Below are 60,948 nucleotides of genomic sequence, written 5' to 3' on the forward strand. Positions count from 1 at the left end.
TGCGTCGCCGTCTTTGGCAGGAGACTTTGGCCAGCGATCCCTTTCCACAGTGCATTGTGTTCAGGAAAAGCAGACTGCTATGTCCCGAGCAGTTGCACTGCTGCTGAAATATCCTCTTAGGATCGCTCAAATATCTTGACCTCAAAGGCCATCTGTTGCAATGCCCCACGGGTGGTTACCCCTTGGATTTCCCTTTCCCCTTGAGTTCACCAAAAGGAAATCTGCCCAGTCTCTTCGACTTTCCTGGCCTAACTTATCCTCAGGGCTGGACTGTGCAGGACTGGAGAACTAACGGCTCTTAGCTAATGGCCCCTCACAGGAACTATGGAAAAAGAAATGCCTTGCTACCTTCTCTGCAGATGGGGCCATTTCCAAGGCCATCACTAGCAATGTTTAGCAGGATCCTGGTGGAGCGGCTGACGAGGAGGAGGAGATCAGAGCACTGTGGCGAGCCCCTGGCCCCTGAGGAGTGGGGACGTGAACCCAACCAGTGCTCTGTGGCCAGGCCACCTCCAGATCGTGCTGACATTAATCAGCAGAGATTGAGAAATACCATTTCTTTGACAAACCTCAGAGGAAACAGTCTGGCAAAGGAATCTGCTAAGTAATCCAAATGACTTCATTTAGAGTCTTCTCCCTCCCTGCACCTAACTTGACCAGACTGTCAGGATTTATGCGCTTTCAGCCAAGGATTTCATCTTCTTAAATGGTCAAACCACATACATTGTGGATGTGCTACAAGTCCTATGGCTAATGACTGATGCCTTTTAGGGGCAAGAAGGTTGTTCATTAGCATCCAAGTGCATTAGGAGGAGGAAGCAGCAGTCCTGGCGATTAATGCCAGTGATTCTATGACAGCAAAATTTTGTTTTACCTGGTTTCTAGTTTCAGAGAGACTACCTTCCCCAAATATACAAGACCTCCAGTTGAAGTGATGGGACACAGCACCTCCGGCACTCAGATTAAAGTGCTTCAATGCTTCTTTAGAAGCAAAACAAGGAAATTAGCTGATTTTCCAGCTGCATTCTTCTTCAGGGCTTGCGTGCAACACTGGAGCCCTCAGGCCCCTGCCTGCAGAAGAACACAGTCAGCTGCAGCGCTGGTGAGCACAGAGCAGCTCAGCCCCACAGCCACAAAAAGCAGCGCAGTCTTTAATGATGGCAATAAACTGTGAACAGGTATTAATTACCATGTTCAAGAAGTTTAACACTTTGAAGCAGCTTTCTGTGGCATTTGGTGGAGGTGATGAAACCCAATGAGGAAGCAATTCTCCCTGGGTCTATCATTTAGTAATGATGGGGCTCTTCTAGAACAAACAGAAGTTTCTAAACAGGGACCAGCAACCCCTCTAATAAGTGGTTTCAGGGTGATGGAGCGGTTATGACAGCGTGTTTTAAAAGATTTACTAGTTAGTTTTTAAAAGCAGGTGGCTCTTTAAACTACATGGACTGCTCACTTTTACATGACCAGGGCACCTCATGGTTGTGGCTTCTCCCCTTGCTTGAAGCTGAGACATTTCTATCAGCCATAATCCCACAGTTCAATCGCAAGTGATTGGAGTCGATACAGCCATTGCTTAGGGAAGTTTGATGGGCTACATGGGGTGCAATGAAGAGAAGGCCTCCCTCTGGCTGTTATTTCTTTCACCTGTGACATTTCAGTTAACTCTTCTCCCAACCACTCCCTTCCTCCAGTTCCTCTGGACCCAGAAGATAGCAATGCCAAGAAGACAGAAATGACAGTATCACCCTATCACACGCCGACAGGGGAGCCGCTTGATTAACATACTCTTGGTTTTGGAAGTGGCATACCAGAGCTCAGACACGTGTCACCCCGAGATGATTAGCTGGTCTGTCTCAAGGGACAGCTGATCTGCTGCTGTGCAGCCTCGAGGAGGAGCGTCTAGACCTCATGTCAAACTCTGACACATTTTGACTGCACTTATTCGACGTGTTTATCTGGGCCAGCAGCTCCCAGGCAGGAAGAGAGAAAAAACACGTCTGAGATCCCAAATGCCTTGAGGAAGGGGCTTGTGAACAGCAAGCCCTGTATCAAGTGCTGCTTTCACTCTTAGTCCTCCTTTTTTTTGTATGTAGCCATCTTCTTGCACCCAGCACCCCACTTCCAGAGGTTCCCATCCCTGGGGGTGGGATATGACCACACACGCTGCTAATTCGGCACCTAATGCAGCAGAAGTGGGGCTGGGGGTGTGGAAGAGGGAGCTAATCTCTTCCCGCAGGCTAGCACCCAGACAGGCAGGCAAGTGTGCTGGTGGCAGGCTCTGCGTGCAGGTCGCTCTCCTGTCTTTTGTTTCCTATGGGGACAGACAAGCCCATTTTTCTAAAAAAAAACATGTCCACATTCCCTCCATCTGCACTGCATGCCCCTAAACTCCATTTCTTCTTCCTAACTTGATGATTACTCATCCCTAATGGCAAGACTAATCTCCATCATCAGGAAGCGGTTGCCTTCAGCTGATCTGTCAGCTCTTTCCTTCCCATCCTAGGCCAACAGAATGCTGAATGCTCATCTTGTGTTAAACCTTATGGCACCTGAGATGACCTGCTGGGAGGTGAAAGGGAAAAGCCAGGATGCTGGGGACTGCTGGGACAGGAGGGCTCTCCATGCAGGAAACGCTGATGACTTCGCTGTTCTCCCTGCCAAGGGGAGCCCGAAACCTTCTTTAGCCAACAGAGGGAAGCAGACTACCACCAATGTGAAGGGAAGCAGTAGCCTTCAGGAGGCTGCTGACACCAGGAGCAGGCCTCCAAGGTTTGCCTCCTGGACCCCAGCGATTGCTTGCTGTAGTGCAAGGCCAAACCATTTGGTCAGCAAGATTGAATCGTGCATCAGCGTGGGCACAATGGAGAGCAGAGCCTGGCCTGGCTCAGCTCCCCACAGTGAGGCCAGGAGCTGAGCTCAGCTTGTTGCCTCTTGCACCATTCGCTGTATTGCCCAACTGCCTTTTGAGAATGATGAAAGCCTTTGACCCAGCTTTGCTGGAATTTGTGACCTAGAGTGGCTTCTCTTACCTAAGCAAAGCAGTCAGCAAGGCAGGAGCCCTTTCTGACCAAATCCACTTGGATGCACACACACGTACATGCAAAAGGTGGCTCACACGCATGCAACAGCCCTGGCCAGCAGCTGTGCAGCCTAGCAGCCATGCAGCCTACCTGCAGAGGAGTGATGCTGTATTTGCCTCGCGCCATCCCCCTCTTCTTTATTCCCAGCAAGTTATCACCTAGTTATATCACACGGTTATACCATGACTAGGTTATCATGCACTCAGACAACCCATCTCTTAGCAGTTGACAGTGTCTTTAAGCCCCACTCCTGTTCTTACAGTGAAATCTCCTCACCCCCGTTTATCACAGTGCTTTAGCGTCCCAGCTGACACATCCATCATCTTGTAGGCCCACACTCATTTCAAGAGCCCTCCTTGATCCCTTTGCCTTCCCCTCTTCAAACGGCACCTCCAGCCCACTGCACAAGCCAGCAGTGTTTCCAGTTTGGCTCTTTCATAATTGCAAGAAGCCTCACTGCAGAGCGGAAATTTATGTTTACAGTGCAGCTCGGCCAGCTGAGCGAGGAACAGTTACCAGTAGGTTCTGCATCCTCCCATACCAGATCGACCAAGCAGACTCCCCCCACCCCAAGATCAATACATGTTCACCCAGAAACAGGAGAGGGGAAAGTGTTTCAGATTCCACCTTATCTTCCCCCTTCCCTGAGACCTTCTAACCTGCCTCCTCATATGTGCTCTTTATTCTTCCAGTAACTTGCAATAGGATTTCTATCACCCACCAAAGAGACATCAAATAAGACATGGCAGCATTTGATTCAGCAGCACAGCTCAGGCTCACCTCTTCCTCTGTGAGGCTGAGGATTTGCATAGGACTTTTGGACAGCTGACATAAAACAGATTATTTCCCCCAAAAGCCAAAGGCAGGAGGAGCAGACAGGTGGACAGCTAAACTGCATCACTTCTCTCCGTCTCCTGTGGTTGTCTGTGGGTGATTACTGCTCTCCCTCCACAAGGCCAGAGTTAAAGGAAGGGATTCGGCAGTCAGCATTCCTCTGCAGATTTGCAGCACAGGAGAAACCCTTAGCAAACAGAACCGCCTGCCCACACAAGCCACGCAGAAGCTATCACGCTGGGGCCTGAGATGCACAGCTCAGCACTATGAACTGGAAAGAGGCAAACTCTGCATTTAACAACAGTAGCTGCAAAGCTGGCTCAGAGCATGCCTGCCCCAAACTGATGCAGAAACCTGGCACTAAAGACTGGAGGAAAAGTTGCCCCCACCAAACAGGGTTAGGAACCCCTGGCAGGCCTTCCACACACTGAATGCGTTTTCCTCAGTGAAATGGGAAGATTTTATTAAGTTAAAAGTTGAACTGCACAGCAGAGCAGCAGCTGCCACCTTCAAGAGCTGGCTCCAGTAGGGGCAGTAGCAGCCTCACAGCTCCTCTTTCCTGGAGAGGACAGGATCTCCCCTGTCCTGAGGTGGGGGCAGCTGGAGGATAGCCCTCACAGCTCCAGGCTCCTACCAATTCAGTTCTTGAAGGAGCCAAAGGACAGTCACTGAGAGTGCTTCATCATGCAGCCTTTTGCCAAGGTCTCCCCTTTTGAAGCACATCCATGGCAGACTGCCCATTAGTTCCCTCCTATGGCTTTTATCTGTCTTTGTCTGCAGGTCCCTAGGGATGGCGTGGGGGGAGCACTGTCCTCGCAGTATGTCCCAGCGGGGCCTCAGAGACATTTGGGAGGAAGGAAATAGGACCTGCTGAAGGTGGCTGTGTGGCCAAGAAGAATGCAGCTGGGGAGGAGGGAAAACAGATTCTCTTTTTCAGGTTAGAAGATGCTGGTGATGTAAAAAGTTTTCCCCCTCCCATGCCCCCTCTTCCCAGGAAAAAGAAATCCTCTATAAAATATAATTTTTCACATATAAAATCCTGAAGAAGGTGCATGTAAGGAGCCAGTCCAAACAATGTGCTCAGATACGCAGGCGAAAGGGGTTTGGAAGGGCTTCATTGAAAGCTTTGCGAGGGGAGTGAGGAGGCTGCACGGGGAGGGGAGATTTCTTGCCAAGGCGATAACGGATGGGATTCAACCTCTCCCTCCCTGTAAGTGAGGAATGGAGCAAATAAAAAACAAGAACAGATAAACAAATGAAGAGCAGACCTACGGAGGAAACAGAGAAACAAACAAAAAAAAAGTTTAGAAGGATTCCACTGAGTGCAGAAACACTGCCCCTTCTGCTACCCCCAAGCATGGCCCTTCAGCAGCCTGCTACAGACTCACTCATCTTAGCCTTGCCCAACCCCAACCCTGACAGCTGCAGCATCCAGGCAAGACACAGAATTGCTCTGGACTACAGGGCACCCTTGCTCACTTCATAGCACCCTGTCACTCCACTTCCTTCTCCACACACAGTCACCCATGTCAGGGAAATCCCAAAAGCGAGTGCGAGAGGAGGACTGGGTCTAGTCGGGACTGCTTTGGTGCAGACCCAAAATTTCTGTGCTGTGGTATGTAAACCACTTCAAAGGTGAACGCAGCAGGAACATTACCTATGCAGGGAGCTGATTACCAGGTGACTGTCCCCACACAGGCTGTCACCCAAACTGCAAAGTAAAGGCTAGCATGTGGCCAACTCCTACCCCCCAGCCCAGTTTAGTGGCATTCAGTGCCGGCCACAGGAATGCAGCCAAGCATTGAAGACAGCATGGGGTAAAAGAAGCCAGGGACATTGGGGGAATGTCAGGGACAAGAGGAGGGCCAGGGCCACGGGTGTGAGACAGGCGGATGCAAGAAGCAGAGAAGGAAGGGTTAAAGCCAGGGGCAAAGCCCCTTTCAGGGCGGTCAGCCCTAAAACACTGAGTGACACAGGGGGAATTGGCCCTGCCTCCATCCCCCCCGACTGCCTCCCACCACAGCAAGGCAGAGGGTCCCAGTTGCCAGCCCCTGGGCAGGATGTCACAGCCCCTCGATGCTCACCGTTACTCGTTGACACTGTTGCACAGCGACTCCTTCTCTTGGAGGGCCGCCATGGCCAGGCGCAGATGCTCCTTCAGCTGTTCAATCTCCCGCTCTGAGCGCACCTTAATGTGATTCAGCTCCACGTAGACGTCCTGGTATTTCCCTGAGGCGAATCTCTTATCCTGCCAGTGGAGGGAGAGGAGTCAGCAATCCTGAAGCTGATATATGCACTGGTATTTGCTGCGGGGGGGGGGGGGGGGGGGGGGGGGGGGGGATGGCAAGGAGAGGCTAATGTGAGAAAGGCCAGTGGGTGAGGGGGGATCCAGCCTGAGATTTGGAGCCTGGCTCAAGCTGCCTCTCCCTCCTTGCAGGCCAGGGGAGGCTGGGAGAAAGGCTCAGCTGGGACTCCCACCACAGGCCAAACTGAGCCATTCAGAAACCATTTGGAAAAAGGGGTCAAGGTACTACTTCCCAAAGCACAGGGTGCTCACACTCTAAACTGGGGAGGAAGACACAGTCACTGGTCCCACAACAATGTGTACCTGAAGGCATCAAACTGAGCAGAAGGCTTGGGCTCTAATACTGCTCACGTGTGTGTGCCAGTCACACAGAAAAAAGAATGATCAGAGATGCAGGCCACTGAAGATTGAAAAGGCTGGAACCAGCCACTTAAATGGTGAAAAGCTTAAGACAGTAAACTATAAACTTTGGAAGTCATCATTGACTTTCATGGCTTCTTTCAGATCCTCTGCTGTGGCAGGGCTCTTTCCACCGAAAACCCTCTGAAGGAGCTGCCACCAGTGTCTGGTCCACTGATCGTGGCCTCAGATTGGCAGCAATTTGCACACCACGGTCTGGGAACAGGCAGCCAGAGTGCAGTGGTGGAAATCACTGTGCTCAGAGGCACTCGTAGCTAGGAAGCCACTGGAGAAGCACAGAGAGCAGCACACCTAACAACTGTGCCCAAGGAAACATGTCAATGCAGTGAGAGGGCAAGCCCTAGGGAAGAAGCTGGATAGGGAACAGAGGAGGTGGCTGGGGAATAAAAGTGCTGAGCAGGCTTCACCAGGGTTTCCCGCCTGGCAAAGAAGGGCTCCTGGCCTGTCCCCTCTTATACCTACATACCATATTCGCTCACACAGCAGCTGCAAAGGTCCCCTCCTGCTTTGAGGTATTTCCCCTCAAAACCTAGGCTGAGGTTGCAGTGCTTTACAATGCAAGTCTACACTGCCCCGTACTGTTTGGAGACCGTGGCTGTTCTGTGCTTGCAGTTGTTTCACGAGCAAGCAGGGACAGGGAGCACAGATTACAAGAGTGTTTGGTCTGAGAGTCCAGTCGATGCCAGGTCAAACCTGCTGCCACACAGTCGCAGTGCTCCCTTCCCTCACCTCGCTCTTCTGCTGCTTTCCCACCTCTTGCGGAGCAAGGTAATCAGCACCCTGCCCTGGGAAGCAGGCTGGAATGGCTTCTGGAAAACATGTACCTTTTGCATCATCTGAAGCTCCTCCCGGAGACACTGAACCTCTTTTTTCAGGTACTGGAGCTCATTCTCTTTCACTCGCAGCAGTACCTGGACCAGAGAGGGGGGAGAGGAACCAGAGATGACTCAAGGCGGGGAAGTAGAGAGCCATTGCCTTGGAAACGGCCATGGGCACCGGGCCTTGGCATGCGCGTGGCCTTGGAATAGGAAGGAAGGGCCAGCAGGGCCAGAGCAGGAAAGCAAGTGATGTGAGGTGCCCCGGGAGAGCCGCGGAGGGGAAGTTTACGTACCTCCTTCCTGCACCAGCCCCGGTGCTTCATTCAGTTCCCTGACCCCGCCCCCAGGACCCCACCGCCCCTCTCCTCCCACCCACTCCCTTGCACGGGATGGCTCCGAGATGAAACCATGGTGAGGACGAGACGCCCCATATCATGGAGAAGCAGCGGGGCAGTCTAGCAGCACCTCCCTACCTCCAGCTCGCAGGAGCTCCGCTCGTTGTTGTGTGAAGACCGGTCCCCCGAGCCCCGTGACGAAATAAAGCTTCGCAACTTCCCAATCTCCTCTGAGAGGCAGGCCTGCAGCTCCTGGGGGCAAGAGCAAAATATGTCAGGGTAGCCACAACATAAGTCTCTCAGCTGCCCTGGCCCCTGCCAGGGGGCCTGGGTCTTCATACCACCCCCTTCCCCAGCTTAGAGACCCTTCTGTAACTGTCTGCCCATAGACATAACAGCTGCATCCTCCCCCAGCAGCAAAGAATACATTTGCCATAGGATAGGCCCATCTACGGCCACCATCCCCCCTTTTTTTTCCCTTTTTGATGATAAAATCTTGGAGAGGAGAAACATGAACAAATAGGGGAATTTTAACAGATAGGGCATGCTATGCAAGAGACAGCCCCCCGTGGGAGGAATGTGCTCTGTGGTCTCTGCTGGCAGGGAAAGTCCCTCTCTCGCCTGGTTCTGCCGGAGGAGTTCCTTCCCTTCTTGCTGACAGCGCTGCAGTGTCTGCTCCCGCTCCTCCGCCTTCTCTGTGAGCTCCCCAATTTCCAGGCACTTCTGGGAGTACTGCTCTGAAAGCACCTGCAGCTCCCGCTTCAGGGAATCCACATCCAACCTGCCAAAGAGGCACCAGGACATCATTGCCCTGTGACCCTCACTGTCCTCCCCTCCCAGTGGTCCCCTGGGCACTGGCATCGCTTCCCCGTGGTGTGAACATGTTCTTCCCAAAGAATCCAACAGTCACTGTTACGAAAAGTTGTTCCTTGTGGATTAGGGCTTCAATCCGTCTCCATCACCACCCCCACAGGAGCACAGTGCTTTTGGGAGCTTCATGGAATGCGGGAGAAATGGAGCAGCTATGCAGAAGGAAAGCAGAGAGAACGAGCTGAGGGAAAACGGTGGGGGAGAATACCACAACCTCAGCTAGTGCTGGAGGGCTGGGTGACTGTTTATTCTTCTGTGGGCATATCCCACTTTACTGGTGCCAAGCAGGGAATGAATCACCCTGTCTTACACTCCAGCAACCCTGGCAATTACTGCTGGGCACCTGCCTAGCCTGGAAAAGGAGCTGGAAAGGCAGCAGCAGCAGGGACAGCTAGAGGCTATGGCCTGGGATAGGGTTTGATGGGACCAGCAAAGGGACTAGCTAGGGCTGCAGGCATTGGGCAAGGCAGAAGGAGGAGAGATTTCTTACTGATGTTGCTTCTGGAGGGCGTCTGAGCCTGCACCGCCCTGCTGAAAGCTGCGTGTCCTGCCGAGCTCCTTATTCATCTCCTCCCGATGGGCTTTCTTCAGTGCTTCGATGGCTGCAGAAGGAGACAACAGGAGATTAGCCAGGGAACTCACTAAGCTCTTGCTGCCATGGACCCAGAGACCTGTCTTTGCAGGTCCCTTCTCTTCCACCTGGGGCATTTCCTGCCTTCTCCACTTCCCAGGATCATTCTGGCACACCAAGGGCTGCCTAGAAGTGGCCACAAAGGGCACTACTGGGAGCTCCCCATCACAGTGTCACAGCACAGCCTTCCCACCTGCGCAGTCCCAGTGCCTTTACCTGGCACAGGCCACGTCTTGTATGAATGAGAAATCCAAGGGCTCAGTTTGTAAAACGCTAGCACGTTATCAGACCATGGAAAGAGGCGCAAGGCCACAGGGAGATGTCTGACCTCTGCCTTATGGGACCAGTGACCTTCAGCCAGCCCTGCCCACCTACAAGATGATACTGGCCCCCTCACACCAATGCACAGAGAGGTAAGGCCCCATTTCCCATGGTGTCTTTACCTCCCCATCCCCCATCCTGACCAGGCCTCTCAACACAGGCCTGAGGAGCGCCAAGCTCCCTCCAAGACTGAGCATCAGCGTCCCACCGGTAAGGTCTGCAGTGGGGCTCCAAGGAGGAACCCCCCGCAATCAACTACACTGCAATGTCTCATGGCCTTCCTGTGGTGTGACTGAAGAGCTGCCATCCTTAATATGTTGACACCTAGGAAGCAGGGTCCTCATCACCCTACAGGACCATACCCAAGGTCCCCAGCATTGAGCTTGTAGGGATCCAGCACTTTGGGAGGAGGAGGGTGGTGGTATAAATGGTTTCTGGCACGAGTGGACGGCATTTGGGAGAGGAGGGAGGGATCCATCTGAGTGGGGGCACATCTTCATTTCCAGTCCTACCTGCTGCTGTCGCCGCAGCCTCCTCTGCGAGGAGCCGCTCCTTCTCCTGCCGCAGCCGCTCCAGCTCCCGCTGATGGTGCCTCTGGAGCTCCTCCATCACTTGCTGGTGGGACGACTCCATCTCGGCCAGGCTGCGTTCACACGCCTCCTGCCATGCCGGGGAAAGGACAGCAGGCAGAGGGGTGAGGGACTTGCAGGGCCCAGACACGCAGGAAGGAGGAAGGGCCTGAGCTAGGGCTGGCACCTGGCCAGCCTGATGTTTGGCTTTGCAAACCTCACTCAGGGCCAGGGCCATTTTGAGAGAAATGAGACCACCTCCCAGGATGTGGTTTTCCTTCTGAAACTGAGGCGCTTCTTTTATTGCTGAACACAAGTGTTCAACAGGGCCATGCATCTCGCAGCTCCAAGTGCTTTGCAGAGGAAGAAACATTCCTCTTGCTCTTCTTAAAACTGAGTCACCAAGACATGAAGGTCTCTCTTTGGCCAAGGGGGGAGCTGGGAATAACACTCCTGGCACCATGGCCAAGGCTGTTCTACCAGGCTGTACTGTCTGACACAAGGAGATTAATGGCTAGAACCACACGTCAGTAAGTATTTGCCTTTTAAATGAAGCAGCATTCCCCAGAATCAATGAAAACTGAGCCTCTTCAGAAAAGTGACACCTTTCATTCCCCTCCAACTTGGTCGGATGTTATTAAAGAGCCCTCCCCAAAACCTAACTGCTAGATATCTTCCTCACAGAACTCATCCCTTTTTGATGGGTCTGAGCTGAAGGAGACCAACGATATCATTCTTTCAATGTCTGAGTGCTGGAGTTAACTGGTATTACAGCAAACTGAGCGCTTCCCATCTCAGAGCTATGTGACCAGGCTTTCTACAGGTGCCCGTAGCGCTGCCACCAGTCCCTTGGGAAGGGGCCAAACTGTTCCAGATCATGACTTTAAAAAGCCAAGACCTCTAAGACCTCAGCAGAGAGCCACTGTGTTCTCTGACAGCCCCTTGCTGTCCCATTCCTTCCTCCAGCACTAAGGCAAATGCTAAGATTAAGGGTACTGCTTATGCTGGGCGATGCTAGAGAGATGTGCTGTGAGAATGTAAGTCCTTGCTGCTCCTCCATACTGAGATGAGGGAAGCTGGCAACTGCTTCACAGCTCAAACAAAGGACAGGAAAAGGTGAGGGATCAGTTCTGTGGTTTATCCATAGACTGGTGGTGAACACTGGCAAATTAAGACAGAAAGAGCCCTTTTGGGAAACTCAGATACTAGACACTGGCCCTTTGAGACAATGTAATTAGGAGGATAAGATGCCCTTTCTCCTCCCTTCTTTTTCTTTTACTTAACCATAAGGAGGCCTTTTAGCTGTTAATAGCAATCAAGATCACAGAGCGACAGCTAACTGGCTGGGCTGGGTGCCACGTGACTTGTGGTTTTCCTTATCTGGGCTAGGTACAGCAAACCCACTGCAACAGGCTGGCTACCAGCCTGAATTTCCTTCCCCTAGAATCTCTTTCAACACATACAACAAGTCTTGAAATCTCATTACCTGGGTCAAACTACAGCCTCCCCCCAGAGAGGGGCACTTTGTTGTCCCCCTCCCCAGCAAGAGTGCTGAACACCCTGCTGGATTTGATCCTGTTTGCTTTTCCTCCCCCACTGGCTGAGTCCAGGGGGAAAAAAATAAGTAAATCAACAGGCTGAAGTGTGACCAAACTCTGATTTGCAGGGTTTTCCACGTGCTGTCCCAGCAAACGAATGGGCTGTGCTGCTGAAGTGACCTTCAGTGCTCTTCAGTGCTCGGTTGGCCCTGGCAGGGAAGGGAGCTCCCCAGGGCCTGACAGACTGCTTTTAATGAGTGATTCCTGTTGTGAAGGGAGCCTGCTCCTCCACCGGGCCCCTATTAGTGACAGCTATGTGCAGCATGCTGCAAATCACTGGTGAACACACAGGGGGCTCAGGAGAAAGCTGCCATTTCTGTTCAAAAACCCATGGACATGGTTATCCATGCAATGGATATGCACCAGTCTGGCAGGACCTCGCTGCAGCACAGTTTACTTTTGGCAGGGCCAAAGAATGGTTTCATCACTCAGAGCCACACAACACAGGATTAAAGCTTCAAGTCTGTAGCTTGCAGCACTTAAACAGATATGTGTCCAGAACTGTGGGGTGTTTAACACATCTGCGGAGGGAACAGGAACCTTGGCACGTGCCACAGTCTCTTGCCTCTTGGCACTGAAATCTATTCAAGAGAGGAGACGGCTCACTCCAGCCAGCACAAGCAGGCACTGCACCGGTCCCAAGCACAAAACAGGACTCAGAGCCTACTCCAGCTCTCCTCCTCTTCCACAGCATTTATAACCTGGTCCCTTTAAAGCCAGGCAACACACACTGGCCTTTATGTAATTAACATTGATTACAACTGGGTCCAGTTAGGGTCACCATAGCAACCCAGTGATTTGCAATACCTGCTTGGCAATGAGAGCAGTTGCGGCTCTGGCATTTCCTGGCTTGATCCTAGGCCCTGGTGCCTGCCCCACTCACCTGCGAGATGTACCCCCGAGGCACGTGGCCATCTCCCTGGGATTTTGCCGCCTCACGATGGCTCTCGTTTCGGGCCCGGCAGGACTCCAGCTGTGCCCGCAGGGACTGGACCTGTGCCAGAGAGGGGCGAGAGCAGCTCAGCCATGGGCATAAAGGTGCCAAGGCCAGACTAACACACTGTGTCTGCCAGCCAGCCAGGCCTCGGGCTTAGGGACAGGGAGGAATATACACAGTCAAAAGAGATGTGTGCTTCCCATGGGAATGGCAGCTTGTAAAGGGACCAAACCAGTGAAGCCAGCCGCAGTACAGTAAGCACCAGCAAGAAAGGGAGGAGACTTCATCTTAAGACACACTCTTGTAGAGGTGGATCCATCCACATGGAAAACATCAGTGCACCCTTAGCTACAATGACAGACAAGCCCACTGCTCCTTTCAGAGATGGGGAGGGGAAGCATTTGTAAGCTTGAGAACAGCCAGAGAAAAGAGGCTGCAAATGTATTCCCAGGAAACAGACTCTGCACAAGTAATGCCACCAACTAATTTATCTGGGCCCAAAATGTGGCCTGGGGAATCTCTCAAGGCATGTGAGAACAAGTCAGGCAGCAAGTGTTACTCAACTGTGTGTGTTCCCATGCACCTAAGAGGTGGCAAATGGAGTCAGAGATGCCCATACAGAACAGGCAGTGGAGCCAGAATGAGTGTCTCCTCTGCAACTCTGCCTTGCTCTCTCACAGGGCTTCCTGCTGCCAGGGAGGCAAGGGCCCCAGAGTAGTACAATAAGGGCCCATCAGAAACTGGGTTTCACAGAGGAGAATGCTCCTACCTCCTTCTTCAGTGCTTCATTGGTGTCTCCGTGGCTCCCCTTGCTCTGGTTCAGCAGTGCTGTCAAGGGCACCCGCCGCGAGTCCTTCAAAGGCAGACGTTCTAGCTCCAGCCACTTAATCTCTATCTCCTCGCTCAGCCGAATCCGCTGGTCCTCTGAAAGTGGGGAAGTGGGGACATCCTGCTCCCCCACCTTGTGGGAGGAGTCCCCCATTGGGCCATCACTGTGTGGGACCCCACCATCAGGGTTCTCAAACCACTTCCGCCTCTCCTCCGAACGGATGGCCTGATCCCGTTCCAGATCCTCATGCTTGGGAGTTCGGTCAGAGACCTTCAAACTCCCTCTTGTCCTCTGTGGGGACCCTTGATTCACAGGGCCCTGCTGCAAGGGGGACAGTTCCACATAGTCAAAAGCATGGTGCTGCCCGTCTGCCTTCCAGTGACTGCCCTTGGAGATCACCTCGGAGCCTGAGCCTGGCCGCTGCTGCTCCTCTGTCCTGAGTGAGCTCTTCTGAGGGATGTAGTTTCGGAATGAATTTTCCTTATTGCAGTTGGAGAGCCTAAAACCGGAGCAGCAACACATGAAACAGAGTGCAGGAAAGGACGCCAGTAGAGGCGGAGTGAATGGCCCATGCACTGCAGGCCTAACCCAAGGCTAAGCCTTTGCTCAATCCAGCCTTACAAAAAAACATGAATTCAGAGCTGGGCCTGTTACATCATGTCACTTGGCAGCTCTGTGTGCATGTGTGGGGAAACATACTTTCCTGAGGGGTGAAGGGGTGGAGAGAATTAGGCCCAAGTTCCAGCTGCACCAGAATCCAGTGGCAAACTCAAGCTAAATCAACGTTGTGAGGCAAAAAGTGGGTTTAAGAGCTTCTGTGGGCAGTGTGATCAGCAGGCTTTCAACCCATGCTGCTGGCTGTGGCTGGAGATCGGTGTCTCTAGGCCATGCTGAGGAAGAGCAGAGGGTGGGAGATCAGCAGGGTGGGCAGGGCTGAAAGATCTTCTGGGCCTACCCATGCCTGATTCCCAAAAGCTCACAGACAGGAGTGCATGGGAGCCTGCCAGGGATTTGTGCCTCTGGAAAGCATCACCTCCAGCTAGAGCTAAGCGTGTGCTTGGGTGCTGACAGTGGGCAAGCTGGACTCAGGAATGGAAATAAACTTCTGCTCAAAGAGTCCAGATGTGGCCACATGCTGAATGCTTCAAGCTTAGGGCCCAGCACCGATCTCTGTGTGCCCTTTGCTCTCCTTGCTCCCCTTTCAGATGTGGGGAGACAGGGAGCTGCTAGCCTTTACAGATCCATGATGAGCCTTCTCAGTCTCTGCCTTTAAGGGGAGAGAGACAGAGGAATGCTGTGGCAGAGAAAAGCATGAAGCTAGGCAGTTCTTACTTGGTGACATCTGGAGCACTGACTGGGCGCACATTCTTCCTCAATGCCTCAATCCAGTTCCGCCGGATGCCCGATGTCATCGCCGACAGAGTGAAGATGGCATCCTTTGTCTGAAAAGGAGGTATGACAGAGGCTCTGACATCATCAGGCAGCTCCTGCTTGCTTTTCAAGACTAGTGGGCATGTGCTTGCACAGGTGGCAGACTGTAAACTCCCCAAGAGCTTTTTATGAAACCCCACAGTCCCTCTTTGTGTTCCCCTGTCATACCAGCTAGAGATACCACTCTCTATCTCAAAGACTTGCTTACACCCATGTTCTTAGTGTTGCGTAGAGGGGTAGGAGCAGAGATGTGCTCTTTGCAGAGAAGCCTGTTACATGTCCCCCATGAGACCATTTCTAAACAAAGACAAAAAAAAAAAACGTTTGTCCAACTGTGCTGGCAACATTAACCAATGTGGTCCAACCTTTTTGATGCTGGGAGCTGACCACCAATGTTGGGATACAGTTGCTTGCCACAGGGACACCAAGACATTAAATGCCCAACTGTGCACATGCACAGAAAGAAATACTGTGTTTTGTGCTGCTTTCATAGCCGCCTCCAGCTGCTACACAAAGTAACAGAAGACAGAATTGTACTGGGGCTGGATCCAGCATACAGGTTGTTACTCAGAGCACGGTGAACTGCACTATGCTGAGATCTGCTCTGCTTACCACTCCCTCCCACTCAGCTCTAGAGAAGCTGCCTCGGCCAGTGGGTCAAGTAAACATTCCTGGTGTTTAACTCCACTCCTGGGATGCCTCCAGCCCTGGTCCAGCCCAGCAAAACCTCCTCCTTCCTTTGCAGGCGCACAATACCTCATGTCTTCGAACACTGTGGACACATGTCACCAACTAGCCTTGCTGGACTGCCATTGTGGCACAAGGTTTGCACTGCTTGAGCCTCCGTATAAGAGAGGATCTCCTTCATGGAGAAGGAGAGAGCATGCATTCCCACCCGGCATCCCTCAGCGTGGCCTCTGCTCAGCACCAGACCTGTTTGGTATCAGGCACTCACATGTATCTGGAAGCCATAGTTGCGTTGTACTGCAAATTCAGTCACGTCTGTGCAGGAACGGAGGTCGATTTCGCCATCGAGGTCATCAGCCTGAAAGCAGAGCCACCCTCTAGGACATAAGTACAAAACCCAGCTCTGAAAAAGCCCCTTCTCTGGAAGGTGGAGAATCCCACCACAGCTAGTGTCTTAACAGGCTCACAGCCCTCCTTGACACAGTTCAGGTGGATTTGGTATGTGGGAGGCCAAACATTCTACAGCCCAGTCCATTAGCAGATACCGCAGTCTCAACTCCTCTTGTACATAGCGTGGACTCTTTTAACCCCAGTGGCAACAGCAGCATGGATGGAGAGGACCAGAGCAGCCCAGCCTTGGGGCTCTGGGTGGCTAGGCCTTCTCTTCACCTCCCACCACTAACAGACTCCCTATAGACTTTGCCACCCCTGCTGGTCGGGGCACTTTAGATACCCCATCCTCTTCAGGACCCATGCACTGAAGAGACACTTGCCACATTTGGCTCCTTTGATTGGGACAGAGCATTTCCCCTTCTGGAAGTGAGTTGGTCCACTTCCAGAAGCTAGAAAAATGCCGGTGGTCACTTTTCTCTCCCCTCTCCCCCTCCACACGGCCAGGAAAGAACGCAGGGCTCGAGAAATGCTGCCCATGCTTACCTCCTCAGCATTAGAGTCCCTGTAATACCTCAGGCTTGAGTCAGTCAGCACGAACCAATGTTTCTTCCACTGCAGACAGATCAGTTAGGGAAAGGGAGGGGAAAAAACAGGAGGGAAACAGATAGACAGTTACTGAGGAAAGCATAGGAACAGGGAGGGATATTCTGTTCCTTGACCTTTCAGCCCTTCTGCGTGCAAGGCTTTTTCCCCTTCTTCAGATCCCTTCCAACTCCCCCATCACGTCCCTCAGCTAAGAGAGGGGCAGCAACATGTGCTCGGTGAAATGCTGTGCCTGCACATCAAGTGGGACACCTAACTCAAAGGTTCCCCTCAGCAGAAAGTCAGCTGGGTCTTTCTCAGCAGGAGCAAGCAGAAGAAGGGGGGAAGGAAAACCACTGCTCACATGGGGAACACCAACGACAGATGCTGGGGAAGGAGGCAGCCGTCCATGGTCAGGCTTACCTCTCCTGGCTCATCCAGGATGGACATCCATCCCTTCTTGAAATTGAGGAGATCTGGCTGGAGAGAAAAGGACAAAACAGAGGGTTACTGTGCATTAGGTCTGGAACAACCCACAAAACGTCTTTTCAGGCCAGCAGATGGAAGCTGAGTGTATAATAAGTGAAAACAGCCTAGCATAATTTTTAGGAAACTCATGGGGGCTTAGGACCCAGTGGCAGAGGAGGACTGCATTTAGCTCTCAGCAACAGGCAATCATTCCTGTAAGAGGAAACAGGAGATAAGGAAAGAATAAAAAAAAATTAAAGGAAAATATGCAGCAGGGAGGTTTCCACAAGGTGCCTTGGAGATATTTATTCAGAGATGGGAGGGGGAAGCAGGGGCAAGGAGAATGTGCAGAAGGGAATGCTGTACTGCCACTGAAGAGGTTTGGCTTGGAAAGGAGGCAAAGTTGAAGAGCTAAACACACCTCACTCAAATCGTGGGCATCCGTACCCCAGAGGTATGTCCCTCCAGTAACTTCACCACCAATCACTTGTTAAAGACATGAGCAGCTCTCTATGAAACAGCCCTCACCGCAACTGTACAGGAGGCAATTTAACAGCTGTGAAAAAACACCACATTTAAATGATCTGCCTGAGGCGAGAGATCAAATCAGTCACAACCAGAGCTTAGGAACAAATCCTCTCTGACATATTCAGGGCTTCTCTCTTACTACCTTGCTCCTTCTGTTCTCTCTCGCTGCAGGGCCTGTCCTCTGCCCGGCCTTGGGCCACAAATGCTGAAGAGGAGCATGATCAGATTTTCATCTAGATCACCCCATGCTAGAAAAAGTTTCCCCCTCCCTCCCTTGCTCCACCTAACATCACGCTATGAGTACAGCATCCCAATCAGTTTATCTCCTTCCAAAGGTGGAAAGCTGGAGAGGTGACTCAGGGAACTGCTCTCCCTCACGTTACCCTCAATCCAACACGCTAGAGCTGGTCCTCCTCTCAGCTCTGCTGGCTTCGGAAAAGTTGCACCAGCAAATAACTTAACGCAATGCCTCTTCTTTCAAGGAGGCTAGACTTTGCAAATCTGTCACATTTTCCCTAGCCAAACCAGGTTGGGACAGCAACAGAAAAGGAGACAATGCCAGCCCTGTATCTCCGAGTGATCTGCACCAGATCTGCCTGCCCCGGGGGAGCTGCCAGTCCTCCCCATGTGCCACATCCTCCACCCAAGACCAAACTGGTGAGAAGGGGTGGCTCAGCAAAGCTGATGGCTCTTCTGTGTCCTCCAATAACCCCAGTGAACAGCTGCAGGGGGGCGAGGGGGGCCAGCTGACTGCCTCGCAAGCCCAGCTCTCTCGCTGCCCAGCTGGGCAAAACTTTTCCCTGCTTTCATCTCTCTAAGTTGCAGCTCTTGGGTTATACCCAAGGTTACGGGGAGGCGGGTAAGCACCGGCCCACCCCAACCCTACTAAGCTTATTGGTTAGAGCAGGGAGTGGGGAGGCCTGGAGAAGGGGAGAGCCAGCTGTCACTGCAGCTGCAGGCCTGGCCGCAAGTGTCCGACTGCAGCCCCCAGTGCCCAGGGAAAGGGAGACGGACAGGGAAACTGGAGCGAAACAGCACGGGCTCCCATGCCTCACCTCCCGCAGCGGTAACACACGCTGCCAGGGGCTGAGAAATGAGGAAGATGGGTGCATGCCCTCGGCCTCTTGCCTGCCAGCCCTGCTCTCACAGACCTAGACGTCACGCCAGCCCCGTTGCCGCTCTGAAAAAAACAACTCTGAAAATTAATTCCTTCCCCGTGGCAGCAGCTCCACCCTTTTTGCCGTTATCCCTTCCAATCCAGTGACTTCAGCTCTGGCTCTTAATTGGGAGTGGTGGGGCAGAGCGGGGGAAGGAAAGGAAGAAAAATGTGAAGAATAACCTCCAGTCCTGGGATGCACGTGCATTAGGCAGAAGAGAGACAGGCACATTCGGTTCCCCCAGGGTCATTAGCGCGAGCGCTATGTTTTCTCTTTTCAAGCCCACCCATCATCCCCAGAGGCTGCCCAGCTTTTTCTCCACTCTACCAGATGTCCACACGCTCACTTCCCAGGAACGTTGCGATGAGTAATAGATATCCTCGGGCATTACAGAATAATGCAACCATGAGCAAGGGCAGAGCAGCGGGGGGCCACTATCCCCTCCTTTTTGGGACGCTTCAAAACAAAACCAAAGCCACAACATTAAGCAGGCTAGGAGATAGAGGAAATGTAGCTTCCTAGAGGCATTTGGCTTTTGGGAAAGTGTCTTTACAAAAACTAAACTGCAGGCTCTGGGCTCAGAGTCCTACAGGCAAGAACACAGCTGAGATCACAGAGGCAAAAGAACAATATACCAAGACAGGGAGTGAAAGAATTTCTGGCTAGGGTTATTGCACAAGCCAGCTAGGCCTCATCTTATTGAAGATTTACACTGCCAAACCATTGATTTGTGAAATAACGGACATCAACAGAGTGTACTCCACTGGGAAAAAACTCCAACAAAATCCCAGCATTAGACAAGTCCTGCCAGAACCACTGCCACCACATCCCAGCCCTATTTCTGCCCTTTATGCAGTACCAGGGCCAAAAAAGCACCTCCTGGAGGGCTTTTCCCACGTATGTGAATCGCACAGAGCAGAAATAGTCTCTTTTCCCCTGCAGCCCTTAGATGCGGAGCCACAGCTATGGAAGTGTCTTTGAAAGTATTCTTGTTGTAGCGGTGTTGGTACCACAGCACCAGACAGCAGTAGATGTGTCTAAAGCTCTCTTTCTCCCCCTCTCCACAACCAAATTCAGCTTCACTATCTGTAATAAAGAGGTTGGGATACAGGCAGAGAACAGAGACTGAATCCTGCATCTGAGGAAAAGGCCCAGAGACAGGAGGAGGAAACGATCAGGAAAGCAGCCACCCTGAGAGATCCGGGTATTGGCAAACAACAACTGAGATGCAAGGATGCAACCGGATGCACCCCCAGCAAAACACAAAGCTGCTGTCCTTGAAGTGCTGCTCAAGGCTGCAGATGGAGAGCTTTGGGGTTGAGAGGCAAGAGCAATTTTGCCTGGTTGTGACCCCACCCAGCACAGTGACATTCAGCTCTGCACACTGCATGGCTGGCCAGGTAGAGGCATGGGAGGGAGTCCAGCACAGAGCAGCTGGGAACGTATGTGAGATCTGGAAGGACTGGCTTACAGCCCCAGGTTAAAGAGAACTGGCTGCCTGGTCTGGTTGAAGAGTGGCTACAAGGGACGTGATAACAGTCTGCAAACATTTGAAGAATGTAAACACCAAAGAAGGAAAGGGAATGGGGTGGGGGTGAAAGAATTACTTCTGGGTGGTACAAAGGAGGCAGAGCCCTGAACGATGGAAAACAGGAGAAGACACTGGAACAAGCTGAAAAAGCTCCAAGTCAAAGGAATGGCCACCAAAGGGAAGGGACGGGAGCACCTCGCCTTGGCTTGCTGGAGCCAGACCAGACAGAAAGCCTGGCTGGCGCTGCAGGCTCCAGAGCCAAGGGAAGGAGATGGGATGGTCAGGTGGACTCCTTCCATTTCCAGCCGCTGCCGTCACTGTGTCTCCCCTTCTTCCTGATCCCAGAAGCTACTCAGGACTGCAGGTCTGGGATCACTGCTTTCTCTCACCTCCTCTTCACCACAAAAAGATCGTACAAGGGCCTTTCAGCTTCCCAGAAAGCACATGTTTTCTCTGCTCCAAAAAGGGAACTTGCTCCACAAGGAAAAGGCCCAAGGCCAAAAGACAAAGCAAACTGCTCTGTCTCCGTTTAGTGGAAGCAAAACTGCTCTCAGGCTTGAGAGCACACGCAGCTCCCAAAGCTACACATTCTGCAAAAACAAGTAGGCAATGTGCTCTCCCTTTCCCACCACCTGCCCACCCCCTCCGTGAGAAATGCCTGCGGGCATGGCCTGGTCTGTCATCTCCATTATTCCACTCTGCTCAACAACCTTCCTCTTGCGGCCGGCAGATATCCACACAGAGGAACACTCGCCTTCCTCCCTCCGCAGACAGCACACTCGCTGCTACTAAACGAGATCCCTTTCCCGCACAGAGCAATAGCTTCTCACCTCCCGGGTGATGTGGATTTCAAATCTGTCTAAAATCATTAGTGCGGCGAGTTCAGCAGGTCTCATCTAAATCCCTGTCTACACAAAGCGCGGATTTACCACTGCTGGCCAACCGAGGAGGGGGATATCTGTGCATGTGGGGTGGTGCCCACTGTTAAAGACTCAACTCCGTTAAGTATCCACGAAGAGCCTCGGACAGGAGCCCAGCGGTGCCACAGACGAGGAATGCAGCAGCTCAGCACACCAGTAGATGGTGGCAAGAAGGGACCTAGTGCCAGCTGCAGCATTTGGCACATCGGAGGGCAAGAGTCTGGGCCACCGCAGGCCTCCCGCCATCCCTGCGCTCGGGGCAGCCACGCTGTCCCCAGCGGGGTGGGCACGGTGGGGTGCGCCCCACGCTGTGCCTCCCACACGATGCCGTGCTGCTCCCCCCGTGTCCACACGCTGGTGGCTGAGGAGAGAGGAAGAGGAGCAGGGAGGGGAGGAAAGGCAGCAGGATGCTGTGGGACAGGGGAGGAAGCGGTGGCTGACAGCTCCCGGCGGGGCGCAGGACCTGGCCCGGTGCCCCCCCGCCACGGCCAGCCGCGGCCCCCAGCCCGCCCCGTGCCCCACGGCGCCGCCGGGGAGAGGGGCCCGGCCGCCTCCTCGGGGCCGGGTAACAGGGGCCGCCCGGCGGCGGCGCCACCTCCGCGCCCACCTCCCACCGCCGGCCCGGCGGCCTCGGGCCCCACCGGGGCACAGGAACAGCGCCCCGGGGGGGAGCCGGCCCCTGCGGCGGATCCAGGCTCCGACGGGGGCGACCCGCTCTCCGAGCGGGGGGTTGGCCGCCGGGGGCGACCCGGAGCGGGGGCAGGGGAAGCAGCGCAGGGCGCGGGCGATCCCGCACCGCCGTCAGGAAGGAGGGAGAAGGGAAGAAGGGATCGGGACGGGGAAGGAGAGAAGCGGCCAGGTAGGGAACACAGCTTTTTTTTTGTTTGTTTGTTTTTTTAAGAGTGCGGTCGGCGCTCCGCTTCCCAGCCCGAGGGAGCACCCCTGGGACCCCCCCCCCCGCCCCCTCGGTCGGGGTCGATCCGCACCACTCACCGTCATGGCGGGGGCGCAGCGCGCGGCGGCGGCGCCGGGAGCGGGGCGGCGGGGCTGGGCGCTCGCAGCCAGGGCGGCTTCAGCGGCCGGGCGGCTGCTGCCGCACCATGCCCGACCCGCGCTCTGCCGCCCGCCTCAAACTTTCCCCCCCCCCCCTCTTTTTTTTTAAAAAAACTTTTCTTTCCTTTCCTTCCCTTCCCTCCACCCCCCCAAACTTCCTGGGAGGGCCCGGCGAGGCCAATGGGAGCGTGTCACCGCGGGCCAAACCGCCCCGCCGCCGCCCGCTGGCAGCCAATGGAGCGGCCGGGGAGGGCGGGAGAGCAGCCAATGCGGGGGGGAAAGGGGGAGATTTGGGCCCCGGGGGGGCCCGGGCGGTGCGACCCCCCCCCCCCGGTGCCGGAGAGGGGAAGCGATGCTTCGGCCCTGCAGCCCCCGTCCCTTCCCTCTGCGCTGGGCCAGGTCTGGGGCAAGGAATAATTAAACCCCGGGGAGGAAAGGGCTCTGCTTCCCGAGGAAGAAGCAGCCGGGCATCCCACCCCCGGGCTGTATAAGCATTTTGGCAGCCCCAGTGGCCGAGGGGACCCTGCGTGCATGTGTGCGCAGTAGGGCCCTCACCTTTGCTCCCCTACAATTGAGGCCCTTTGGTTTTCTTTCCCCTGCCCAAAGAAGTAGGCCCCTAAAGCAGCAGTTTGTGATCTGTTACCTTCACCGAGGCAGCAGCGGGTGCAGAGGGGACCACTAGTTATTTCTAGAGGCCTGCAAAAGGTGCCTACAGAAAGGCAGCTGGTGTCAGGAATGGGAATTGCTAGGCAGGGTCTGACCCCATGATGGAAAACGGGGCTCAGAAAGGCTGAGATACGCTGACCATTTATACTGGGGCAATGCCTCTTTCCACATGACAAATTGAATGTAGCATTGCTAATGCACCTGACCCAGAGCTCAGCAGTGTGCAGACGTGGGATAGGTTGGTGGAAAGGGCAGGCAGGACTTGAACTAGCAGCTCTGCAAGCTTGGGGCTCCGCACTGACCTGGGGAAGGGAGGAGAGGGAGGGGGGAGACACTAGTTTCAAGTTTCAGAGGCTTTTGCCAGGCCTTCCTGCCTGGCTGCAGTTTGTCCCTGTACAAAATGAATAAGCCAGGCTCTAGCAAATGTAAGCTCCTTTCATAGAGTTCCCTCCTTCTTCCTGGGGGACAACCTGGCCAAGAAGACTGATGCACATGGACAGGGAAGCAGACAGGGAACTGGGCGTGGCTGCCAACTATACAGGCTCCCAGGGCACTTTCTGCAGCCCTCCAAAGCCACTTCCCTGCTATTTTTGGTCTCCCAGGAATGCCAACACAACTGATCATGTTTTCTGTCATGCCACTAATGCCAGTTTCATCCCCTTCTTCATCCCGTAAAGCAGTTGGTTCTATCTTACTGCCAGATAATAATAAAAGGAAGAAATAGTCCCGAATCTGCCACTCACCCCTCCCTGACCTTGTAAAAGGCTGGAAATTCTCAGCTTTCCAATCTGAGAAACAGGGGGCGAAGACGTATTTCCCTGTGACACAGGGGTGTGTTAGTGAGCGCGGTACCCAGTAAGCCATCGGGGAAGGAGGCATGCAGGCACCTGCAGCAAAGGTACACCTAGCTGAGCCTGCTCAGTCTCAGCATCAAGGACCCAAGCGCAGCCTGCAGCTATGTGCTGACCTGGAGGCAGGGCTGATTACCTTTTATCACAGAGAAAGGCCCTGCCAGCTTGCTTTGAACCAGATGCCCCCCAATCCCATTCTCAGGGACTGTCTCCTACCTTGTTGTGTTTCTCGCTGGCATTCAGGTATGGGTGTTGGCTTCCCGAGGAGCTGGCACTGCTTTGTGGTGGGAGGGTGCCTCCACCCAGCTGGGACTGCAGGGAGAGAAAGCAAGAGCTAAACCCCAGGGGTTTAGTCCTTTCCTCAGTTTCCCAGAACAGAGTATCTGCCTCCGGGTGCAGCTCATAAGGGAAAAACCTCCTCCCAGTTCTGGGAAGGCAGAGTTGCTCCTTCAAGCTCAGGAGAAGAGGGAATGCCAGGGGAACAGGAAGGCTGTATGTGTATGTGCACAAGTGCGTGCATACAATCTGCTTCTGCCCTGGCCAGCAAGGAGATTTGCAAATCATGGGACCCTCCTGCTCTGTGCAGGTGGGGAAGCCGTTTTACACCCCGTGGAAGGGCAGGTGTGGTCCCCATCAAGTCTAGCTTCTGCCCACATTTTCACGTCTCTGCTGTACTCACATGATAAATGAAATTCTTCTTGCTCCCCCAGTCACTTTCCAATGGCTTTTCTGGGTTGTTTGAGTCTCGGGCTGGCTCTGGACTCTTCCGGTCATCTTCCAACCGCTGCGCTGGACTCCCAGGCCTTTTCCAGTTGTTGTCCGGCTGTGATCCTGCATCTAGACACCTAGCGGGGCTCCTCCAGTCCCTTTCCAGGTGGTGCATCAAGTCAGCATGGCACATGGGCTTCTCTTGGCGCTTCCAGTCCTTTTCCATCTTCTGAGCTTGGTGGACATCTCCCTGACTCTTCCAGTCCTTCTCTAGCGGTTGTGCTGGACTCACAGGGCGCAGGGGCTTGCCTCGGCCTTTCCGGTCACTGTCTGTGCCCTTCCCTGGGCTGGAAGGCTGCAGTTTTTCCCTGAGGCTCTGCCAGCCACACTCTGGGCGCTCCCTAGGGCCCCCAATGTGCAGCAGCTCTCCTGAGTTCATCCATTTCCCTTCTGCGCTCCGCACCAGGCTGGCAGGGGCGATCTCCTTTTGGCTTTTCCACGTGCTCTCTGCCTGTCTCCCAGGACTCACCAATCGCAGAGGCCCTGTTCGGCTGAGCCCGCTGTTATCTGAACTCCTCCCGAGGCTCACGGAGTGCAAGGAATTCCCTCGGCTCTTCCTGTCCAGGTGCTTCCCTGTACTCCCAGTCTGCCAGGCAGCTCGGTCTCTCTCTGTGTGCTCCAAATTTGTGGGGCGAAAGGACTCCGCTCGGCTCCTCCAGTCTTTCTCCGAGCGCTGGGGAGGGCTTGCACCCTCCCCTGTTCTCCTCTCCGATCTGCGAGCCGGGCTCATGGAGTGCAGGCTTTTGCTGTCTCTCTCCAGCTGCCGAACGGGGCTCACAGACTCTCTTCGTTTCCGCCAATCCCTCTCTGCCCGTGGAGCTGGGCTCACCGTGCGCAGGGGATCCCTGTGGCTCTTGCTGTTCCTCTCCAGCTGCTGAGCCGGGCTCAGGGAGCGCAGAGATCCCTTGAGGTCTCTGCTGTGCTGCTCAAGGTGCCAGGATAGCCGCTGGCCCTAGGGACACAGGGGAGAGAGAGCAGAGCCCCCTGAAAAAACAATGCTGACATCTCTTAGGTGAGAGGGAGCAAGGGAGGAAAAAAGGTGGAATTAGGACTGGGAGACGGTTTAGTTAAATAGCTCTGCAGACAAAAAGCATCACAGCAATTCAACGCATGTGTGCAGAGCCAACATGCACTTAAGAGAAGCCTCTTATACCTGAACAGTGAAGGGGCAGCTGCTATGCAAGAGCAGAGAGTCCTCGCCTGTGACAGGGGGAGTGGGCTGCAAGGAAGGGGTTGGGAATAGAGGGAAGGAGGGGGGAAATGGAACAGAAGCATGAGGCAAAAATAGAGGAAAACATGGCAGGAAAAAGCAACCCAGTTTGGAGAGCTGGGGCTATGCTCTGTGAGCTTTGGTGAGGGTTGGGGTCCCACCATGTGGCCAACTCACCTCTCTGGCCAGAGTAGGGTTGGACTGCCTCCGAGCTAGTCGACCTTTGCTGGGTGGCACGGGGGTCTTCCCATCAAGCCGGTCCACACGGCCCTCCTCCAGGGCCTGGAAAGCCTCCAGGGTCTCTGATTTCCTGCTGGCACACACAGTCCATCCCAGGTGCTGCTCCAACCTGGCTTCCAGGGCTCTGGCCAGAGGCCACCAGCCCTGAGGCTTGGAGGCTACAGCTGGCAGAGACCTTGTGAACACTCAGTGACCATGGTCCCTGCTCCATCTGAGCCTGACCCCACAGATCTCTGCTTGTCCCAACACAAGTAGCCCTGTAGCCTCTCCCTTGCCCCATCTCCATCACTTTAACCACCCTTGCTTATGTGTCCCACTTTCTCTCCCATGTCTTCTTTCCACTATTGCTTGGGAGAAAACCCAGCTTCCCTCCATCCTGTCCTTCAATCCCACATCCCATCCACTCTCCCCAGGATACCTTCCACTGCCTTGTTCCCATTTACTACTTCTTCTGCCCTCCTCCCCTGTGCCATCAGCTGGTGGTCAGTGGGGGAGCCACTTGTGGCTCTCAAGCCAAAGCCATGCTGTGCACCTGCAAGCAAGAACCAACTGGCACTGGGGACTGCTAGGCAACCCCAGTCCCTGGCTGAGTGGCAAGCAAAGCTGCAGTTGAGCCTGAAATCACAGGCTCATCCCACAACCCAGCAGTTTTCCCAAACCTGTAGTGGAACTTCGATCCCTGGGGAGCCACTGACACTGTGGGAAGGGGAACCACCTCTGGCATTCCTCCTTTGCATGGCTATCCCAACCCCACAGCACATCTTGCAGCTTCTAGGACATGGCTGGGAGAATGAGGAAGGTGGGCTGCTCCCTCTGTTTCTGCCAGCTCAGCTTGGCTGCACCTTTCCAAAGCCCTCACCTGCCTGCACGCCACAGATAAGGCCATCTGGCCGGGGAGCTCCTCAGAGGGCGCTCATGGAGACAGGGAGGTGCTGGACGTGGACCCAACCTAGCTTTAAAGAAAATGTAAGCATAGCCTAAGTATGAATGTGGGCTGGGCTTTCACATCTAGCCCTGCTCTCCCCTGTGGCATGGAGGCTTGGAGGTCTTGGCAGGATCTGAGGACAATTCTGTGCATCCAACCAACCAGATCAGCATGGAGACCCATCCCACTTCTCACCTGCGCTCGCAGCCAAATATTCGCTCCACCTCCACCCGGCCGGGGCTGAGTGTGCGGGAGCTGCTGCGATCGAAAGCCTCCCTGTGGCTGAGGCGTTTGGGCTTGGGCAGGTCAGCCAGCGCCGTGTACTCTTGCCTCTCCAGCCCGTGCCGCCCCTCTGTGCCCCCACTGCTGGGGCACCTGCTGGGCTCCCGAGTTGGGGAGCCAGCGAAGGAAGTGCGGTGCCCACTGGTGTGTGGCGGGTCGCTGCGGGCAGGCGAGGTGCTGCGCCTAGCACGTGGAGGGGAGGAAGCCCAGGGAGGGTCAGATTTCCGGTGCTCCAGGGAGAAATAGCTGTTCTCCGTGCGATGCTTTGCCCAGCTCTCCTCAGGCTTCTGGCTCGGGGGACCACACTCTGGGATGGGGAGAAAGCTGTTACTGTGGGAGGCATGAGCGATGGAGGAGAAAGCCATTGCATCCACTGCAATGCACATCTTCAGGGGAGAGCTAGAAACCCAGACTCTCTCCAGGTGGGGTGGGAGCACTGAGACATGGCACTGTGAGCCAAGGGCACACGAAGCCATGCAGACAGAGAACACTCGGGAGACCCACATTTTGAGGTCGACACAAAAGAGATGCAGTCTCAAGGACTCTGGACCTTATCCTTTTGCATGGTTCCCATAGTGGTGTCTAAGACCTCTGGGACCAGAACTAGGCACTGGATAAAGAGATGCTGAGAGCGCCCAAGCCCCTTCAATTTAAAGAGAGTTCTGTGAAATTCAGAGACTCCCATAAAGGTTCCCATGTGAAAAGCAAGCCAGAACTAGGATCTAGCATGGGAGAAAACCAAATGTACCTGCTTTCAGAGGGCAGATTTCTTTCCTAAAGCTCTGGGACTCTGTTCTTGCCCGGGGTGCAGAGGGAACGGGCTGACCCCACCTGGCTCTGTCTGCCTGCAGGGCTCGCATCCGCACCTCTTCCTTGTGGCCCGTGTAGTTCATCATGTCTCGCTTGCCTGATCCCAAAACGCTGTCCCACAGCCTGGTCATTTCCCTGTCCTGAGAGACAAGACAGGGCGGATCTCTGCAATGGGAGCAGAAAGCTGCCACTGGAAACCTTTGTGGGCTAGATTGAGGCAGAAGCACAGGTGAGGAGTTACAGCCTGTTCAGTCCAAAGTTGCTGGTGAAAAGGGACCAGAAGAGGAGCAGGGGGAGCATAAGGTGATCCCAGACGGACATCAGCTGGCATGCCAAGGATTAACATAGGAAAGCGTGCATGGGGGAATCCATGAATAAATCTGTTCATGTGCTAAGGGGAGAACCCGCTTTGTGGGGACTAAAGGCCTCCAGCGATCCCCCCTTGCATCTCAGGAGTTTCTGAAAGCACCCAGCAGAAGTGGTACTGAAGGGTTGGGGCAAGAGGGTAGGGGAGAATGACATAGCCCATCTTACCCTGGTGAGTGTGGAATTGGTTTCAGCACAGGTCCTGAGGTCGGTGCTGGGCTCGGCGCTGTTTTCTCTCTGCTCGCCCTCTGCTCTGGAGCTGAGCAGGGGATATGCCCAACTCTCGTCCCAGCTGTGGAGCAGGGAAACAGGAGAGCCGGTGGTCAGCACAGGCCCAGGGGGCTCAGGGATGGGCGGCAGCACCACACCGCCAGCTCGAGACACAAGATCCCTCACTCTGCAGAAGGGGCACTGTGTTGCAGAGCCTGTTTTTGGCCCTCTCATCAACGCCGCCAGCCTCTAGAGGCAATGAGGAAAAACAAAACTCTCTGTGGCCCCGTGAGCCCTCCTGGGATGGCCAAGAGGAATCCAGTTAAAGGGCACAGTGCCGGTGGCTTGCTCAGCCCTTGATTGCAGGTTGTAGCATGCAGAGCATCAGTAGTAATACATCCCCCCCACCCCCCCGCAGCCATGGCCTGGCTTCCCTTGCCCCCTGCTCCGATATTCACACCAAGGGGGTTCATTCAGGTGCCGCTGCTCCGAGCTGTACTCACCGCTCGGTCCCGTCTGCGGGGCCCACGCTCACGTACACCTCGCACTGAGGTGCTACAATGCAGAGGGTGTCCCAGGGCCCGCCTGGGTCTGCAGCACTGCCAGCCTGGTGTCCCCGGGCCTCCACGGCATGCTCCTGCGGGGAAGAGGGGGGATGCAGTGATGCCGCCGCTGCGTCAAGGATAAGGAGGAAGGCTGCCTTTCGGAAACTCCCTCTACCTCCTCTGAGAGCACCCTCGGCACTGGGGCTCTCACTGCCTCTCCCAGGCCATTTCTCCTCACTGCCGAGGTTTTTCTCCTACTTTGGGAGGCCAGAGGGGCCTGGTGAGGTCCTGTTTGATGATGAACATCTCCCCTGCTGCAGCCACTACGGAGAAAGAGCACGTGGAAAAGGGCTCGGGGGAGGCCTCCCATGTGCCTCCCCGCTCCAGCGTTGGCGCTGCTCGCAGCTGCTCTCCTGTGCTGCCCGGGCAGCCCGCGGAGAGGGTGACAGAGCAGGCCAAGAGGAGGGGAGGGCGATTTTCGCAGGGAAGGCTGCGGCCCCAGCCCTCTCCTCCAGGCCTTGCGGGCGTGCTGGCATTTCCCCGGGGCTTGGCCGCTCCTCCCCAGCCCCGTTACCTTCACGGCTTACAAGCAAGGAGGGGATGGCTCCCGGGAGCCGGCTGTCCACACCGCTTTCCCTCCAGCGTCTCGCCCTTGCCGGGATTCGCTCAGAGGAGACGGCTCTGAGCAGATCACAGGCAAAGGGCTGAGGTAACTCTAGAGGGCCCGGGGCCAGGGGAAGAGAGGGAGAGGGCGAGAAAGAGAGAGGGAAGCTCATTACTATTTCATAATCCCAGGTCAGTAGCTCCTGGAGGACAGCGAACAACACGAAACCCTCCGTGAACATGAAACCGGCTGACGCCAGGCCGCGTGCAGCCCGCCCCAGCCCCCACCCCTGCGCCTGGCCCCGTACTGAAGGATGGTATTGGGGTGAGGTATCTGGAGCCCAAATTCCCACGTGATTTCTCCCCCTCCTGCCTGCCTTCCCCTGCGGGGACACCTCACTGCAGCTACAAGGGACAGGTCCCAGCCCCAGACCTGAGCTGTCCGCTGGGGGGCCTGGGGAGGAGGGCTGCGAATGCCAGCAGGTGGATTCAGCAAGGATTAAATCCAGACCGGGGTCAGTGCCTGCTCTGCTGATCCCCCCTTCCCTCCCTCTCACTATTTATCCACACGGATTGGCATCTGGAACAACTCTACTTTCTCTTTCAGGAGGTATCAAGCTCATGCCCCATGTCCAGCCCTTCCTTGCTAAAGCAGCTCTGGCTCTGTCTGGGCTCTGGGCTCTGGTCTGGGCTTGACACCAGCCAGTGGGCACAGTTAAATGGTGGATGCTCCCTGGCTGGGAAGGCTCTCTCTCTCCACTCAGCCTTCCCCCAAAGACATCTAGAAAGCCTGGCTGAGCCTTTGTGTTGGAGATTTCCACATCTACAGAGGCGTATGGAGTCCCAACCCCAAACAAAGGGGCCCTTAATGAAGTATTCATAGCCTCCAGGTGGGACGGTGGAGCTCACCTGGCTAGCGTGCTGGTGAGCCCCGGCCACTCGGAAGCAGTGCTGGCACAGGCTCTTTGCAAAGGTGTTGGCTTCAAAGCTCTCACAGGGCACATCGTCTAACAAACCCGACATAGTCCATAGCAGGGACAAAGATGCTTTGGCTGATGTGCTACAGGCAGGGAGCAGCCGGAAGGAAAAGTAGTAAGGAACAGAAGCAGAAAACCAGAGCTTTCAATCCCCTGACCTCAAGCTCCTTCAGAAGCAGAAATTTTATTCCCAGACTGAAGTTTGCTGCTGTTAGCTGGCAACACTGGAATCAAAGGGTATCAAGATTCAAGGTCATCAGTGTGACCCATATATGTTTTAGAAGGGGACACTGCACTCCATACTCAAATATCTGCTGGCACATCCCAATTTGTGAGTTCCTGAGAACTGAGAGAAGATGTTCACATCCTGATATTCTGCTTGAAAGAAATTTCCTTACCTCAAGCTCTGTTAGAAGGCACAAAAAGGAAACCTTTCTTCATGACTATGTTACTTGTAAAGGGGTATCTATAGGCAACTCAGGAAATTTAGAAACCCACTGAGACTTCTAAACTTGTTGATCGCACTAAAATGTCTGAGACATGTGGGATAGTCACTTGCAACAGTGCAAAGTACAAGTGTTGCTAGCACAAGAGATGGGCTCTGCACTTATGTCTTGACTTTCCCTAGAGCATCCTGTCCGTCATCATCTCCCCTGCCCTGCTGTGCCAAAGCTGTGCTCCAAAGGCAGCCAGTCCATCGCTGACGTGAATATGCCACCACTCCTCTAAACGTGGACACTTGAGTCAGAGCAGCTGACTGAGATTATGGCTGCTCTCCGAAACACCCATTGATAACTGTCAACACCAAAACCAAGCTATAAATTTTGCTTGTTAGTGCACTCGTTTTGCAATATTGCAACTTGCACCAATGCCAACCTCACAGCCTCCCTCCTTGCACTGGGCCATATATTCTCAGCTCAGTTGCCATGCCAAACCCTGGACATGAGCATGGCATTCACCTGCTAGAGGACATGGAAAGAAAAACCCCAACATCACTTCCCACTGACTGTCACCCATGTCCAGGGCCCATGGCACCCATAATCTGATGGGCAAAGCACTGCTCCCCACTTCCCACAGGATGCTTGGGACCCTCTGCCGGGAAGGCTCTCCCCTGGGCCTCCGGCAGGCAGGCAGGCAGGCAGGCGGCCGTGCCTACTGCCACCCAGTGCCTCCCAGTGTCCCCAGTACCTGCACCTGCCAGCAGCTCCTAGCACCTCGCCGCCCGCCGAGCTCCCCGGTGAATCAAGCTGGCCGTGGGAAACGCGGGGCGCGAAGCCACGCCTCCGAATCTCTCATTGGCTGCCGCCAAGCAGCGATTTGAATATCACCCTCTGAGTGGCTGGCGGCGGCGCCCATGTGTGCCAGCACCCACGTGTCGGTGGCAGCGGGAGGGCGATCGATCGGGAGCGGCCCCGGCCCGGCCCGGCTCGGCCCGAGGCGGGCGGCCGGTCCTGGGGAGGGGGGCACCGGGCTGCAGCTCGTCCACCCCCCCCCCCCCGCCACGCCCCGGCCCTTCGGCTGGACCCCCTCCAAGCGGTGACAGCCCCCAGGCAGCTCCTGCGGCCACCGTGCCCACACCTCGGCTCCATCGTAGTAAGGTCATGGCTACCCAAAACACCCCTCTGGAGGTGTGTGTCTAAGCTGGGCTTCACCCTGCTGAGCAGAAGCCACGGCTAAACCTCAGCAGTGCTAGTGAAAGTTTCTTAATAGCGATCCTCAATTACCCCAGCTACAATTCAATTTACTACTCTTCCCGATTCTGGTGTGGGTTAAAAAAGGCTTTTTGTGTTATACCCAGTGAGGGCAGCTCACAATCCACTCTTCAGCCCTGTCTCTCCCAAGCCACCCCGGTTATTCTATTAGTCTCCAACAGCTCTTGTAACTCTCCCATTAACTTCTTCCCCCAGGTCCTTCCTGAAACGCAAAGCTGGAAACAGTAGCAGGACTGTACTGGGTGCAGCCTTGAGCCAGACATGCAATTGCAGGGCTGTTAACAGCAACAAACAGTGCAATGATTACTGCATAGCTCATACATTTGCTGCTACTATATCTAGTTTGCACTGTGCTCCTATTTTTCCACAACTGTCTGACCCTCTTGGTTCCCAGTCAGGTTCTGATCTTCTGTAATCCCAATTATATTTTTGTGTGTGCACGTGAGCAGAACTGCAGTCTAGCCAGCAAAATCTATCAAGCATAGAAACCTGAACGTAGCAGCCCATCTCAAAGCTTCCCCACTATGTGTCTCTCTGTGCAAGCCGTCGGGCACAAGCACAGATAAAACGCAGGTGCCTGTGGTGGCCTATCTGCAGAGCCAAGCGTGAAGCTAAGTGTGTGCACAAGCTGAGGAAGGGGGAGCTCACGGGCACATATGGAGCAACTGGTCACTGCTTTTCCTTTTCAGAGGAGAGGCCGCACTAGCATGCTGATTTTTGCAGGTATGTTATATTTGGAAGCAGCTTCTTCCTGAGCAGCTGGAACTTGTTTGTGAACAGCTGGGAGAAAACCATCAACAAAGCTCAAATCCATCTTGAGAACAAGGTGGGGGGCGGGGGGCAACAAATCACAGAATGATTTGCAAGATGTGCAAGACACAGCCTGGTATGAACTGTGATGCATCTGGCAAATACTTAATACACTAACTTGCACATGGAAACTTATATCCTTGATCCAGTATATTCTGGGGTAGCCCAATTCCAAACCCTGTGCATAACAATGCTCGCCTGATGTCTTTGAGTCAGTAATTTATGTTACAAAATAAAGCTTTAATCAATCAAATGGAGAAATCAATGACAGGGTGAGCAATACTGATTGTTAACTGCATATAGGATTTAACAGTTCTGATTTCAGTTTTTCCATATGCCTTTTTTTATTTATTTATTTTTTTTAATCTCTCCTCTCTTCTTAAATGTGAAAACACAGCTTCCAGCAGGGACTGGGAGTTTTCAGAGCATGGAAGAGAGGCCATTGGAGATTTTAAGTGACACTTGAGGAAAGACTCAGAAGTTATTAGGGCCAGGGAAAAAGACGACTAGAAGAATGATTCTTCTAGATCAGTTGTCAACAAAATAACAAAAATCAACACTGAAGTGCTGTTGAGGTCAGTCTTAACATCCCTTTAGGATTATAATGAGGTAATTCAGTGCTGTCTCAGCTACCATTTCAGGCCTTGTACAGGCTCAGGAAGGCAACCCAACTCCAAGTTCACACTCCACCTTTCAGCAGATTTTACAGTTGTGAAAAATACATGAACTGTGAACTTCCTTGAAAATGGCCATTCCAGTTCTACAGCAAACTCCTGGGTCAGGAGTAAATGTAAGTCTCAGTCTGCCTACTGTCACTCTGTAAGGCACAATGTCTGGGGGAGAAGCTGCTGTACAGCATAGACCTGCTGCTGTCCTAGTGGTGAACTGACCCAACCAAATTGTCTTATCTTCATTACTACTCATTCCTCCAGACCTGCCTCTGCAGTTTCTTTATATTGTCCACTAAAACTAACAACACAGCCTTCCCCAACTGAGTGTGTCACACACTGTCCTCCAGCTTTGAGCCACAGTCCCCTTTGCATGGTGCATCACTCCAAACAGAACTTCCTTCTCCTTCTCTCCCTATACACCTCTAAAACCCAGCAGCCTGAGAACAGCCCTATAGCATATAATTTCCAAATCAGAATAAGAAATGCTTTGTACTCTGCATATGGCATGTCCTAGACACACACCTAGGATGAGATTCAATTCTGATACAAGACACTTTCAGCCTTGCCCCCGAGTTGTATTACTGCAGCTTTCAAGGGCCCTAAGAGAAGCCAGGAAAACTGGTAAGGTAGCACATTAAACCCCGTGAGCTTTCTGGAGCTGGCACTCTCACAGACAGCACAGGAAAAGCCATTGCACCTATTTTGGAGATAAGGAAACCACACATGCTGAACACCCATGATGTGACCAAGACTATTCTGGATTAGTGACCGAGTGTGCCAAGTCTCAGCCCAGGCTGAGATGTGCAGAGTTCCAGTACTCAGGGCACCACATGGGGTAACAGAATCTCCCTCCTTGCTGTCTACTTTTTTCTGAGGAGGAAGTAAGGCCAGAAAGTACCCCAGTGCCTCATTCCTTACTGCAATTATCTGTGCATCACACAGCTCCCTCCAGAGGAAGATGCTCTACTATAAGTTGTGTAGCTGCTGAAAAAGGATTGAGATCATACAGGCTATAAACTAAGTAAGATTCTCTGCCTCCAACACACAGAGAGGAAAACACCACTTGCTTTAGAGGCTGCTGGCCATCATGATTGCTCCCAAGTTCCTTCATGAAGCCTCAGGCACTGGTTACTCTCCCTCACAGGTTCAGGCATGGGGAAACCTATTCACTCAGTGCCAGGTTTCCAACTTTCTGGTGTGGCATTTGGCCACATGGACCATTTTTCCCTTCGTCATTTCTTCCACAGTACACATGTGGCAAGGGAGGAGGCCCTGTCCAGGGAAGATGGCTGGGTAAAGAGCTGACAGAGGCACAATGGACACCATTTCCTACAGATACTCCGGGCAACAGGTCAGCATACTGCCTAGGCTCAGTCTCCTAGCTTCCTTACAGAATTCACTCCCAGTTTTGTCACTGGCATTCCTCAGCTCCAACTGTGCAAGCAGCTCTTTCCTGCTGGAAGCACCCATGCTAAAACACATGTACTGAGGTTCCAAGAAGAAAGGCAACTGCTCATCACTGCAACAGTGCTGAGGTGAAAGGCAGCCTCTGCCATTCCCATCATGGAGAGAGCCACACACATACAGCAAGGGCATTAAGGGATTTCGTACTCCTCTGAGCTATCGGAATTAAGATCAGCTCATTCAGCAGACAAAGAAATGAACCATTCCTGCTCTGGCTAGTTCTGTATACCACAGAAATAGCTCCTGGCTATTCTCTTTCCTGAGCACCAGTGGATTTCAAGATCCTTTAAGCAATAGGAATTATCTCCCCTCTTCCTAGTCAATATTGATACTAGCACTATTGCTGTTCCACTCCAGATAAATCACACATGCCTTTCCCCCTGCCCCCCCCTTAGCAGAAAGACTTTATAAAAATTTACTCAAAGTCACCAAATCTCACCTGAGATAGGTACCCCCCCCCCCAAAAAAAAAAAAAAAAAAAAAAAAAAGCATCCCTTCACTCAGTTGTGGCACTGGAAAAGAAATGAAGACAAGGAGAAACCATGAAACCATGCCTCTATGAAACACCAAGGCACTGTGTACAAGTGGAAGCAGAACTCTTCCTAGTCTCATAACTTTCCCTAGTGATTTGCCTGTTGCATTCAACCCTAGATCCTCTCTTTTAATAAAGCCAAGTATCAGCTCTGGAAAGGAAGGTCCAGGGACAGGAGGATTGTGTGCTAAACAGAGAATCTTACTTAGTTTATAGCTTGAACCCGAGCAGAAGTTTTGAGAGTTTCCACAGCACCCAAGCTCTTAGTTGTAGATCACTGCACAAACAAATGGGAAGAGCGTCCAATGACCCTGGCCAGCGCTCAGATGAGGAGGTGAGAGGACAGCTAAGCGGGACTCATCGCTGGTCAGAAAGTCAAGTAAACAAGGCCCTTGCTCATGACAAATGGGCTATAAGGAGCCACCAGCCAGATGCAGAAGCTGTCCCAACTGCTGGTGCAAGCACTAGTTCTTCCCTTAATCTTGGTCACGTCCTGTTTTGCCAGTCAGTCTCCGGCGCTGAGTCTTAGTGGTTCGCCTTGTGCTGGGCTTCTGGATTTTCTTGCGTGGGCCTTGCCCATGTTGAGGTCGCTTTCCTTTCGTCTTTTTCTGGCTGTGCATGTGCAGTGAGGCAGTGAGTGATGAGATCCTGTGCAGGGCAGAAAGAAAGAAATGCCTGAGGACCAAAATCTGCAGGAGCAAGATGACACCACAATAGCAGGACAGCCCTGCATGGCCTAGCATAAAGGACGCTAGCATCTGCAAACCCCCGGAGAATCCCACCATGTTGGGCATCATCCTGACGAGACAAAAAGCTTTTAAGTCTACATTATGCAGTAATAACCAAAATGCATTCTTTGAGCAATGGGCAGTCCAGACACCATAGAGTTAAAAAATTCTCTGCACCACTGAAGCAGCTGTAAACCCTGGATACTGAAAAATGTGCGGAATGCAAGAGCTTTAAGCTTTAGAGTCTTTTTACCTACATCCCAGAGAAACACTGCACCCTGCAATATCCATCAAGCAGAAGGACTGAGTTCATAGTTCAGGGCAAAGCCCACCCTTGCATTGCAGCAGCATCTTCCTGCTACTGTCACCAGGGTTCAATAAAATAAGAAGCCTGGCAGCTAGCTGGGACTCCAGGCTGTGAATGAAGTGTCCCAGCAAGACTCACGCTCTGCAAGTGCCCTCTGCTGGCTCCTATCCACAGGCAGCCAGGCAGTACAGCATCCTCTCCCCGTCCCCACATGGAACGCAGGTTGGGCAAGATGCTTCCGAACAGCTTGCAAAGCCTAGCAGCAGTGTTGAACAAGTTTGTACATACTTTTCAGACAGGAAGGGATTTCTGGACTTTTTGGGAAGCGTTCTTGTGGGCTTGTTCACAACCTCTTCCCCCTTTACTTCTGATCCGATACTTTTTCCCTTAGAAAGGAGACAAAAAAAAAAAAAGAAAGAAAAAGAAAATCCCCATAGACACGTTAAAACAGGCAGTACCTGGTGAACTGAGGGTTTCTACTGCCTTCCTGGTTTCATCCTGCTTTGTGAAACATCTAGTTATGGACCAAATTCTTTAAATCTTCCACATCCCTTGCTGTACAAGTCTCCATGTTTCTTACCACCACCCTTCAAATAAGGAACAGCCAGCAAGGAATACCTTAATCCACTCTAAGATCCAACTCTTCAGCAGAATCTTAGTGACTATGCAATTCAAGTCTGAACTATGAAGTGAAGATGTTATTTTTGTTTTGTAATTACTACCAAAACCTCTTTAAATAGATTTTTAGATTAGAAGATGCCCTTACAAATTTAAATGTTAACTGCCCAATATGGACATCTCTTCAAAGAGCTGAAATCCAACCGCAACTTGTAAAGACCAAAAGGATTTAAGTCAAGTAGTGCCTGAAAGCCTCTGTGAAACTAATATGAGAGCTCAGTTAAATTCTGTTCTGAAATAGAAGGTACCATAACCAGAACCAAATGGTTTCCTTATTTGTGGTCCAAGCAGAGGAACATAAATAAATTCCTCTTAACCCTAATACCAGTTTTTCCTGGACAGCATACAGGCAAGGGGTCAAGGCCAGTCCACGCAGTGAAGCCTGCATTCTTGCTGCTTGTGTTGTACTTGCTTTGAAAATGGCATGTTTTCCTCATCCAGCCCTGTTGCATCTTCCACTAACATTACATCAAAGGGGAATAGCAAAGGATTCCAGGGAGGTTTGGAATAAGCCCTTCATGCAGAACATTTCCTCCTCTTTAGGAGGCCAATATACATTGGCCAAGAATGCAAAAATTGTGAATTTCCCTTTTCATCTGTGCTCCCAGCCAGCTGCAAATCTATTGATATAATCAAGGAGCATCGGCCCTACCTAGCCATCCACAGGAAGGCTCAAGGCTGATACAACCAGAGAGGCAGTAAGAGGCTGTACCTCAGGGGTGGTCAGTCCCAGCTGGCGTGTGCCCGAGAGATCCAAGTCACTGATGGTGGTCACTGTTACAATGTGGTTTGGGTGGTCGATGTTCACAGACTCCGTCCGCGACGTCACCAGGTGCTCCAGTTCATCAACCTCATCTGGGGAGGCAAAAAAAAAAAAAAAAAAATCCCACGCTACAAAGCACGCAGCTTTTCACAAGCTAGGCTTATGCTCATTCCTACATTGCCATGTCGGGGGAAAAGAGACACAGTCTTTCCATATGGGGTTAAAGGGCAGAGAGGCTGAAACACTGCCACTGCAAGCGTGGAAGGCAAACGCCTTCTCCAACAGAAGAGAATCCCATAACAGTTTGGGGATGTCATCCTATTTTTTCCCTTCTCTATAATATACCTGATCACCCTTCTGACTAGGGACCAGGGGCTGAGAGGTTCACCATTCAGCCCACTACTCTGATTGCTACCATGCTTCTCAGGGAGACATGAAGGATTGAGCCCTGCCGGGCCACACGAGAGCTTCCGCTCTGTCTTCGACCCCCAGCCAGGGTCTCTGTGTGACAGACCGTGAGATTCCCAGCCGGTTCAGCACCTCTCCCGTTTCTCACAAACTTTGGATTCCTCTCGCTGTGATGGGGCAAAGCCTACAAGCAGGCAGCACGTACCGAGCGCCTCTTCTCTCTCACTCAGCATCTTCAGGTACTCCTTGTGCCTCTGAAGGATGGAAAAGGGTCACTGCAGCACCTCTACTGTACCAGCTGCCGATGCATTCCCATTCCTCTGCCCAGGATGACCCTTTCCCCCTACAAGCGAGGCAGGGAGCCCCAATCCCTGACAGGCGGTGGGCACAGGCCTGCCCCACGGCTTCGCCCCTCTCAGCCCTCCCGCAACCCCGCACCACCCGCAGGGCCGCGGCTCCCCGGCCGGGGCGGCGGTTAGGGGGGAGAATACCTCCTCCTTCATCTTCCTCTGCTCCTCCTTCAGCTTGCGCCTGATCTCCTCCAGGGCCACCTTTCGCCGCTCCACCTTCCGCTTGTGGAAGCCGGTCAGGTACTCCCTGCAAACACAGGAGCTTTTTCCCCCACGGAGCTTTCAGCACCCCCCGGGGGGGCCTTTCACCGCCCCACCACGGCCGTGGTGCCCCACCGGTGGAGCCCGGCGGCGGCGCACCCGGGCCGCCGCCCGCTGCCAGGACCCGCTCGGCCTCACCTCCGCCGCTCCTCGTCGAAAGTCACCACCAGCCGCGCCGCCACACCGTTCGCCCCCTTCTGCTTCTTCTTGCGGCCCATGGCTGCCTCACGCCTCGGCCTCGGCCTCGCGCGACCGCCCGCCCCTTCCGCCGCCCGGCCCGGCCCGGCCCAGCCCGGCCCCTGCGGGGCGGTGCCGCGCCGGGAGGGCGGGAGAGCGCGGCGCGGCGCGGCCCCGCCCGCCGTTTTGTGCTGCACCGCACCGGGCCCCGCCGCGGACCTGCGCGGTGCTGCTCCGCGCGGCCATGCGGCTCCGAGCCGGAGTGTGTGGCGGAAGGAGCCGCTGCCTCGCCCCCCGCGCTGCCCCTGAGCGCGCCGGCCGCGGGGAAGGGGCGACACGGGTGATGGGCAGCAGTGAATTTACACAGAGAGGGCGCCGGGCCCCCAGGAGACCCCCGTGAAGGGCCTGGGTGCTGCCTTGGCTTTTGGCCGTTGCATGCAGAGCTGGTTTTGGGGGAAGAGAAGAACAGCCCAGGCTGTTTCCCGTGGCCCCCAAACGTGGGGTGTCGCTGCGGCACTGCTCTGAAGATTGGGACAAAGGCTGGCCGTGACGGCTGCCGCCTGGGCTGAATGCTGGCTCTGGTTGCGGAGGGGCACGACGACTCTGCTGCGACTCGCTGGAGCTGTGGCAGCGTGATGAATCAGGAGCCTCACACAGGCCCTAGCCCGGGCTGGCTCTGGCGAGGGAGCACTTGTGTGCGGGAGATGATGGGCTCCTGCAGCAGGCGGTGGGCCCCTCAGGGCCGCCTTTTTGCCTGCAGTAGTTTGAAGGAGCAGAGCAGGGATCTGGTCCTCTCATTGCCCTGCACACATCGGGGGACCTCTGTGCATCCCTCCTGCATGCCCCTTGCCCGCTTCTGGCATGTTTTCTTCCACCCTGCTGGAGGTGGGAGAGAAGTTGCTGCCACAGACCTGGGTGGTATCTGTGACCTGGCATCTAGCCAGACCACTGGCATCCAGCCTGAGGTGAGCAGGAGGTTTCGGGCCATGGTGCTTCCAGGTCACGCTCCTTTGCGGCTTGCTCCCTGCAGAGGCGTTTAAAAGGTCTTAATGTGCTCTTGCCATTAGGGAACTAGGGGTCATGGCCACGAGACGTGCTCTGCCGCTCTTCCAAATAGTTCATGTCCGTATCTCTCTAATAAAGATCTGAGGCTTTAATTTAAGGTATTGTTTGTCATTCTGTTTGGTGTTTGTGGCATCTTCTCTTAGTCTGGGAGGGCAAGTGTGGGAATGGGCCTCAGCTCTCATGCTGAGCCTCCAGGACGTAGGACCTCTGCAAATAGCCATGGTTTCTGTTGCTGACGGTAGAGAGAGGTACTAGCACAGGTTGGTGGGGGTGGCAGGACTCCCAGATTCACTGTTCACTTGAGTGACTCCAGCTGAACTCCTGAACCTTTCTTGCCCTCCGGTCCTTTTCTTAAAAATGGGTGTCATGCTTACGCTGTAGCCTGCTGACTTTGGTGGAAGCTCCTGAGGCTCTGTGGGCAGTGACAAAGCCAACCCCAGCCCACAGAGCATGACGAGTTCTGACATGGCCCCGTGGCTGCTAGTCCTGGGCTGCCTTAGTGCTTTATCAGCCCACTTGCTGCTTGTACTCTTTTCCTGGCCTGTCCTCTCACCAGCAGAAATGCGGAAAAACCAGTTCTGTGGTTAATTGCTGCACTTCCCTCCACGCCCATGGGGTAGGCCGCTGGCCGTCTCCTCCTCCTCCTCCTCCTTCTCCTCCTCCTCCTCTCTCCAGTCTGAGTGCACTTCGGCCCCCAGCCTCTTTGCCCCTGGCTGTGCTCTGCCAGTCAGGCACTCATCAGGCCTTCGCAGTCCTTTGATTAACCTTACGGCTTCTCCCACCTTCCCCTTTTCCCTCCTTCTGCAAAATCTTCTAGCTGTCTGGTGTCCCTTTCTCCCAGGGCAACCCAGTGGGTTGGACTGGAGGTGCAGAAGACACAGGCAGCTGCCCTCTTGGCCTGGCCTGGCCCTGCCCAGAGGGGTAGCATTTGAACATGATGGCTGGAGGCAAGGAGAAGAGTGTGAAAGCCCTAAAGGAGGTGTGGAGAAGAGCAGAAAACTCTTTGTGCGCAGACTGTGGGAAGCCGGGTGAGTGCCCAAGAGCTTGGAAAATGCTGTTGGAGGAAGAGTCAGAAGCAGAGAGCAGGGGCTGGTTTCTAGTGATGATTTTGGCCCATTTGAGGCCTTGAGGCAACCTATGGAGGAGGACAGTGAACAGGGGCAGGGGCAATGCTGAGGTGTGGTTTTTGGAAAGTGTGTGTAGCCCAGCAGCACGTCATGGTGTGGTTTGGTGCAGGTTGTCCAGACTGCGGAAGACCCAGAGATAGAGGGAGAGGAAAGCCATTGCTCTGTCTGGATATTAGTGTCCTCTGTCTGGGGATGAGTTAGAAAGGTGGGAGGAAGGAGGTGCTGCCACAGTGCTGGAGGGAAGAAGAACAGGGGCGCTGTAGTGCCAGATGTGCAGGGGCTGTGCAGCCGCAGCACTGTGGGCTGTAATCATGTCAAATCTCAAATACAAATCAAGGTCAGGCCCAGTCAGGACCTGACAGGAAAGCTCCCAACGAAATCCTAGGTGCTCCAGAAAGAAGGCATGATTCAAAAGGGCATTGCCTCCTCTGTCTCAGCTCTAAACTGACAACCTGCCACAGGCCCCCCAGAAATTTGTTTTATTAAAGGGCTTGCACTCCTGAAAGGGTATCAATTTGAGGTCCTACAAAAGCTGTAAAAATGCCCATCACACTCCTCCCAACAAGGGCGCACGGACTGTACCACCAAGGCCAAATTAAGATTGGGCTAATTAATAGCATTTTACCTTCTTAAATTCACCCTGGAGAATTTTGGATTCAAGGTTGCTTTCTACTTCCTGAGCTAAATACTGTTGTGGGTTTGCTATGCTGCACTAAACAGCTCCTGGAGTCCCAGAGGTGGCTGCATTTTGAATCTTGGATGATTCTTTACATAAAGGGAGTTTGCAGAGTGCTTTGGAATTTGTCAGGGTTCAAGTCAATAGAGATTTAAGATTAAATAGCTGAAGTGAGGGGAACAAGGCAGTAGTAGCTATTCTTTTTCCAGACTGGCATCTGTACCCTGGGAGGTAAATAATCAGCCTAGATGAAACAGTGATCATCCAGCTCTCTGTTTCTTGGCAGTAGAGGCATATATCCAAGGACACTTTGCCACTGCTATTGATAGCCTTTTTTATACTCTCAGATCCTGACTGGGCCTCCTCTACTTTGGGTGTCTTTATATGCCTCAGCTGTTCAGGAATTCATCGCAACATCCCTAGCATCAGCAAAGTCAAATCCCTGAAGATGGACCACTGGGATGATGCTCAGGTGCAGGTGAGATCTTTATCCTCACTGGTATGTCAGGTGGGTTGGGGCTAAGCCATACACTAATGTGCCCTGGGAAAATCAGGCCTTGGGCCTTGTACAGTTGGAGATTTGATTTGATAAACAGTCCTGGTGCTACTAGTTGTGCTCTGAATACTCATGTGGGGATAATTCTCCATAACTCACTTGGAGAGGGAGGATGCACTTGTCTTATGTGTCTCCCCATGTCCCATTACTTTATGGCTGGGACAGAGATCTTCTTGCAGTGTATCTTGTCAAGGCCCAAAGGTCCTCACTGCTCCATGTTACCCATTTCCTGCTGGCCAGCACCACCCAGTCTCAACATCTCCTCTTAGTTTCAGCAGTGCAAGGGGAAAATCTTGGACAATTCCATGCTCCAAGAAGAGTTTCCAAGTTTAATGTGATCCCTTGAGGATAATGGCATTTATGGGGACTTGAGCTTTCCCTGCTGCATGCCCCTTGCCCCCAGTCCTACTAGGAGACTGTCAAAATCTCCAAAAGGGCCTAACAAAATAATCTGTATCTCACCAGCTTTGGAGAGGAGCTCAGAGCTTTGGCATGTCTTCCCAAATGTCTTCCCAGAAGGCACTGTAGTGCTGTGTTTGAACACAGTCTTTCTGGAGATGTGGGGCATTGCAGGAAATCCACTGAATGTGCATGCACTCAACCCCATGGAAGTAATATTTAAGGCATTCCGTTGGTTTGGGTGCAATCAGTGTAACTTCTGAGGGTAGACAAGACCTTTGAGACCCACATTTCTGTAGCCAAACTTTACTGGGATGTTGCAGTAGAGGGGAAAGAGAGTCTGTTATGGCTCAATGCGCATCTGCCCTCTCATATCTCAGGGAAGAAAAAGGCCCAACATGAGTCGGCATCAAAGGGAAAGCACTAACTCTCTGTCTAACTTTACAGTTCCTGGCCCAGCACGGGAATGCCGTGACTAAAGCCACATACGAAGCTCACATCCCTATTTACTATTACCAGCCAACCTACAATGACTGCCAGTAAGTTGCTGTATATAAAAGAAAAGGGGGAAGGGCAGTTCTGGGTTCCTATGGTTTGTTTCTGAGCTACCTGTCGTGTTTCTCCCTAGAGTGCTGAGAGAGCAGTGGATACGGGCCAAATATGAACGCAAAGAATTCACCGAGCCAGGAAAACAGCTGCCATACTCTGATGGTAAGAGCAAAGCACAGCTTCAAAAGGTCCTGCTTGTTTCCTTCACTGGAATCTTCTGGGCACCAGGAGGAGAAAGCTCATAGTGCCAGTGTCACAAGTCCCACAACCAGTACTCCTGAGAACCTGTTTGGTACTTACAGGGCATTGCTTTGGGGTGCATTAAATTGTGGGCAGTGTAGGTTGGCACTTCCAAGCCTGACATTACCAGCTGGCATTACTCAAAGGCATTCGCTGCTAGTAGAGCCAGACCTCTGCAGAAAGGAAGTTCTGTCCCGTTGCATGCCACCCCCACCAAACCACACTATTTGTCTTTGAAATGCCATTGCCAGCACTGTGACACAAAATGCTGGAGCCCAAGGGCTTGCATAGTCAAATGGGAAGAGTTCTGGTCTCATGCCAGCTGTCTGCGTGGGCCAAGGCTGTCGTGTCTGTGGGGAGAGACAGCTCTTACTGTCAGAGGCAGTAGCAGGAGCCTGCCCAGGAGGTGGGGAGCATCCGTGAATGCCTTTTGGTGACCAGGGCTCTGGGCTGCAAACCCAGGAACACCACCACCCTCTATTGCAAGTTAGAGGTGAGATCTCCGCTTCTCAGGTGTCTGCTATCAGCAATACTTCATAAGCTGCTGCATGCAGCTTTCACATGCCAGTGTGTCTGTGGGAGGATGCTCTTAAAACTGGCCTTTGTCCTCCTAGGGGTGAAGGAAGGCATCCTCTGGAAGCGAGGCCGAGACAACGGGCAGTTCTTACCCCGCAAGTTCCTCTTGTCTGAGAGAGAGGGATCTCTGAAGTATTTCACCAAGCAGGATGTGAGTATGGTGGTCAACTCCACCCTGGGCACTGGAGTTACAGAGACCTTTTTCCTACACTTGTTTCTGAGAATTCCTTGCTCATCCCAGACCAGGGATGATAATGGAGGAATCATGTCACTGAGTAGAGGGGCCTCTTTCCGGGTGACATTTCTCCCATGTCCTCCCTTTGCGCTTCCCTACATGCTTTCCTTTGAACAGTCTCTTTGCTGATAATAGGGGAGCGTTATTGCTCCCTTTAAATTCCCCTCTTCTTGTCTCACCAGTGAATCTCAGAGTACGGGTCTGAGATACAGTTAAGCTCACCGCTGATAAGAGGGCTCCTCTTTCACTCCGTCCCTATCCTGACTGTAATCCTGCCCCTCCCCTGGCACCAGCCTAACAGCTGGCTTGACCCCACTGGAACTAGCTGGCAGAAAATGTTCTTTGGTTGGTTTGTTTTGGGTAGTGCTACTTTTCTGCTAGCTTATCTCCCTGAGCTGAACGGGACAAGTGCTAGTTTACTGTTGCACGGTAGAGAATGGCTTTGGGTAGGGAGGAGCAGGAGTGGGATCTTTCCTTTTGGGGTCAGTTAGCCTTTAGACTGGCTAAGCTGTAACATTATATGCACTCTTAGTGTCTCACTGGCAGTTCCAGAGTAGTTCAGCTTGAATATAATTTGGAAGGGCTGAGCCACTGTTTGGTCATGAGTATACCATACAGTGAAGTGGGTGTGTGCTGCAACAGTTTTTATAAGAAGGGGCAGTTATACCTTTTAAAACACTCTGACCCTACCTTACCCCATCAACTCAGTAGCTTAGATCCCTTTCCCACCGAGATTCCTTGTGTATGACCAATGCTATTTCTGTTCTCAGGCCAAAGAACCCAAAGTTATTATTAAAATAGATGTCATCAATGCTACGTTCCAGCCAGTGAAGATTGGAAACCCCAATGGCCTGCAGATCACCTATCTCAAGGACAACAAGACCCGGAATATATTTGTCTACCATGAAAATGGAAAAGTATATAGTTTTAGCATCAAACACTATGCAAAGCAACTGAGGTGCTTTATATAAATATTTGAGAAGCTAGTGCTATTAAACAGTCTGAGGTGTGGGTAGGATAGGGGGTGAGTGTGTGAGCTGCTGTAGGTAACAGGGTGGGGGTTCTGGATCTGTGTGTCTGTGGAAGAGATTTGCGGCAGGGAGCAGGGCAGGAGCACAGTGTGGGTTTGTGTGGGAGGAGCTGCTGTAGAAGATGGGCAGAGGTGCTGGCTGTGTTTGTGGGGAATGGGGCAGACATGTTGGTTGTGTGTATGAGGAAGATGCTGCAGGGCCTTGGAAGGGAGAGCTGGCTGTGTTTGTAGTTAGTGTAGGAATGGGTGCAGCTCGGTGAATTTGCATTGCTCACTGTTGCTCTCGCTAATCTTTCTGTCCTGTGCTGTTTCTTTCTTAGGAAGTAGTGGACTGGTTCAATGCTATTCGCTCTGTGCAGTTCCATTATTTGAAGGTAGCATTTCCCATAGCCAGCAATAACGAGGTAAGGCAGCAGCAGCTAGCAGTGCTGAGTCTCCTGCTGGTACTCACTTACCATGATACAAGAGCCTGTTAGTTTACTATTAGATCCCCAGGTACAGAAGTGGAAAGTACAGTGCTTAAGTACAGGCAGGAGAAAATGTGCTTACAAGGGCCTGTGATGGCCATAGAACAGCCACACCCTGTTAAAGTGACTCCTGGCTAGGCAGCTCAGGAAACATGAATTTAAAAGGGGGGAATTTTAGAAGGAAGGGTGGGGAAGAGCGGCTGAGCCAAACTGAGAGGAGAAAGTTAATGACAAAGAAACGTGGCTAAGAGAAAACTGCTCTTTCCTTTTTTTGCAGCTTAAAAGCCGGCTGACAAGGAATTTCCTAAAAGAAGGATACATGGAGAAGACTGGTCCCAAGGTAAGCTGTTGTGGGAGGAGAATTCCAACAGGGAGCTGCCAGAGAGACACTGACCTTCCCTATTTCAGTGTTCTGTTGGTGTTTCCACCTTCCTCCACCCCCCACTCCTTAGAGACCCATGGGAACAGTGTGTATGTGCTAAGGGAGGGGGGAACAAAAGGAAGGGGAAGGATGCATGTGAAAGTAGATGAAGCCAGAGTCCCTGCTTTCTCCTGGAACAACAGATCCCTCTGCATGTATCTGTGTGTATGTGACTTTACATGTATTCAGAGTCTGGATTTTTCCTGTCTGAACTCTGGGGTCCTTCACAGAAGTGTAAGAGTTGGGTGCAACACTTGGGACTGAAAAAACAGTTACTTATGCCCATTCCCAGCTCACAAGGGCTGAGGAGAAGGTTGCTTTTAGGCAGGGGCTTAACTGAAGTGGTTGGGATGAATTCGAGGTATCCATTCACCCGGCTTGCAGCAGAGGGCACTGTCCCCTTATATATGTCACCTCTTCCCTTCACAGCAGAAAGAGGCTTTTAAGAAGCGCTGGTTCACGCTGGATCACCGCAGGCTCATGTACTTCAAGGACCCGTTGGTGAGGGGGAGATCTGACCACTGGCCATTGTAGGCAACAGCGTTGTGGGCGGGGTCAAAGTGCAGCCAGAGTCTCTGCTGCTTTGCTCTGAAGCAAGGGAGGCTTGCAGGTTCCCCAGCTGCTCTGAATGGACTCTAGGTCTTCCCCTTTTCCTCCCACTTAGTTCATCTCACACTTTCTGTGTTTGTTTCACTGCCTGCAAACAATGGGAACAGGGAGGGCAGCGGTGTCAAGGTGGTGGTGGGAAGGAGAGTGACATGGAGGGTGACATGCAGAGATAGGAGGAGCAGTTCCTCTCTCAGGCCCCTTGAGATCTGTGCTCTTAATTTTCTTTTCAGTCACTGCCTTTGAGCATAATCTCTCTGCTGTTCTGAATCCTTGGACCATCTTCAACTTTTGCTGCTACATCCCTTGTCCTCACCCACTGCTCTTACTCCTGGCCCTTCTGGGATTCAGTTAGTCCCTCTCTTTCCCTCCTGATGTGCAGGATGCATTTGCTAAGGGTGAAGTGTTTGTGGGCAGCAGAGAGAATGGCTATAACGTCCAGAAGGGATTGCCTTCGGGTACACAGGGCAACTTCTCTTGGCACTATGGCCTCACCATTGTCACCCCCGACCGGGAATACCTCTTCACCTGTGAGACAGAGACTGACCAGCTGGACTGGATCGCAGCCTTCACTAGCATCATCAACCAGCCCATGATACCACAGGAATATGCAAGTAAGTGCCTGGATGCTATTTCCTTCCCCTCCTGCCCCTCAAGTTCAGAGTCATGTCCTAATACACCATCTCCTTTCACTACAGTCGAAGCCTACTTCAAGGTTAAATCCTAGGAAACCATGTGAGAACCCATCTGTGACTCAACTCTGCCTGATGCTGTTGGGCGGGGTGTCAGGAGAGGAGAGGAGATCCACATCAGAGAAACCCAATGCTCTTGCAGCCTGCCCTTTGAAGCACTTTGTTTTCCATAGACAAACCACTTTGGTCTGGGGGCATGATTAAGCTGCTTCCTTTCAAATGCGAGACTGTGAGACTGAACCCTCAGTGCAACCAGTCACTGCTAAATTGCTGTGATCTAACTGCATGCTGGCAGGCACCATGATCGACATGGGACCTAATGTCACATCTGCATGAAACTGCGGAGAGCCACCTATCTTATGCAAGAAAACAGCCACCTGGCTGGAACTAAGGCCCAGATGGTTGCAGTGGCTGGATTAGGAGGGACCGTTCAATTACAAGAAATGGCTTCTCTCCTGGGGACAGAGAAGGGAAACATTCAGATATTTGATCAGTTATAGCTGCAGTTGAGAAGGTCACTTAAAAGATGTAATTTGACAGCTAAGCGTGGAGCATATTTTCTGACACCTATGCATGGGCTTGGGAGCTTTTTCAGATGATGTGTATGTAGAGACCTTCCTCCAATTGCTACTGAGAACATGAAGAGACCAATTCAGAAACAACATGTGTATATACATATGTGTATGTGGATAACTTGTGTGTGTTTGCATGCACATAACAAAAAGTTGTGGGAGGGGAAATACTGGCCTGGGGAAGATACTGTGAGGGATATTCATGTCACTGAAGTTCCGCTGTCAAACGTGAGTCTCTGTAGTCAAACCAATGGAGGGAGGTTGGCTACTGCAGAGAACAGCTTGTGGCAAGTCTGTTAGAGTCTTTTGACTCTCCCTTGACTTTACTGGAGCCTAGGGGTTGATGTATGAAGTTAGTAATACAAGGGTATCTGCTCTAGAGGGAGCAAATGTATGACAGAGGCCAAGCACTTTCATTCTGACCTATGTGTTTTAACACTTTTATGCTGTAGTATAACAGGTAAGTTTGTATATTCATGTCCTTCTAGTAACAGTTGGACCTAGCAACTAAATCAGCCCATGATTCATATTTTAGAGATCTTTAAGTTCTCCTGGGAAAGCTGTGTTTCACCTGCTGGAGGAACCAGTTGAGTTCTGCTGATGACTGCAGTATCTAATGTGTCTGCAGTTTTACACAGGCAGAATGAGAACAGGCATCTAGTGTGTTAAGGGGAGCTAACTGGAGTTAATGGGGCAACTTGTATTTTAATTAGTTCCTAAAGAAATGAATTAAAAATCCTCTTGTAAGTTCTTGCTTCCTGAGTGAGCTGAGCTGCTAAATGCTAAGGCATGAGTTTGTTTCCTGAGGAAAAAAGAAACAGAAAATCAGAGCAAGGAGCCACAACTATTCATGGCACTTCCCAGGGCACTTTGGCTGTGAATCTTCCCATAAGAGCCAAATAAACAAAGGCACGGTCCCCCTCTGCTTCTTTGGGAGTCTCTCTCTGTGCTGGGACCACCCTAACCTGTTGGGAGCATCCACTTTTCACCTGAAGTTCCTGGATGAGAAGCAGCCTTACTGATCCTGCTGCCATGGCACTGTGGAACTTTCTGACCAAAAGTGCATTCTCTGCAGTTTGCTGATCTCTCCCAATTTGGAGCATGAACTATCCCAGAAACTAAAGGCTGCCACAAAGCTAATCACCTTCTGTTCTGAGACATAGTGTGCTTTTGGTTCTGATGACATGGAAATGGGGCAGTTCAATAAGACAAATAAACTCAAGCCCAATTTAAACATCCTGCACATTCAGTACTTCTCTGGGAAGAAGAGGAGAGAGAGTGACCCAGACCAGTCCAGCAGTCTGCTCACCATATCCCAGAGGAGGCCTTTGAAGTCGCCTCCATGTGAAGCCATGTGTCCCATACGCTGCCATTTGTGTAGCATGGTCCTGCTGAAACTGGTGTTGTTGCATATTAGCACATCACTTGGGAAAGTGCTTGGATCCTGCTGCAAAAAGGGCAGTACAGACACTGTTGGTGGGATGTTTACTTCTCTTCACTGCTGAGATACTGCTGCTGGAGGTAAGTGGAGGCATTTGACTCAAACAGAACTAAGCTACTAGACTGAGGATACAAGAGAGTGTATCTGGAGCGGCCTGGTAAACCCCCTGTGGACTAACAGCAGAACATATTTGGTAATGGCACATACGCCTGTGCTCTGCAAACTCTGCTGCATGTCTGCTCCCTGAGATGAAGGAGGCTCAGATCTGGGCAAGGAAATAGCAGGGTAATGTTGAGTGCTAAGCCTTTTGGGGCATGTGTCATACACCCTAGGAGGCAATAGTACCTACATCACACACCTCTGCTTCCTCTTGTGAGGTGAGGAAGCAGGTTATGGTCGAAAAGGGGAGGGGGGGAAGGTTAGAGGAGGAGGATGGTCTTTGAGGAAGGGGAGGAAGAGGTGAGTCTAAAATATCCATTCTTTTGAGTCTCCAGGTTCTAGGATCACAGCTCATAATTGCCTGCTGACTGTGGGATGAGGGGGGGAACAAGGCCAGGTCATAGGCAATTGGAGATGTCCTACCACATGGTGATCTGTGGGGATCTTTGGCTGCAAAACCAGTGGCTAAACTCCATTGTCTACACCTCAAGGGGTTCTGTTGTCCTCAGAGGAGATATGGAGGACAAGTCCACTCATCCTTGCTTGGCTAATAGCGATGGAGAGCTGTGTGGCAGCTCCCTGCCTATTGCACTTTTGATGCTGACCCTTGATTCCCTTCTAAAGCTACAATATAATGACTTTTCCTCCTGCTCCTGCCACATTAGGGAGTCTTATCTTCTAGCTATCTCCTCTCTCAAAGGATGAAAGCTGTGGAGGGAAATGGGAAATAGAAATGGAAGAAAAGAACAAAAAGGAGGAGAGTGGGAGGAAGGCACTGGGGAAGAAAGAGTGCTCTTAAGGTGTGTATGAAAGAAGGAAGAGGGAGCCAGCACGGCTCCTCAGCTAGTGGCTAAAAGCCTGATATAAATTGGGAATGCATTGACACCAGTGTGTGAAGCTGTGAGTCGGACACATTCCTCCGCACAGTGAGAGAGATGACGCTCCAAGGGTTGGTTCAGGGAGGGCAGAGCACACCTCTCCAGCATCTTTTTGAGCTGAGAGGGTACAGAGACTTGGGAGAAGAAGAAATCCACTTACCCACTGAGGAGAAATTTCTGCTGGTTTCTGTGGGCGCAGTGAACACTGGGGAGAGGTGAGAGAAGAGCTGGCGAAGAGCAGAGATGTTTCCTCCTGGCAGGCAGAGGTTGTTTAGCATTGATCAGCTTTGAGAGGAGGAGGGGTCCCTTTCTCAACCCTTTGATGGTGTTTAAGGAAAACTACTGGACAGAGCTTGTGATGGACGAGATCAGCAAAATGGACTGGACTGCTGGAGGTGAGGAATAGATTTTGGTGGAATACCTTGATGTCTGCTGAACTCACACTGTCCTTTCCTTCCCTTGGCTGGTCTTGTGCTAAGACTATACGTTTCTCATACAGCAAGCGGGGGAGACAGAGGGAAGGAACGTGTCTCTGACAGCCTGACTGCTTTTGCTTCCCGTACCCAAAGATGTCTTGTGACCCTTTCCTGCTAAGCGCAAGGCCTGGAGAGGACCCTGAGGGTGGTAACTTCTCAGAGGACAGCAGTGGCAGGGGTGATGGCAACAGTGTCTTGGGAGGTGACAGCACAGTCACGGGGCCCCTGAGTGCAATGCTGCTGGTCATGTGCCTCACTGGGATGGTGGGGAATATCTACACTCTGGTGGTGGCCTCTGGCCGGGTTGCAGGCCGCTCGGCAGGATCCTTAGGGGTCTATGTGATCAACCTTGCACTGGCTGATTTCCTGTACCTCTCCACCATCCCCTTTGTGGTCTGCACCTACTTTGCCCACGACTGGTTCTTTGGGGATGTGGGCTGCAGGCTTTTGCTCAGCCTGGACCTCCTCACCATGCATGCCAGCATCTTCCTACTGACTGCCATGAGCCTGGAGAGATACTGGGCGGTGACCAGGCCGCTGCGGGCCAGGCGGGCTGGAAATGCTTACCGCATGCTGGCCAGTGCCATCCTCTGGCTCCTCTCGCTCCTGCTAACGGCCCCCATGATGGCGATGATCCAGCTGCGGGACCAGGGCGGTCACCACAAGCGGATCTGCTTCCCCACCTGGACGCCAGCTGCCTTCCGGCTTTACCTCACAGTGTTGTTTGCCACCAGCGTTCTGGTGCCTGGTCTGGTGCTGGGTGTCGTCTATACCCGCCTGGCCCGGGCCTACTGGGCCTCCTCCTCGGGCTTGGGGCCACTGGCCACTGGCCGGGCTTCCTCCCAGAAGCTCTTCTCCCGTATCTTCGGCATTATTGCGGCCTACTGGGCCTGCTTCCTGCCCTTCTGGGCCTGGCAGCTGACCAGGCTGTACGGGGACGAGGGCCTGGGCCTAGGTCCCACTGCCCAGGCCTATGTCAACTTTGGGGTCACCTGCCTAGCCTATGGCAACAGCTGCATCAACCCCTTCCTCTACACTCTGCTCACGAAGAGCTACCGCCAGCCCCCTGGACACAGCGGGAGGGGGCCGCTGGGGCCTTGGGCCCCCTCCCGGGGGGTGGCTCAGGGCACAGTGGGAGACAATGGCGCCTCTCTGGTTTTCAAGGAGTTGTCCGGATCAGCAGGAGAAAGCAGGGAGGGCCCAGAGTGGCGATAAATGCCCCAGATGGGAGCTTCTCCTAGCTTTTCACTGGAATTAAGACCTCCAGGAAGGAAAAATAAAGCGAGTTGTCTTCTGCGCCAGTCTGTGATGGCCTCCGTTGTTGCAGCATGGTCGCCTTCACACCTTTTCCTCCACAAGGCCACTGTAACTCCCCTCCTGCTTACCCTTCTAACAGCGCTTGTGTCCCCTCAAGTGAAGTGTCCCTTGGGTGGGTGGAAGAAGCTCTTGAAAAGACTCACCTTGGGGATCTTGATTGCAGTATGTGTGAGGAGTCAGCCAGTTCTTGGCTCCTCCAGTCCTTGCACACCAGCTGCCACCTTTCGCAAAACCAGGGAGTGGGTGGGAGGGAGCACTGAGCCTTGATACACCTCTGTTATGCTGCCAAAGAGTCCTCGCCACCCCTCATCTCCTTGCTAGTAACAGGCTGAGACATAACAAAGTTAGGACAACAGTGAGTCACAGGATTTCATGGGACCAATGAGTCACTTCTAGAACCAGCCACGCTAGCAGAAGGCCCGACGTAAGGTTCATCCCCTGACTTGTGGTAAAACTCAGATTCAGCTTATTTTTTTCAAAAAAGTTTTTGAAGAATCTTTCCAAAAAAAAAGACTCCTAAGTATCACTGAGAGACATTATGAATTGTATGAAACACCCCTGAAATGTAGCTCAGGGAAGTCAGCACATGTCCTGGTCAGCTTTTGAGGTCACCTCAGCAGAGGAAGATGCAAGGAAATAGCTCCACTACCTACCCTTCACCATCGCTGATGAAGGGGCCCCTCACCAACACAGTGTCCCTGCTCCAATTGAGCTTTTTGTCCTACTGAATGCCAGTACATAAACTGGGCTAAGTCCCTCACCTTGAGGCCTGCTGGCCCAGCATGGCTTACTTCCATCCAGCTAAACTCTCTTTTCATCCCCCAAAAGGACAGCCTTGTCCATACCACCCCACAGGAACAGTCCCCAGCCCATGCTGTCCCCCAGCCATGCCTGGGCACTGGGTGGCAGTGCTAGATGTTGTCTCTACTAATATAGACATAGTTCTGACGAGCAGGAAGTGAGCAAGATGACTTGTGAAGGGTTAGTTCAGGGAGGCAGAGCACACAGGGCTGAGAAGGATCCAACTGCAGAGCATGAATTTCTTGTATAGCCCAAATGTTCTTGTCTGCCAATCTCAAGCCCTCACCTCCAGCTTGAGCCCCCCCCATATCCTAGCACCCAAGCCTTGCTCTGTGCAGGTACTTCCGGATGCAGGGCCTGACAGAGCCTTGGGAACTGCAGTGCAAGAACAGGAGGTGCTGCTGCCTGAGGAACAAGCTCCTGCATCCCAGCTGCTCTGCAACAGGCTAATGTGGGGAACTGGCCTGGCTAGGTACCCTTGTAGGCCATCAAGGTGTTTGGGTTTTGTGTTGCTCATGGTTCAGCCTGGAAGCAAGGACTCAAAGATTGGGACCCTCCACTGCAAACCTAGTAGTCAAGTGCTGTGAGCTAGAAAGAGCAGCTCCCACCTTTCCTAGGCCTGCCAAGCATCTCCTCCCCAGCAGCAGCCGCCACTGCTGCCACCAGCACTGCTGAAGTAGCATTAAATGGGGAGAGCCCCAAAGGCAGCTGCTGTCATGCCGTGGGTAACCCCACAGCCCAGTGAGGAATGTACTATAGCATCACAACGTGCCTCATCTTCTGGCTCCTCAGTGGCTGAAGGAAGGGTCTGCCAGCCTCAGATTAGATTGAGAAGTGTTCAGGCTCATTTGAGCTGATGAATGGCTAACAAAATGAAGGGGTAACAAAAGCATAGCGGACACATCCCTGGCATTCCACACCCCGGCCATGCATTGCTACCACTCCCAGCCCATTGGAGCAGGTAGGAAAAGGACAGCATTCTCAGCTCTAGAGGGAGTAGGCCAGGCAAATGGAACAGATTGAAACCAGACTCCTCCAGCTCACTGCCAGACATGCCATATGGGCTATGACCCACTGCATTTGGGCTTATGTCATTACTGAGAGGAAGGAGGTGGATGAGGAGCTCACTGGAGACTCCCCCACACTCAGCAGGACCATTTCCACCACTGCCCCAGCACAGCAGCACTAAGAGATCCCAAAGAGATGCTAGAGGGCTGCAGGCCATGAGTGGGAGGCTACTACAGAGAGCTGCAGGCCAAAGGCAGCACTGCTGATGATTTCCCAGCCCCTCATATGCCTGTCACAGTTTGCCTAGCACAGCCATTCCAGGCTGTCTGAGACCTGCCAGCCAGCCAGAGATGCTCAGTTTAGGGAGGGAGAGATTTCATTAACTCACTTTACTCAGACAGGAAATATGTCAGGCTAAGCCTTAGAAGGGATTGTTTTGCCCAATAAACACTTCTACTCTGTCCTAGTCAGGGACTATTGATGAGGTACTGTCTCTTCCCATGTTTCTACCTTTCCTCTTTCTCTTTGGGGTTAGTTTATTTGCCTTTCAAGGCAGAAGAGGCTCTGCCCTAGCCCTCCTCTGATCCTTCCATGAATTTGAGGGCCAAGACTGGGTTGAACCACCCAATCTCCACCCGTACCAGCCTAGCCCACCCACATACAGTATCCCAGTAAAGTTGGTATTCCCCTGCCCCCAGAGTGGCCAACCAGTGTGGACAAATAGGACAAAATTACATTCCAAGATCAGGTAGGCTAAACATTTATTGATTGCCATCTGTTTTTTTCTTTTAAGAGAGGGTATAGGAAGAAATTACTCCCAGCTAAGGGACTGGAGTGTGAAATCCCCTTGTGCATCAAAGTAGTCAAAGACTTGGAGACCAAGCCGGTTGGGGAATGTGAACTGGTGGCCTGGCAGATGGACTGTCACATCAGCTGGGTTGATGGCAAAAGAGATCTGCAAGACAAGTGGAAGAGTCAGAGAAAGCTTCTCCCCAGACACCCTGCAAGCCTTTCCCCTCATCATTGTTGCTGCACCACCCTCCACTTTGAAGGGTGAACACAATCACAGCTTAACCAGCTCTACAACAGCATCAGTGTTACTCTGGTCTCCCAAGAGATGCCAACTCCCAGCCTCAGTTCAATAGTAACATCTTTGAGATAAATGGAGCTTGCACATGTTCAGTTTCCACCCTCCACTACTGCTCAGAGCCCAGGATGGTGGCATTGGCCAAGCAGAAGTCAACTACATCCCATACAGACAGTCTGGAGCCAGCTCCAGACTTTTGGGTGCCCTGTGCCAAATACCCACCCTTTATCAGGTCATGTACAGAGAACACATCCCAGGCCTCACCTCTATAGGAGCTCCCTTCTGGAAAGGGAAGACCATCTCCCTGTGCTCTGTGCCCCACTCCTCCACGTTCTTTGAGTTGCACACAATTGTGTTCACATCACCATGAGCATCAAAGCGGGGGTTGAAGTGAAGCCCCAGGTGGCTCGAGTCCTTTCCCAGGTTCATCACAAAGCTACAAAGAAAGAAAACATTGACAGCATGGTAACATCTTGCCTATTACCATGAATGCTTCTGGTCTATTCCCTCAGGCCCAACTGTCAGTGTCTGAGGAGAAAACCTATAAGAAAGCTCTGCAGTTTAGCAAAAAGAGGGTGTAAGTCAGTAAGGGGCACTTTACAGCTCTGGAACAGACACTGCTTAGTTTCCACAAAACTTTTAAGAGGAAAAGGTTTGGTGTCTAGCTCTGAACAGGGAGTTATTTGGTACCCAGAACAGCTTTGAGGAGTCAGTCGCTTGCCACCAATTTCTCTTTCAGCCCCAAACAGTTACCTGGTGTTGCACCCTGCTTGACAGCTGCTATCTTCCTCCTCCCTGCAGGCAGCTGAAATAATTACCATCTCATTAGCTATCCCAAAGTATCTGCAACTGTAGTGGGAGGAAAGAGCTTCCCAGTCCAGTGTCCACCTTGCCTCCAGGCCTCTTACCCAGATGAGAAGCAAGGAAGCATATTATTTGGTAAAAGAAAGCCCAGGAGGCTTCACTCTGATGCTATCAAACTTCAAAGGTATTGAGAAGAGCTGGGACATGTCTCCTGGAACACTTCTGGTCCCAGAACATCAGCTATGTGCTCCACCTATCCACCAAGAGGGCCCCACCAGCCACAGACCCATACAAGAGCTCAGGGCTGCTGCAGAGGTCTTCCTGGGGGGCCCAGCCACTGGTCCTTGCAGAGCTAGGAGATCTCTTCCACTTACTAAACCAACCTGTTGGCTCACCACCTTCTTCCCCACCCCTTGCTTCACTACCAGCATCTGAGAGGCACCTCCATGGTGAGAAGGCAGAATTAAGCATCCTGGGACCCCTTTTGCTACTTGCAGCTTTTTCATTTGCACTGTTAGCTGGAACTGTGACTCAGCATCCTTCCACACTGAGCCAGAGCACTCAGGATCTCCCAGCTGCTTGGGCTGTAGTCTCCTCCTGTCCAGTGCAGTCAGGCACTGTAATGGGACCCCTGCTGCAGAGCTATCTCAGAGCAGATGGGAGGATGTGGCTGTGTGGAAAGTCTCAAGCCAAATCTCAGTATGGATGCAGCTTCCATTTCCTTTACCCTATGCTAGAGAGGATGTGGCTGCTGCCAGTGCATATGGCTGGAGCTTCACATCTGCTTTGGCTTAGCCCTTTGGCAGGGGAGTGCATCTGCAATGTGCATCAGGCAATGACTCACTGGAAAGCACTGCTGGTGTTAACCCCTTGCAAAGCTGCACCTCTCCCTCTCTTCCCACCCACAGGAAGGATTCCCTGTCCCTCACCAGCAAAAGCCAACTCAGCATGATGCCTCAGCCATATCCTGGCAGACAGCCTGGCTTACCTTTTGGCACTTGGTGAAATTTTGCCCTTCACAGTGAGACGCTGACCAGGCTTGAGACCCAAGTTGGTGCACACTGGTCCCTGGGGAACAAAGAGGCAGAGATTATCTCAGTATCTTCTGGCTCACTTACTCTGACCTGGCATATTCCTGCTGCCTTGCAGAGAAAGCACATTGCTTTGGACTGCTGGAGAGACAGGGAGGCTCCCTTCCCCTAGGGCAGGGCAAAGGGGGCGCTCCGGAGAAGTTACCTCAATTGCATGGGGCATACGCCTGGTTTCCCAGCCTCCCTCCAGCTGCTCTCAACACCACATCTGTATTTCACTACAGGGAGGTGAGCGCACCCCCAGGTTCCCACCACACCCACCCACCCTTTCCCAGCACTTGCCAACAATACCCACATGCCCTGTGGGTCTCGCATCTTCTGACAAGTCTGGCTGTGCAGGGATAGAGCCTCTATTCCCTTCCCCTTGCTTTTATTTGAGCTCTAAGCCTTGCCCAGCTCCTTAGGACTTGTTTTTTACTAGTCCAGCATGCACAAGGACATTCTCCTGCTGCATGCACACACCCTTCTACACCTCCTTTCTAGGAGGACTAAAATATCCTGGCAAGTCCATAAGTCTGGTCAGCCCTGGCTCCAGGCTCACTTTTCATCATACCAAGGGCTAGGCCACAAGAGTAAGAACTTCTCCCACCTCTCCCTAACCCAGTTCAGTAATTCAGTTTGCACTTGGGACACTCCCTGGTTCCCCCTCACCCATATCTAAGGTGAGATAAGTCAGTAGAACAAGCACAAACACTCTTCTGACACAAATATTTCCCCGGCAATTCCTGGCACACACAGAGTAATACTTCTTAAAAGCATATTTTCTTACGAGAGCAAGCAACACTTCTTAAAAGCATATTTTCTTACGAGAGCAAGCAACACTTCTTAAAAGCATATTTTCTTACAAGGAGAGTGATAAGGACTGGATGACTCAGGAAAACTTCAGCCAGAAAGTGAGAAGTGAGTGGCAAGACTGCCTGTGAGAAGAAATGCTTGGAGAGCATTAAATATTACAGGAGCTGCTTCCCCAGAGCACTGCTGCTGTAAAACACGTTACCCCAACTTGGAAACCAACACAGCAAGGACCCCCCCCCCCCAATCTCCTCAAAGGGATCCTACAGGGGAAAAAAATATACTCCTGCTAGAATGAGAAATAGCATCATCCTCCTATAACAGAGGCAGCAGAGAACCTCGCTCCCCCAACAGCAGGCATCCAGCTCTAGCAGGCCCTCTGACAGAGGCTGATGAGTGGATGGAGAAGGACAGCACAACTACCCTCACACCAAGCCAACACCTTCACCACACTCCTACTCTGTGGAGCCTCACCTCCAGCAAAGCTGCCCTTACAGACCTAGGGAAACAAGCCCCTCTCGCAGCCATGTAGTGCCCTCTCCATCCCTCTCTCTACTCACGCAAGACATGGTGCTGCTCTTCAGGCTAATTCTTCTCTCTACCAAGATGCAAAAGTCCCAGGCAAGCAGCTGAAGAGCCCCACCCTTGCCTTTAAATAGATGGAGAGCTGAGTTGTCACAGCCCTTCTCCACTCCACCTGCCAATCAGACTGAGGAAAGGGTGGGGGCGTGGGAGGGGATAACTTCAGGAGGCGGAAGGCCCTCTTAGGCAGAGCTGTCTCCTCCCCTGCTCTTACCCTCCAGGATGCTAAACCCAGCCTCTCTAAGAAAGCTGCCAGCCACTCCAGGAGGAGATCCAGCTGTGTGTGGCCGTGAAGCCAATGGAAAATAGTTTTACAACGAGTGTTTTACTATCCAAGGCTTTTATCCCACATGGAAAATGGCCAAATTGATTGAGACTTGGCGGGAAGGGTCTGGGAGGAGGGCTGGGCTCTTCGGCTCTGCCTAAACCAGGAGCAGAAGATGTATCACTAAACGCACATGATACCTCATAAAGTACGTGGTCAAGGTGAAATCCCAGGAGCGTAAGACTGATGCTTGATTCTGGGACTTCCAGCCATGCTATTAAGTCTTGCTGTCTCCAGAGGCTGTGCAGCTACTGACCCAGCCCTTACCACCAGCTCCTGTAGATACAGGAGCCAAAGTAGGAAAAATAGCCCCAAACCTGCAGAACGCCTAGATGCCCTCAAAACCATGCAGTATAGCTTGGCCATAAGGCACAGCACACCTGGAGGCAGCTGTCTTGGAGAGATCAGGAAGTATTATCCAGGAAAGCTCAGTACCTGTCTCTTGTATCTGCCCAGCAGGTTTGGAGGGCTGAGGAACATGGGGGGTGGGGGAGGGCAAAACACACTATTACAATAAATTGATAGGGTCTATATATCTGTTCTCTGCCTCCACAGTCCCTCTGTGGAAAGTATGATTCACTCAGGGTGAAAGGATTTCTTTGGAAAAAGTTAGCCAATTACAACATGGCTCAACTGTAATTATGCTGAAGGAGGAGGGAAAAAATTCAGGCAGTGGGCCAAGCCTGTGGTTTAAAGCTTTCCTTGTCTTGCATATTTGTCTCTAAATCATAAGACGCTCTATGATTTCCTGAAGAGGTCCAGAACTGAAATGCTCTGAAACACTTTCTTCTTCCCTTTCTGAGGCCCATCAGTTTCCCATCTGCTGAGGACATGATAGTCCCCATCTCTCTTACCTCCTTCAAGCATGACCCCAGAGACTGTCACTCTTGAGTATTTCTAGCTGGCATTCCCAAGAGACAGCAGAGCTAGGAGGGAGACTCTTTTGTCTGTTGGAGCTGGGGAGGGCAAGGAAAGGCTTCTGCCTTCTGACACATCATTAATCACCCCATGACACAAGGGGACTGGACTAAAGGCCAAAGGGGCCTTCCTGAAAGCCCATGGGCCTTCCCTGCTGTGACATGTCCTCTCCCTCCTTCCTCCACTCTGGAAACCTCAGGGTTCATCCCTTGAACCTGACCCCTTTCTTCTGCAGAAGAGCCAGCTTCCCTCTGCTTGGGGTGTGTGGGTATGTCTCTGTGTGTGTGTATGTGATTAAATAAATTCCTTTCAAATGCAAAATTCTGTGAGACTGGACACATGGAGCCTCTGTGAAGGACCTCAGACATCATCCAAGGAGATATGCTGCTCCTGGAGCCAAGGTCTAGCAGGTTGCAGGGTCTGAACTTGGAGTGACTGTTCCTT

At 52.6% G+C, this 60,948-nt stretch overlaps 6 protein-coding genes and 1 long non-coding RNA gene across 11 annotated transcripts; 2 read left to right on the forward strand and 5 right to left on the reverse strand.

Moving 5' to 3' along the window:
• Positions 1-5,012: 5,012 nt before the first annotated feature.
• On the reverse strand, positions 5,013-22,470 carry TRIOBP (TRIO and F-actin binding protein). 3 transcript variants are annotated; one of them, XM_064512741.1, is made up of 14 exons: positions 22,241-22,470; positions 17,067-17,123; positions 16,605-16,673; positions 15,937-16,026; positions 14,883-14,992; positions 13,491-14,049; positions 12,668-12,778; positions 10,130-10,277; positions 9,156-9,267; positions 8,417-8,576; positions 7,934-8,047; positions 7,467-7,553; positions 6,002-6,165; positions 5,013-5,185 (listed from the first exon to the last, which is right to left on the reverse strand). In XM_064512741.1, exons 1-13 carry the CDS (start codon positions 22,244-22,246, stop codon positions 6,004-6,006), a joined length of 1,785 nt encoding a protein of 594 aa, XP_064368811.1. In that variant the 5' UTR covers positions 22,247-22,470; the 3' UTR covers positions 5,013-5,185; positions 6,002-6,003. The 3 variants fall into 3 exon arrangements, with proteins under 3 accessions (XP_064368811.1, XP_064368819.1, XP_064368825.1); XM_064512749.1 differs by lacking the exon at positions 22,241-22,470 and adding an exon at positions 17,533-17,667; XM_064512755.1 differs by lacking the exon at positions 22,241-22,470 and having other exon boundaries at positions 17,008-17,105.
• A 1,545-nt stretch (positions 22,471-24,015) lies between these two features.
• Positions 24,016-27,628, reverse strand: LOC135327256 (TRIO and F-actin-binding protein-like). Its single transcript, XM_064505595.1, has 4 exons — positions 27,156-27,628; positions 25,973-26,159; positions 24,497-25,537; positions 24,016-24,129 (listed from the first exon to the last, which is right to left on the reverse strand). Exons 1-4 carry the CDS (start codon positions 27,626-27,628, stop codon positions 24,016-24,018), a joined length of 1,815 nt encoding a protein of 604 aa, XP_064361665.1.
• A 401-nt stretch (positions 27,629-28,029) lies between these two features.
• On the reverse strand, positions 28,030-29,340 carry LOC135328496 (uncharacterized). Its single transcript, XR_010389424.1, has 3 exons — positions 29,132-29,340; positions 28,587-28,710; positions 28,030-28,192 (listed from the first exon to the last, which is right to left on the reverse strand). It is a non-coding gene; the product is annotated as an uncharacterized LOC135328496 (long non-coding RNA).
• A 4,154-nt stretch (positions 29,341-33,494) lies between these two features.
• On the reverse strand, positions 33,495-39,731 carry NOL12 (nucleolar protein 12). Its single transcript, XM_026112592.2, has 6 exons — positions 39,576-39,731; positions 39,318-39,423; positions 39,032-39,080; positions 38,368-38,510; positions 37,266-37,363; positions 33,495-36,590 (listed from the first exon to the last, which is right to left on the reverse strand). Exons 1-6 carry the CDS (start codon positions 39,653-39,655, stop codon positions 36,419-36,421), a joined length of 648 nt encoding a protein of 215 aa, XP_025968377.1. The 5' UTR covers positions 39,656-39,731; the 3' UTR covers positions 33,495-36,418.
• A 1,613-nt stretch (positions 39,732-41,344) lies between these two features.
• On the forward strand, positions 41,345-49,572 carry LOC112990704 (arf-GAP with dual PH domain-containing protein 1-like). Of its 2 annotated transcripts, XM_026112603.2 has the most exons (11): positions 41,345-41,707; positions 42,830-42,960; positions 43,885-43,976; positions 44,066-44,148; positions 44,841-44,953; positions 45,808-45,954; positions 46,388-46,471; positions 46,812-46,874; positions 47,385-47,456; positions 47,944-48,175; positions 48,260-49,572. In XM_026112603.2, exons 1-11 carry the CDS (start codon positions 41,614-41,616, stop codon positions 48,286-48,288), a joined length of 1,140 nt encoding a protein of 379 aa, XP_025968388.1. In that variant the 5' UTR covers positions 41,345-41,613; the 3' UTR covers positions 48,289-49,572. The 2 variants fall into 2 exon arrangements, with proteins under 2 accessions (XP_025968388.1, XP_025968389.1); XM_026112604.2 differs by lacking the exon at positions 46,388-46,471 and having other exon boundaries at positions 41,346-41,707.
• A 133-nt stretch (positions 49,573-49,705) lies between these two features.
• On the forward strand, positions 49,706-53,075 carry LOC112990693 (urotensin-2 receptor-like). The gene has a single exon (XM_026112585.2). The coding sequence runs from the start codon at positions 51,873-51,875 to the stop codon at positions 52,992-52,994; it is 1,122 nt and encodes a 373-aa protein (XP_025968370.1). The 5' UTR covers positions 49,706-51,872; the 3' UTR covers positions 52,995-53,075.
• A 2,574-nt stretch (positions 53,076-55,649) lies between these two features.
• Positions 55,650-59,397, reverse strand: LGALS1 (galectin 1). Of its 2 annotated transcripts, XM_064512802.1 has the most exons (5): positions 59,240-59,397; positions 58,733-58,804; positions 57,785-57,864; positions 56,257-56,428; positions 55,650-55,860 (listed from the first exon to the last, which is right to left on the reverse strand). In XM_064512802.1, the coding sequence occupies exons 1-5, from the start codon at positions 59,246-59,248 to the stop codon at positions 55,717-55,719; spliced, it is 477 nt and encodes a 158-aa protein (XP_064368872.1). In that variant the 5' UTR covers positions 59,249-59,397; the 3' UTR covers positions 55,650-55,716. The 2 variants fall into 2 exon arrangements, with proteins under 2 accessions (XP_064368872.1, XP_025968369.1); XM_026112584.2 differs by lacking the exon at positions 58,733-58,804 and having other exon boundaries at positions 59,240-59,396.
• Positions 59,398-60,948: the final 1,551 nt, after the last annotated feature.

The sequence above is a fragment of the Dromaius novaehollandiae genome, chromosome 1, assembly GCF_036370855.1.
Source record: "Dromaius novaehollandiae isolate bDroNov1 chromosome 1, bDroNov1.hap1, whole genome shotgun sequence".
Taxonomy (NCBI): domain Eukaryota; kingdom Metazoa; phylum Chordata; class Aves; order Casuariiformes; family Dromaiidae; genus Dromaius; species Dromaius novaehollandiae.

Bases quoted from the DNA above. Each gene is read 5' to 3' on its own strand.
- TRIOBP (XM_064512741.1), bottom strand. The intron at 16,674-17,066 runs GTAAGCCTGACC...ATCTGTCTGCAG, and splicing joins TCCTGGATGAGCCAGGAGAG to TGGAAGAAACATTGGTTCGT. The intron at 14,050-14,882 runs GTAAGAACTGCC...CTCCGGTTTTAG, and splicing joins AGTGCTCCAGATGTCACCAA to GCTCTCCAACTGCAATAAGG.
- LOC135327256 (XM_064505595.1), bottom strand. From the start codon at position 27,628: ATGTGCATTGCAGTGGATGCAATGGCTTTCTCCTCCATCGCTCATGCC. The intron at 26,160-27,155 runs GTGAGAAGTGGG...GCCTCTGGCCAG, and splicing joins ATATTTGGCTGCGAGCGCAG to AGCCCTGGAAGCCAGGTTGG. The intron at 25,538-25,972 runs GTGAGTTGGCCA...CTGTGTCCCTAG, and splicing joins ACCCTACTCTGGCCAGAGAG to GGCCAGCGGCTATCCTGGCA.
- NOL12 (XM_026112592.2), bottom strand. From the start codon at position 39,655: ATGGGCCGCAAGAAGAAGCAGAAGGGGGCGAACGGTGTGGCGGCGCGG. The intron at 39,081-39,317 runs GTATTCTCCCCC...TCCATCCTTCAG, and splicing joins AGAGGAAGATGAAGGAGGAG to AGGCACAAGGAGTACCTGAA. The intron at 36,591-37,265 runs GTATGTACAAAC...TGCCCTGCACAG, and splicing joins AATCCCTTCCTGTCTGAAAA to GATCTCATCACTCACTGCCT.
- LOC112990704 (XM_026112603.2), top strand. From the start codon at position 41,614: ATGATGGCTGGAGGCAAGGAGAAGAGTGTGAAAGCCCTAAAGGAGGTG. The intron at 43,977-44,065 runs GTAAGTTGCTGT...GTTTCTCCCTAG, and splicing joins CCAACCTACAATGACTGCCA to AGTGCTGAGAGAGCAGTGGA. The intron at 47,457-47,943 runs GTGAGGGGGAGA...CCTGATGTGCAG, and splicing joins TGTACTTCAAGGACCCGTTG to GATGCATTTGCTAAGGGTGA.
- LOC112990693 (XM_026112585.2), top strand. From the start codon at position 51,873: ATGTCTTGTGACCCTTTCCTGCTAAGCGCAAGGCCTGGAGAGGACCCT.
- LGALS1 (XM_064512802.1), bottom strand. The intron at 56,429-57,784 runs GTAAGCCAGGCT...CTTTCTTTGTAG, and splicing joins ATTTCACCAAGTGCCAAAAG to CTTTGTGATGAACCTGGGAA. The intron at 55,861-56,256 runs GTGAGGCCTGGG...CTTGTCTTGCAG, and splicing joins AGAAGGGAGCTCCTATAGAG to ATCTCTTTTGCCATCAACCC.